At 40.4% G+C, this 72,089-nt stretch overlaps 4 protein-coding genes across 4 annotated transcripts; all 4 read right to left on the reverse strand.

The window, feature by feature from the left end:
- Positions 1-30,326: 30,326 nt before the first annotated feature.
- On the reverse strand, positions 30,327-31,144 carry LOC136179482 (pre-mRNA-splicing factor 38B-like). The gene is made up of 2 exons (XM_065956330.1): positions 30,953-31,144; positions 30,327-30,629 (listed from the first exon to the last, which is right to left on the reverse strand). The coding sequence occupies exons 1-2, from the start codon at positions 31,142-31,144 to the stop codon at positions 30,327-30,329; spliced, it is 495 nt and encodes a 164-aa protein (XP_065812402.1).
- A 1,577-nt stretch (positions 31,145-32,721) lies between these two features.
- faslg (Fas ligand (TNF superfamily, member 6)) lies at positions 32,722-37,302 on the reverse strand. Its single transcript, XM_020631878.3, has 4 exons — positions 36,950-37,302; positions 35,900-35,942; positions 35,747-35,803; positions 32,722-35,104 (listed from the first exon to the last, which is right to left on the reverse strand). The coding sequence occupies exons 1-4, from the start codon at positions 37,229-37,231 to the stop codon at positions 34,686-34,688; spliced, it is 801 nt and encodes a 266-aa protein (XP_020487534.1). The 5' UTR covers positions 37,232-37,302; the 3' UTR covers positions 32,722-34,685.
- Positions 37,303-37,874: 572 nt separating this feature from the next.
- si:dkey-86e18.1 (uncharacterized protein LOC557342 homolog) lies at positions 37,875-43,597 on the reverse strand. The gene is made up of 6 exons (XM_020631887.3): positions 43,451-43,597; positions 43,181-43,221; positions 43,028-43,102; positions 40,901-41,090; positions 40,332-40,782; positions 37,875-39,087 (listed from the first exon to the last, which is right to left on the reverse strand). The coding sequence occupies exons 1-6, from the start codon at positions 43,515-43,517 to the stop codon at positions 39,078-39,080; spliced, it is 834 nt and encodes a 277-aa protein (XP_020487543.2). The 5' UTR covers positions 43,518-43,597; the 3' UTR covers positions 37,875-39,077.
- An 11,368-nt stretch (positions 43,598-54,965) lies between these two features.
- On the reverse strand, positions 54,966-56,654 carry jun (Jun proto-oncogene, AP-1 transcription factor subunit). Its single transcript, XM_020631755.3, has one exon. It carries the CDS (start codon positions 56,461-56,463, stop codon positions 55,504-55,506), a length of 960 nt encoding a protein of 319 aa, XP_020487411.1. The 5' UTR covers positions 56,464-56,654; the 3' UTR covers positions 54,966-55,503.
- Between the last annotated feature and the right edge of the window lie 15,435 nt (positions 56,655-72,089).

The following is a 72,089-nucleotide window of genomic DNA, read 5'->3' on the forward strand; positions in this document are numbered from 1 at the left end:
AGAGAGAGAGAGAGAGAGAGAGAGAGAGAGAGAGTGTGTGTGTGTGTGTGTGTGTGTCTCACACCTGTCATGTGGCATGTTCAGTCTGATCATTCTCCGTCTGGTCTCATAAATCCTCTACATCCTGTAAATTTGTCTTTTTAATGTTCATTTTATCGAAGTATTGTTACTTTACTTATTGTTATTTTTATCTCTGCTTTGTAAGGTGACCTTGAGTGTTTTAAAAAGGCGCCTTTAAATAAAATGTATTATTATTATAATTATAAAAACACTGCGTACACTGGTTTAAAGCCAATGTTGTTAAACACTCTAAAGTCAAGCAGGGGGCAACTCCATTGTTTTTAAAAGCAGCCTGATTGTATAGAGGTCTATGATAAAATGTTCGTACTTGTCAGTTGATTTATTCCCTTAATGAACATTTTCCTATTGAGTTTATCTAGATCTAGTTTCAAGCCTTCCTCAATACAGCATGATGTTCATTTAGTAAATTATGGTCAGATTTTGAGTCAAATAGACTAGAAAGAGGGTTTCGGGTGGGGCTAACATTGCCTACCTGAAAAAGTCTTGGTAAGTGTTTTATTGCATTAAAAGAAGCTGTAAGAATGGGTAAAGAAGTGGATAATGGACCATATCAATTGTGTTCCAGTGTAGTGTGTTGTTGGGTTATGTATTGATGACAGTAGTATAAATAGTGTAGATCATGTTGCAGTAATAATAATAATGTAATTTGTCCGGATTGTTTGACTATGATTTGCTAGTGTATCATTTTAATTCTCATTATCTTGCTTCCTTCATCCTCAACATACCACTAATACCAGAAAAAGAGAAAAATTATAATAATAATAATGATAGTACTAAATAAATAATAATAATAATAATAATAAAAGAAATATGATAATAATAGTAAAAAGAAAAAAAAACAGCAAAGGTTTGTTTGGCACGGGGTGATAGCAGTAGTAATTATAGTTATAAGAGAAATAGAAAATACATGAATAAAACAAGGCAACCAAAGAAAAACAGACAATCATCTGGATTGGAGAAAGAGAAAATAAATAAATAAAAAGAAATGCATGAAAAATGAGAGTGGCTGTGATACAATTTTTGATGATGAATATGATATGAATATAAGGGGGGAGAGGAAATAAATCAACAAATAGGTCATAATAAAATGGTGGCTAAAGACAATAATAATAATAATAGTAATAAGAAAAGATTAAATTTGATGGTAAGAGGAAAAGCGTGTATTTATGTGTGTGTATTTGTGTAAGTGTGTATGTATTTGTATGAGTCTATATTTGTGGTAGTGAATATCAGGGGTTTGAACTATGTTGTTCGGGAAGTAGTAAGGTGAGGATTGGCTCCCAAGTTGTCAGAAATTGATGTGTTTTATTGTGGATGGATGCTGATATGTTCGACAAAGAGGTCTATCCATACTGAGGTGTTTAGTTTTTTTCTGCTTTTCCAGTTTTTTTTTGTTTTTGTTTTTGTTCTTTTTTATTTTATCATTCCTCAGTTATTCTAGTTTTCTTCTTTCCCTTTGTTTTGAATATGCTTTCTAGCCCCTCCTTGTTCAAGCTTGGCGGGAGGGTAGCAGTAGGCAACCCTATCAGCTGGTCCCCTCCGCAGGGTCTGGGGACAACTGAGACAGGACCACCCCTGCATCACACAATGACTGAAGTAAAAAAAATATATATATATATACATATAATATAGAAATAAAGAGGGGGAGGAAAGGGGAAAGAAAAAAGAAAATGAATTGGAAGAAAAAATAGGAATAGGGGTATAGAGGAAGGGAAAAGGGAAAGGTAAAAAAAAAAAAATAAATACAAGCATACACTCGAATTACACACACACACACACACACACACACACACACACACACACACATACACAAGCAGGGCCCTTCAACACCCTCAACATACAAAATTGCAAAACGTTATTATTACTCCCTGCTTGCCTGTTTTGTCTTGTCTTTGTCTATGCTGTGCATTGTATCGTCGTGTCTCCCCTGTCTCCTACATACTTTTGCTCTTGTCATGTCCCTCACTTGTCTTGTATTGTTCTGCATCACCTAATAAAAAAAAAAAAAAGTAAAAAAAAAAAAAGAAGCTCTAAGGAGATGGCTGTTCATATTTTCATTAAGAATGTTTTTTTCTGGAAGAGGAGCAAGGATTTCCCTCCCCATGGTCACTTCAGGTTTAAAAATGTGTTGTCAGTGTTAATGCTCTGTTTCTGTTTCTCCCGCAGACTGAATGTAAAGATGGACAACATGTCTCCACCTCCTCACGCTGTACAAATATGAAGCCAAATTCCATTCACGACCCCCCTGGTTAACCTTCCTGCCAAAGGTCAAAAGTCGCTCAGAAAACTTCAGGTAATGGCGGCGGCGTGAAAAAGCTGTGTGTCGTTCAAACCTCACAATTCTAATGGTAAAAGAAATGGTGCGTTGACAGGTGGACTCGCATATCAACCTGTATGAGGGGATGAATTTATGTTCAGGTGAAACGGAGGTAAGAACGACTAGAGCAAGTAAGAAAAGGGCATAAAAACATTTGGCGGCACCAGTCGCCACAATGGTAGAAGTGGAAGAGATAAACGCCTGATGCTGGAAATTAAGGACTCGCTCTCGAAAGACATAAAGGACTTCAGGATGGACTTAAGAGAAGGTTTCATAAAAGGGTGATTTATTGGTGATAACGTCCGCCATCTACTGGATACTATAGACTATTATTAAGCGGAACAAAAACTCAGAATTGTATTTATTGCTTACTTCGAAAAGGAATTTGACAAAGTATGATGGGATTTTTTTTCAAAAAACGCTTGATTTTTTTTTTACTTTAGAAATTCCCTTGAAATGCGTGAAGGTAATATATAATCAACAAACCAGTAAAATAATAAATAATGGGTATTTATCAAACAGTTTCAGACTGGCTAGAGGCGTACGCCAGGGGTGCATGCTGTCTCTGTATTTGTTTGTATTATGTATTGAAATTCTTGCTATTAGAATCAGAAATAAAATGTGTATAGTAGGCTTAAAACAAAATGGTATAGAAACAAAAATAACAATTTATGCAGATGATGCAACCTTTTTTCTGCAGCCTGAGAAATCTCCACTAGATGATATAATTTCCTTTTCAAAATTATCTGGATTATACCAAGATTTTGAGAAACAGACTATATGAGAATTGGATCATTGAGAGGTACTGATTTCCATATACGGTGTCCAGCTCGTGTCGCTGGAGTAACCGCTCAGTAGATGTTCTGGGAATTCATAGTCCAGATAATCCAAAAGACCTAAAATAAATTATGAAGAAAAAACTGAGAAACTTGAAAAAGTTTTACAACCTTGGGGAGGGGAAACGTTCTCATTTCAGGGAAAGTTTACACTGATCAATGAATCAGCTGAGGAATTGAAATTCCTCATCTGGTTCATTATAGCTAGGGCTAGGCTCTCTGAAAATAAGGCTGCTAACACAAGAATCTGGGAAGAACATTGTTTCAGGAACATTACCAAGATTGTTTGGAATCTGACCTTAAAACGCCCCTGGCTGTAGTCAGAGCCCAGTTTATAAACCTCATTTGTTAAAACAGCTGTCAATCATGGTGTTGTACTCCTTTTTATGGCGTCAAATAAGAAGTAGCCTAATTAAAACCATACTTCTCAGAAGAATGAACACTGTGACATCAGTGTGATCGGAGCTTACTATAAAGACAGAAACCATGTTTCAGAGACATTTTTCGTTGTCCCATCTGTTCAAAGGGGTTCACAGATCACACACAGCCTGTTGGGGAAGAAATCTCTGGATTAAATAATCCTAACTCACATTCTGCAGAGATGTATTTTACAAAAAAAATGGAATTTTTTGAGGTGCAAATGGTCCACGTATGGAGTGGTGGTTGTGGGTGGTAAGTGGGTGGTCCGGGTTCAAGTCTGACACTTTTTCCCGTCAGTTTTTCCTCTCTGTCCCCCTGGTGTTACAGTATCCACTGTCCTGTCCAATGACTGGAGCGCAGTGAATCTGCCGGTGCGTTTGTTTCACACTTCCGCGTGTGTATGTGTGTGCGTGTTTGTTTGTTTATATGCGGTACGTCAGTGTATCCCCCCCTCCCACGCATGCGTACAGTCAACATAAAGGGTCGATGTCGCGCGGCTTCGTTCAATCCCCCGATCCTTCAGCGCGAGAAGACACCGCGGAGCTCGTGCAGACCGCTCACATTATCTACACATCGGAGGAGGGGGAGAGACGGGAGAAGAGACAGGGTTTAGGATGCATTCTGAAGAGGGACAGGTGATCCGCCGGGACAGGCGCTCGCGGAAGCTGGCTGTGGTGGTGGCAGTGCAGACTGTGGTGGTGGCCGCGTGCCTGATGGTCACACTCTTCGTTTACCTGGAGTTTCAGGAGCGCGTGAGTCCACTCTGACAGTTACTCTAACTTTATATAAGATGAATGTAAGAGTGACAGGATGACAAGTTTCAGTGTGAAAATATGAGACTAACTCAAAGTCACTTCATTACGTGACTCTGTTTAATAAAAGAATAGGCATGAGTCTACAATCATTTACCATTCTACAATTCACTTATCACACGCTTTTAATATTACTCCTTATCTTTGAAGCAATGTTTGAACACATCTAGAATTACCAATCTGTCATCTGACCGTACTCTGTGATTCACATTTGATTAGTTCAAGTGTGTTAAACAGTTAAAGTTTGTATTTGTTTTTTGTTTTTTTAAATCTGTCTCTGTGTGAGCCACCTGATCAAAATACATCATCCAAACCCTACAAATCACATCGATTCACATCATGATGGAGGGCTTATAACAACAACAATAACATGTTTAATATTGATTAAAACGTTGTTTTAGTTCATAATACTCTATCAATCTATACGTTCTGCATACTGGAGAGCTGATTGAGGAGTCAGCTCAAATCATTATTGTAAAACGTGTGAAGAGGTAAATGTGTTCATGTCGAGCAGATTCTGTAAATTGTTCCAGATTCGGGAGCAGAATAGGCAAAAACAGACATTTAAGGCAAGTTTCCCTGGCTGTTTCCAGGGCACAGTGATAGCTTTGAGAAGCTCCTCTGATAAAAATCATCAGATGATTGAAGAAGATAATATTTCTAAGAATCCTGATAAACTATTTGTGTATAAAATATGCTGATAATGGTCACATCCAGTGGTGTGCTTCTTCTCTGTGACTTACTGATAAGGTGAGTAAAATAGTATAACCATACTCTAAATAATCCATGTGACATTAAAGAAGATGGAAGTGTTGCAATTTCCTGTATTCAGAAAATGCAACAGGGGCAAGGGAAACATAACCTCGTCTCATTGGCTGAAAGGTATCCTGTCATGGGTTAGTTTGTTTCAAGCTGTAGTCAGTTTAACATAAGAAGAATAAAGACATGCTTCTAAAATGTACGGTGCTAGAATGCACTATGGAGCATAAAATAGAACTTTTTTATTAACATTTTCAAAGGGGGGTTGGGCTCAGCCCTTTATGTCCCCAAGTGTGTGAAACTCCCTGGTCAAGTCTCTGAGTGAGAGAGGAACAGCACACCGTACCACACAGTGATGTGTCCCATGTTTCATCAGTAATAAATCAGGACAGTGCATAGAGTCAAAATCAGGTAGAGAGAGAGAGAGAGTGGGGGATGACATGCGGGAAAGGAGCCAGAGGTCTGCTTCGAACCCGGGCCCCCCGTCCCGAGTACTGCAGCTTCTGTACATGGGGCGCATGGACAAACCAGCAGGCAACCGGCGCCCCATCAGTAATAAATCTTAATGCAAAACCGACAGATGAAGAATCTTCTTTAAAGGAAAGATTCCAAGGATCTACAAAAAGAAGACAGGGATAAGAAAGTCACAGAGTCTGACGCTTCAATGACAATATTTGCTATTGTATTAATGAAACCTGTAAGAGGACAACCACAGTATCAACTAAAGACGGTGAGGAACATACTGGAGAACATGATGCAGCAGCTTCATTAAGTGCACAGATCGTGCATAGTGAATTCTCCTAAATCTTTCCAGCTGTGTTCTCACATCACCTCACATCACCGCACACAGAATATTGACTGGCAGGAAAAAGGCTGTTTGTCTTCCGACACGCGGCTCACCTTGAAAACTTCAGGAAGTTTTCTGGAGTTTTTCTGAAAGCACCAGAAGAGTTTGTTTAGCTAAACCTGTTCAGTCTTTATTAAAGTGAGACAGTTTAACAGAAACCTAAGAGTTTATCGAGGAGTCCTGTCTGTGGCCTGATTATGTGAACATCAGAGTGATGAGTCATGTTTACACTGAGCCTGTTTCTCACTTCTGTTATTAATCATCTCAATGAGACTTTCCCTCCTTTCTGTCATTAAACCACGAAATCAGACAGTCACAGTCTCAGAGGGGAACATGAGGGGATCTGAGCTGACTGACATTTACATAAATCACCCACACATACAGAGAGAGAGAGACAGACAGACAGAGAGAGAGAGAGAGAGAGAGAGAGAGAGAGAGAGAGAGAGGTCTTGGCTTCACTCTTGATAAGTGGAAAAAGATGGATCGAGAATGACAGACAGGGACTAGCCCACCAAAAACATTTGGAAGCTTCTCTAACATTTGTGTAACATTACATGAATCTTACAACAGCCTTTGTTGTGTCATCTGTCAACAGGTTGTTGAAGACAAAGTACACATCCAAGTCATTGCTGCCGGAGGTGTGCACTTTGTTTCTATCTCACTTTTCTTTGTCTCAGTTTTTTTTTCAAAAGCTCAGAGTGTGTGTTACATATAGATATGTTTGTTTTATGGTAATCAACTGTTTAAGAAAATGATAAAAAATATATACAATTTGTATTTTTTTAAATCATTGATAGAATGAAAAAAAACCCAAAGCTTTATCAAATTACATTTTAATCAGAAGAAATGTGCATGAGGGTGGGATAAGTAGGCCTACATCAAAAATTGCATGCAATCACCTGCACACTGTCTAAATTGCACAAATACGTTGGCAAAGTTTTGGTACTAAAATAAGAGGGCTTCTATTTTTTGCCATGGTAACAAACAGGCAAATCAACATCCTTCGATTTGTATCATACTGAAGTATAAAATTCTGCTGTCGTGACAAAACGAGTCTGTTTACAGATGCCTGTGTGTGTGTGTGTGTGTGTGTGTGTGTGTGTGTGTGTGTGTGTGTGTGTGTAGATGCCTCTTATAGCAGAACTCTGCAGCTGGAATATGTTCAAAGCAGCTACATGATGGCTCTGCACAAGGACAAGGACAGGATCCAGGTGACCTGTAATGGACCTTATCTGGTGTACCTGTACGTGTGCTTTAAGAACCTGACCACTGTCAGCAGCACAGCTGTCCTGCAGCTGGTGGCGAGGGGGGATGACACACCACTCAGCTCCTTCTTGCTGCAGACTTCACATGAGGCCTGCAGGGGGCTCCATAATATCACCCACCTCAGAGCGGGGCAGGAGGTCAGCGTGCGGCTGAACATCACAGAAAACTCCAAGATCAAGAACGTGACTGTAGGACTCAGCAACCTAATGGGGGGGCCTTGTGACTTCTGAGGGGGAGAGTTGAGTGTGTCAGAAACACACACACGGCACACACTGCAGGACAAAGTGTGCACTCTCTCTTTGAGACGTTGCTATACCTATGTGATTAATTATTTTATTTTTAATTTTTTTTAGGGTGCTTCTGATGGATTTGTTGTTTTATATAAACTATTATAAACTATGATAAACTATTTTAACTGAACATGAAGAACTATCCCTCTCCTTTATGTGCATAATGTTTTCTTTCTTAATTGAAGTTCTTGTGTGTTTGGTGTGTCACACTGTACACTAAATTATCATAAAAAATCGAACTTACAGGTATGCAGCAGACATTTCAAAAGCTGGAACCGTCAGATGTGTTTTCTTGACTAAAAACTCAAGGCCAGCCATAAGTGGGGAAAAAGGGGAAACCTTTCTGGTGCAGCTAGGCCCAATGAGGTTTGCAAAAACAGTGTCTGTCCTAAATTAAACATTTAACTTAAAGGCTTTATATGCTATTTTTCACACTTAAATGTAATATAAATCAAGTATATCCTCTGAAAATCACTCTGTGAGTAATGACTGTCTACAATGGGTGTAACACCCGAGTCCCACTGTCTGTGACGTTTTCTGAGTTTTCCGAGTCATATTTTCAGTTTGTTTACATCGTGTATAAAAGTTGTTTAATTGAGGGACTAGAGAAACTGTACTCACTGATTATTTGAATTTCACGTAAGCGTTTTTAGATCACGCTCATTTCGGGTAAATTTACATGCAGTGTGAAGATAAGAGCATAATAAAGGTCGCTAGCATTAGCATGCTAACACAACAATGCAGCGCAATTTTTTTTGGTTTCATGCTGGTGCTCAAGGGCGACATCTGCTGGATCAAAAAATCGAATATAAAGCCTTTAAAAAAAATCTAAATAAACAACATTATTTATTAGAGCATCAAACATACACATTTCATTCATTGTTGGTTCAGTAAATCAAAGCCTGTTTCAAAAGGTAAACCCTGTCTTTTTAAAATGGTATGAGCCTTTTTCGTGATGTTAATGTTGTGGGTGGGCCAATTTAACTTGAATGCATTGAAACAACGCAAGCCCTTTGATTTAATCGCTGGATACATAGATAGCATTGTACTTCTTGCATTTACAACATTTCTGGTATCGCCACTGTTTTCTAAATACTGCTGAAGGAAGAACGCTATAAGCCAGTAATCAACTGCTGCTCAGCTCCAAACACAATCTATCAGTTTCAGTCGCCATGATTTGCTGCACACAAACTGGCAGAGAATATGCAGGAAACGAAAACTGGCAATATCAGAAGCATAGAAATCAGACTGCCAACTAGTGTTTGCAGACAGAGTATTGCAGAATCGCACCGACACACCATACACAAGTATTTAGTCTACTCAGAATGGCGTGAGCCACTATGGTGTAACTACGGCGGTGATTTGACGCAGAAGTAGGCCTATACAACCGGCTTTCGGGCAGTAATGTCAGACTGATATAGCCATACCAGAACCAGCTCTGACAGCTGATTCTAGTCAGGTTTTAACTCCTCAGGTGTTTTCACTCCACGGGTGTTTTTGTCGCTCCTCAGGTGTTTACTCGTTTTAATAACTTGATTCCAAAACTTTGATTTATTTATTTGTGTACAAACTAATTAATGTGTTTTCTGGTTGCTGCATTTATGCTGAGTGTCATAACTCAGCATAAAATTACTACGAAATTGTGTGTAGTTATATGAGGCAGGAGATACTGAGGTTAAACTGTAAGAATGAAGCTCTGATATTTTCATATAGGCTAATGTTATCATAGTAATAATATTAATATAATGTTGTTATTTTAATAATTTTATTGTCGTGTTGTTATCATAATAAAAATATCAATGTCATGTTATAATATTATTATTATCATTATTATTATTATTATTAATAATAATAATGTAATTGTGTTATCATATTAATAATATTAATGTCAAGTTGTGGACACTGGAGAAACTGCAGTTCTTTGCACTTCCGTATTGGCTTCATTTTTCAACATCGGAGGTTGCTGCTTGGTTTAAAATGTTTTTAAGGTTTTGATTTCAATGATTTTAATCTTAAACTGAACTCACAATGATACTTATCAGTGACTGTTTATAAACTGAGTTTCTTACCACACAGTTTCATGAAGAGTTTTTTTTTAACTTTCTGGGAATAACAGTGACTACCTTCTGAATGCTCTGAGCATGCTCAGTAATAAAACTGTTATAAAGAGTTTCCATGTGGGTTTCATCATCATTTACCTGCACTCTGTAAACACTTTAACCAAAAGCGAAAGTGAAGCAGGGCTCTGTGACATCACAAGAGGAGTGGCTGTGACTATGCAGCTCTGCAGATCAGTCTCTCTCTCAGGTGTTTTTGTTTATTGAAAAAAAAGGGTTCGGATCGGATTCCATTACTCTGCTCTTGTCCTGTAAAGAGTTCTCACATTACCAAAATTGTATTATTCTAGTAAAAATCAAACCATATCTATACCTGTTTGATACCATGACAATACAAATAGAAGTCCTAGACACACAGTATTTGATTATTTATTTCTTTTAGTTTTTCAAAAAATGCAGAAGAACCCACAAAATGTTGGCAAACTTATCGGTACCAAAACGTTGCTAATTCCTCTCTGATACATCTGCCTTTTAATTCGTTTTCATTAAAGCTTCAGTGCAATCAACCATTAAAATATTGGAGAATGCCTAGTTATAATCAAATGGTGATTAAAAATATCAGAAGCAATGGAAATATAGTACATTGTGATAGCCTCATCCCTTTCTGATCATGCAACATCAGGTTTTCAAAGGAACATTCCCAGACTTTCCTCTACGTCAGCAATGTGGAAAAGTTTGACTGTTTGACTGTTTGAGTGGTTTCAGGAACAACTGAACTCTGCAGCATGTTTAGACATGCCAATAAAACTCAAACTACTTCCTACAGATCATTTCTGTCCCAGGTTAAACCTGATTGCACAGGCTATTTTTAAAAACGCACGTGTGTGTACACCTGTGTGTTCAGGTTAAAAAATGAATACAGGTAGGATCGATGAAAATGCTCTAAGTTATTCAGAACATTTTAGACAGACTGCTCCTGAAAGCTTCTCCTGACTTACTTTTTTAAACATGTCCCTACAGCAAGAGATTTTACCTGTAGGACAGGAGGGGTCTCAGGATGCAGGGCATGATGTAAAAACAGTTACAGGGAATTGACAGACCATACAATGGAATCTGATGCTTAAATGTCAGTGTTGTCTTTATATCAATGCTATGTGTGATTGTGATTATAATCAACGACTGAGTCTTAAAGAACAAACTGTCGAGCAATGAAGAGTCTGAAGGTGCTTAATTACATGCCGACAGTCACAACGGTTGCTCACTGGCTGTGTGATATAAATAATCCACAATCCATCACAGTGAATTCTCATGATTATTCCTGCTGCATCAACACATCAGCTCACCCTGACTTCATGCAGAAATTTTACTTGGAGGCTGGGATGAACAATTTGGGGTAGAGTTGGGATGAAAAAATTGTCTGTCAGGAGTTTTATGTCAGTGTATAAACACTGATGCTATAGTAAATCAGAGATGATGTTAGTATTTCATTGTCTCTGGGGTTTGTTCAGGATTGTAAAATTTCAGTTTCTCTGAAAACATGTGATTTAATAAATCAGAATGTTAAATTCAGTAAATGTTATCGTTACTGACCCTGGTGGCAATTTAGTGAACTGCAGGCGGCATCCTAAGGTCACAAATGCGAGACTGAACCTGATTTTTCAGCATCACGTTAGCTAAACACCTTTCTGATAGTTTAATTGGTGAAATTGACACGTTTCAAAAACATGAGTCAATTTGCATTTGCCAGTGAAGTCATTTGGAACGCTAACCAACTAACATATCAAACCACATGTTGTATATGCTAACATTATCAAAAATTTGCAATCAGGCTAAAGTTAGCCAGCTAGCTGTAATGTAGCTAAGATCTAATGTTGGTGGTTTTGTTACTGTAGCTGATAATAAGATTTGCAAACAGCCAGTAAAACAACTATATCTACACTAAGAGTCTCATTCAACACATTCTTTTAATAGTTAAAATCATTATGAAGGAGTTAGATTTGGTCCCCTTTGAAACCCGCAGAAGAGTTATAAGTGCTACTGTACTGTCTTTAAACATAACCAGCTCTGTGTCAAACCTGCAGCCTAGTGTTTCTTGAAGCTCTCTCCCAAATGTAAAACTCTGTTCAATATTTCCTCAAGTCCCGCTTCTTGCTCGTTCACTCTCTCTTTTCCCTTCTTAGCTTCATTGGTCACTGTCCTCTTTCTCTTAGCCTCAGCCATTGTATCAAACAGTACAGAGACAGGCTAACTGGCTGCTTGTCTGTAGGTTACTGTGTAAACTAGTGCCAATAAAGACATACGCACTTCTCAGACCTTGGCCCGCTGCCAAAGTAACATTCTGCTACTGGGGCGTTCTGCGGACAAGAGACAGTTGCATTCTCTCTGAGTTATTAATCAATATGAAGGCTGGAAAAAGTCTTAAAACTGAGATGAGTTTAAACATTAAGGATAATAAACCAAATCCAGCCATGTGACCGCCTGCATGAGAGTTCTCATCTCATTGACCTCTGAAGGTGGAACAGCTTTTTTGAACTTTTCTGAACTCTTACACTGAGCATGCTCAGCTTTATCAGGAAACCCCGTTCACACACTTTCTGTCCAATAAACTATAAACTGTCCCTCAGGTTAATCATTACACACACGCACACACAGACGCACACACACACACACGCACACACAGACACACACACACACACACACACACACACACACACACACACACACACACACACACACAGACGCACACACACACACACACACACACACACACACAGACGCACACACACACACACACACACACACACACACACACACACACACACACACACACACACACACACACACAGACGCACACACACAGACACACACACACACACACACACACACACACACACACACACACACACACACACGCATATGCACACAGACAGAGTGTCACTGCTGGAATATTTAATTACTATTATTATAAATTATTGTCATCAAGATATACAATAAATTCTGACATTCTGTTTTTAAGTTACTCTGTGCTTCAAAGGAAACTATACACATTCACACTAATGAAGACGACCATGACCGACAGATTTCATCACTGTGTGTGTGTGCGTGTTTGTGTGTGTACAACTCAAGCTGCTGAAACAGGTTTGGTGATAAAACTTCCTCCTACAGACACTCCTTCACTCACAGGTTTGTTACAGTAAACATTCCACACACATTGTAGAAACTAACACACACAGACACACACACACATCCACACAGCACACAGAGCATTTATATTGGTATGAAGACATCTCATTCTTTGTTTAATTTAAATAAAATCAGTTTAAATTATAGAAACCACAAAATAATTATCTCATGTCATATCATCATTGATATCTAACATTAAAAAGAGTAGATTTATCTGTGACTTAAACACATGTCGGTAACTTTTGACCTTTGACCTCTAAAATAACCTATTGTTCTCATATTACACACATCATAAATGATAAGGTAGATATTAGATGTTGTAAGCGACGTGAGTGTATGTGAAGGAATAAATCAGTCCAAACATGTTCTGGGCCTTCTCCTACGCACGGTACACTTCACAACTCCTCTTCTTCTCCTCTTTTTCTCTCCCCTCGCTCCACAGCTCACTCCTGCCTGAGCAGCGCCCACTAGGTGGCCTACCTAATAACAGGATATTAACATTACTGTAAACACTGGTAACCAACATTATAGCAATCATTTAAGAACATACTAAAGTTATGTCTGCATAGAGAAAGAACATAATAAACATATGTTTCCAACTTATTTGCATATCCCATTTTCACTCTTACAATGTGAATTTTGTTTTCATTTGTACATAACCAAACCAACGGTAAAGCTCTCCCAGACTGTTATGTGTTACATTTTCTTTGAAGTTACAGTAAATCCAGATACTTTCAAACTTAATCATCGTCATTGTTCCACTTGATATCCTTGAACTTGTAACTTAAATATTAAACCAGGATTTAAGATATACAGTACAGTGCAAAAGTTTTAGGCAGGTATGAAAAAATGATGTAAACTAAGAATGCTTTCAAAAATGGAAGTGTTAATAGTTTATTTTCATCAATTAACAAAATGCAGTGAATGAACAGAAGAGAAATCTAAATCAAATTAATATTTGGTGTGACCACCCTTTGCCTTCAAGACAGCATCAATTCTTCTAGGTACACTTGCACGCAGTTTTTGAGGGAACTCGGCTGGTAGGTTGTTCCAAACATCTTGGAGAATTAACCACAGATCTTCTGTGGATGTAGGATTCCTCAAATCCTTCTGTCTCTTCATGTAATCCCAGACACACTCGATGATGTTGAGATCAGGGCTCTGTGGGGGCCATGCCATCACTTCCAGGACTTCTTGTTCTTCTTTACGCTGAAGATAGTTCTTAATGACCTTGGCTGTATGTTTGGGGTCATTGTCCTGCTGCAGAATAAAACTTGCAAGGAACCTCCACCATGCTTCACTGTTGCCTGCAGACACTCATTATTGTACCGCTCTCCAGCCCTTCGGCAAACAACCTGCCTTCTGCTACAGCCAAATATTTCAAATTTTGACTCATCAGTCCAGAGCACCTGCTGCCATTTTTCTGCACCCCAGTTCCTATGTTTTTGTGCATAGTTGAGTCGCTTGGCCTTGTTTCCATGTCGGACGTATGGCTTTTTGGCTGCAACTCTTCCATGAAGACCACTTCTGACCAGACTTCTCCGGACAGTTGATGGGTGTAACTGGGTCCCACTGGTTTCTGCCAGTTCAGAGCTGATGGCACTGCAGGACATCTTCCGATTTCGAAGGGAAATAAGCTTGATGTGTTTTTCATCTGCTGCACTAAGTTTCCTTGGCCGACCACTGCGTCTACGATCCTCAACGTTGCCAGTTTCTTTGTGCTTTTTCAAAAGAGCTTGAACAGCACATCTTGAAACACCATTCTGCTTTGAAATATTTGTCTGGGAGAGACCTTGCCGATGCAGTATAACTACCTTGTGTCTTGATCTATGCTCAGTCTTGCCATAGTGTATGACCTGTGACAGGAAACTGTCTTCCACAACCTCACCTTGGTAGCAGAGTTTGGCTGTTCCTCACACAGTTTTAAGCCTCCTACACAGCTGTTTCAGTTAATGACTGCGTTTCAATCTACATGTGACATTGATGAGCATTAGCACCTGTTTGGTATAATTGGTTGATCATACACCTGACTACAATCCTACAAAATCCCTGACTTTTTGTAAGTGTACCTATAAGAATTGATGCTGGTTTGAAGGCAAAGGGTAGTAACACCAAATATTGATGTGATTTAGATTTTTCTTTTGTTCGCTCACTTTGCATTTTGTAAATTGATAAAAATAAACAATCATTATTTATATTTTTGAAAGCATTCTTAGTTTACAGCATTTTTTCAAACCTGCCTAAAACTTTTGCACAGTACTGTATATATATACATAAAGTATATATATATATGCTTAAATATATGCTTCTGTGTGTGTGTGTGTGTGTGTGTGTGTGTGTGTGTGTGTGTGTGTGTGTGTGTGTGTGTGTGTGTGTGTGTGTGTGTGTGTAAATGTGTGTTTTAATTGTTTCATGCTGACTTCTGTTTGGATCTTAAAATGTTGTGTGAAGACGACTGCACTGTGATCTGTTTTTATAGATTATAATATCTTTAACATTACATCATATTCCCACCAGTCACTATCCTTTTATAACATGTTCAAATTCAACTTTATGTGTCTTGTAAAAAAGAACTACTGAGGCATATTTTTTTAGCTTAAATGTTATATTGCCACATACGTATGACACGTTTTAAATTATATTAACATTTAACTGAATAGAAATACATGTGTCATGTCACAACCTGTGATAAGTGCTGAGTGTTGAACTACTGACCTGCTGACAACAAGAGTCAGATTTTGTATCTCAGGAGGAACTTGAATCCAGATAAAACTGTGAAACTAACATCAGATCAACTTCTCCTGCAAAGACATGAAACTACTGACCAGAAGGGAGATAACAGGGTGTGTGTGTGTGTGTGTGTGTGTATGTGTGTGTATGTGTGTGTCTTTGTGTGTGTGTTTACAGTGTGACACGTGTCCTCAGTAGGTGTGTGGACGGATTTAGAACAACAACAGTGATGCAAGAGTCAGAGTGGGAGGGACAATATCAGTGATGTAAGAGGCGGCAGTTTCTCTCACTGAGGAAGTCCCTGAATGTGAAATGTGTCAAGGTAAGACACAGGTGAACTGTAACACCGATACACTGAGACCCAGAGAGAGACTGTTGTTGTTTCTGTGGTTTCAGTGTTTTTCTCTCATTGGTTGAAGTGAAACAGGCCACACTAACAGGTATAGGTGTAATCGCGGAGGCTCGATGATGAAGAGTTTGTGCAGCCATGTTGATCTAAAGATTTGTCCTGGAGTGTTTGAGGAACAGGAAAGTAAAAGCTCCAGATTAAGACCAAGTGTAGTGTCGCTGAGCTTTATTCACACTCACCTGAACACAAAAAGAAAACTTCTTTAATATCAAAACAGAAACTAAGGATAGAAGCATAGAAAAAGTCAGAAGGATAAACAGGATCACATTAATAAAAACAGAACTGAAGCTGTTGAGGCAACATGTGTTAAAGAAAGACCTCAGAGCTCCTCTTGCAGAACTTCACCTGCAGAGCTTCACCTGAAGAGCTTCTCCTGCAGAACTTCACCTGCAGAGCTTCACCTGAAGAGCTTCACCTGCAGAGCTTCACCTGCAGAGCTTCACCTGCAGAGCTTTACCTGAAGTGCTTCACATGCAGAGCTTCTCCTGAATAGCTTCACATGCAGAACTTCACCTACACGTATTACTCACTCACCTGCAGACATGAAACTCCTAACACAACTGAACGGAGAAAGGATGTCAACATTTTCCATTCTTCAAAACTTTTCAATACTACCTGATAGGTTTGGACGTTTCTCCTGAAAATCGTGAAACTGACTGTGGATTATCTTAAAATTGATTTGGCTGAGGTCAGACAACAGCAGCAGAACACACATGGCTGACAAACTTCATGTTAACAGTGTTTGAGTATAATCTGTTAGCAGGTACAACCTACAAATTCCTTTCTATTTGAATACAATACTAATAGGCTAGAAAGAAGATATTATCTTAACTTGCTGTTTAAAGCAAGCAGCACTTGAATGCAGCTTTAGTTCTTGTTTAAAAAATAATAAAACTACATGTGAGTTATTATAACAAGTCCATGACACTTTGCAGCAGGGATTCCTGAGTATAATCAGCATCTTTATGGCTCCCAAAGTCATTAAACACACTCTGAGCTGCAGTTTGCTCATCCTGTCTGGCAGGTTCAGAGATCACTGTTTTCTAATCATCATAATCCCTGAGACATAAATAGAGCAGGGAGGGATCTATAATCAGGTGCGTTCCCATGCTGAGGGATTCCCTCTCTCACTCTTTATTGAAGGGGCGGAGCTTAGCTATTTAGAGTTCCCACTTTCACTGTGTGGGCAGACATGGGTTTAAATGAGGGTAGAGAGAGTGTCATCATACACTACAGGACACACATTACACATCATGGACTCACAGCAGGCTGCACAGCAGGAGGCTCTGATGGAGGTCAAGGTGGAGGCAGGCCAGGTGTTACCTGCAAAATGCCGGGGCTGCTCCAGATGTGCCATGACTCTGTCAGCTGTGATGGGATTAGTGCTTTTCACTCTAATGGCGGGCATCTCTCTGCACATGTTCATGCTGCCATGTACACAGGTGAGAAACACACCAGAGCAATGATACAAATTGGTTATCAGTAATTGTATTATCTTTTATATTGACTTTAATTGTCAATCTGTCTACAACTGCAATTCCTAAAAGTTGGGATGTTAAATGTAAATAATACAGGATGTAATGACTTGTAAAGAATGTCAACTTGATATTTATTAAAAATAGCACAAAGACAACATGCCAGATGTGGAAGCTGAGCTATTTCATTTTTATTGTTTTTAAATTAATATAGAGTTTAAAAAACTGGAAAAGTTGTTAAAGGCTAACAAACCACTATGTTATTGAACTTCTTACAGTTAATAAGGTTTCTGTTCAACAGACAGATTGGGTATAAAAAGAGCTTCCCAAAGAGGCTGAGTCTGTCTGATGTATGCATAAATGTTACCTGAAACTTTACAAAGCAAAGATGAAACCAGACCCAGAGACTCTGATGGACTGAGGTGCAGTGGACACCTGTCCTTAGATCTGATCAGTCAAATTTTGTTCAAAAAGTTCTGTTTGGAAATAATACACGTTGCGTCCTTGGGACAGGGTGATAAAGTGACCTTCCTGCAGTCCTGATTCATCACCCACTGAAAATATTTCTAAATGACACAAACTGGCCTCCTCAGTTCACAAACACTTCTTGAAGGTTATGAAAAGAAAAAGTGATGCTACAGAGTACAGACAACATGACCCTGTCCATTTTGGACATTTTTACACTTCACACAAAGTCCCAACTTTTTATGAATTGTGGTTAAATAGTAAATTAGTTATATAATATAATATAATCATCCGTCATATGTAATATATGTGTTGTGTGTCTTCAGGAAGCTTCGCTCCAGTCTGCGGCAGGAAAAGTCTACATGTCCACTAAACTCAATGGTAAGAGCAAAATATTTCACTTTGTGTTCACAGTGTTTTTTAACAATTTTAACAGCCATTTAACAATTTGTCACATATATATACCACAGCCTACATGCTGTTACTGTACACAAGAGAAATAAGTCCACACGGGCGCCATCTTGGAGAGGGGTAGCCTAATGAATGTAAGTCTATGACAGCAGGAGGTCTACACATGATTAAAAGATTCAAAACTCTCTGAAATATAGATTTATTTTCAAGCCAATGGTTTAGTCACAAACATCAGACATGTGTTTCATGATCCAGGATCCTTAGTTTAATTAAAAATGCAGGTTTTCATTCAGAAATGCTCTAACTCATATAGTAATCTTATATTAAGTGTATTTTAAATGTATCGTACTGAAGCGTAACAGAGCAAATGTTTTGTTGTCATTCAAACATTTCATTTTATTTAAAGATCAATGTCTCAATAAAACAACAGATTTGTATTATCTTTAATGAACGAAAAACAGTTCAGGTCATGTAAATACACTTCAGTATAGCCTAAAATAATGGCCTTTATAAAATAAGTGTTGCCGTGAGTATATTTTACAAGATTATTTAGATTCAATAGAGAATTACTATAATCTTATATGTGATAGAGCATTTTGGTATGAAAACCTGCATGTTTTATTTAACCAAATATTCACAAATATACTGTATGTCTTACATGTGTGACAAAGCGTTCGCTTGACAATTGATTCACATTTCAGAGAGTAACACATTTTAATCGTTTATAGACCTTTTGCTATCATAGACCTACAGTCATTAAGAGCCGCAGCTACCCCTCTCCAAGATGGTGGCCATGTAGATGTATCTCACAAGCACAGGAGAGAAATATACATGTATCTATAAACCTTTGTGCTCCACAGTTAATGTCTCAGTGTGATGATGTCGTTTAATCCTTTGTGTTCCACAGCAAGTGAAGAGGGCAGATTCGTCATCTTCACTGTGGACAAAGCTGGACTCTATCTGATCTATGGCTGGGTGACGCTGTCAGTGATCAGTGGCGAGGAGGTGGTTCTCCTGCAGACTGTGGGCAAAGACGACCGAACCATCCAGAAGAGGAACGCTGAAGACAAAGTGATCTTCTTCAACAAGAGGGTCCTAATGGTTGACGGCGCCAAAATAAGCATAGACTTTAAATTCGCTCACACAGACAGTTTGTTCCACTTTTATGAGCTCTGACGTGCAGTCAGACTGTTTGCTGTCAGGATTGTTGTTGTAAATACTCTTCACATGTTTTTATAGAGTCACATCATCAGAGACAGCCAGGGATAAAACATGAAACCAACACTGAACTGTCAGCTGGAACTGCTCGCTGTCTGCTATGTCACTTCAGCTAATTCAGTCACTGAACCTATCCTCTGGTCTGTGTTTGTTCTGTTGGATTCTTTTGGAGAATTTTTCATGTAAATATCAGACGTTTATGAATACCGTATTGTAAAATAAATGTTATTTATGTGTTAACACTAATTATGAATTCAGGATAGAGGAAAGCTTCCACTGTAAAGTTAAAGGGAGTTCTTTTTTGTTTTACATTCAGAATTGTTCTGAAACGAAGTGTATGAAATCTTTTACTTGTGGAAAATATCTGATGAATAAACATTTAGTTTCTACCTACATAATCTTTATCTATCTATTTATACACACACATGTATGGTATATATGGCTTCATACATACAATCAAACACTGAATACTGTCTGTCTCACACTTTGACAATGTTGAGTTAGCTGATAGGTACCATCTGGCTTCGTTGATAAGTTAAACTGAGTATCATCTACATAACAATGAACAGTTAGGTGTTAGGTCTGTTCCCGACTAAGGATTTGAAACCTGATTTGTCAGATTTTTGCGCATTCACGACTGATTGTCAAATGATTTGTTGTTGTCTTTTTGCACTAATCGATCCATATTCTCATTTGAGTTAAACCACATCATTGAACTATTTTCTACCAGACTTGGAATAATGATTTATTCTATGATAGGAGTTGATCCAGTGTTTTTCTCACTCATTAAGTCTGAGGTGGCCTTATAACGATTTTAACCATGTCCATTGCAGCTGGAACAGACACTAGCGGCCCAGTGTGTGCGGATTCAACCACCACAGCAGCCACAATCTATGCATGTGTCAGACCACCATTAAGCAAACATCTTTTAAGTTACCATTTGAAGATTTACCAAACTCTCCTGATCATAATATTCCACTAAAACTGGGTCCTGATAGAAATCCAGTAAATGATTTAATACAAACACATTACATCCATAAAGATCCACGGCTCTACCTCTGCTGTTTTACTAAACTTTTGTTGACACAACAGCCTATAACAGCCAATGAGAGCCTTTGTTGAAAGGAAATGCCTCCCCCAGTTCTGGCGGCAAATTTCACGTGACTGTGCAGATGACTGACTTTTCTTGTAGCCAATGAAATTCTCTGAACACACTGCTTCTATCAATACTTGGGTGGATTTCTCCATGCACACACTAAGAAATTGATATAGTACAAGTGGTTTAAAGGAACTGCATTAAAAGAATGAATAACTTGATCAAGATAGGCTTTGAGTCATAAATTATTTAGAGACAAACATCCTCCGTATAGCAATAATGGAATGATCCTTGTGCTCGACTGTGAGACTGGCAGTCACTGATCTGGATTATTTGACTATATGGGGTCACACTTATTCGGTGTTCAAGTACCAAATCCTATGAACCTCAACGAATATATCAGAAAAAATATATATACATATATTTGTTTTAAACTGTTTCTTTTAATTACCCTTTGTATCTTAAATATTGTAAGAAAACCTGAAGTTATAACAAAATAAACTAACAAGGATTGAGATGAGAAGCTAAATGTACCTGTCCACTTGTTCACTTATTTACCTGGTCACCTCTTTGACTGTTCACTTGTTCACCTGCATTGACAGTCCACTTATTCAATTGTTTACCTGTTTGACTTCAACCTCAGCACACAGAGTCATCTCTAGCCAGCAACTTCAGATTCTGTAAATCCCTTTACAGAAGGGGAAGTTACCAGCTGTGTGACATCATCATGCTGCAACATCATCTCACCACCACCGGTCCACACCTGCACACCTCCATTGCTTCACACTGTGCCTATCAGATACTGAGTTATGTCTCTACAATGCAATTACACACACACACACACACACACACACACACACACACACTATCACGCACGCACACGCATGCACGCGCACGCACACACACACACACACACACACACACACACACACTGAGGTGTGTCTTTAATTCGTTAATTATACCGGTAAGTGTTTTATAAATATGTACCAGCTGTGTGAAATCATCATGATGCCACAACAACAACACCTCCTCACCTCCATCGCTCCACACCTTAAATACTGAGGTATGTCTCTAAGATATACTCAACTTTAACATTTGTGGAATTTGAAACTATTTACAAGTTTGGTTGTAAAAAGTCTCTTTTAATTAACCACAAACTAAGATCAGTTAGACCTTTTAGCTGAACTTGCAGGTTGATCTGCTTCTGTGAGAGGATTAAACTGTTAAAAAACAAATAAAGTTTATCTAACGAGAGGATTTTAAACTGTAGTCTGTGAAATAGTCCAGGAGTGTTCATACTCATTCAAGGCACTGTTTGTTCTCCAATGCCAGCTATAGTTTCTGCCCGGCTGAATCAAACCTCCTTTTCAACAAAAACGTCTCAAGTAAAGTAAACTCAGAGTAAAGGTAATCTGCAGGAGATTGAAACTGTCAATGACATTTCTGTCTGTAAAAAACTTCCTTGAGTGTTTTTTATAGACAGACAAATGACCCTAAAGACAAAACAAAATATCCTTATCTGCTTTCAAAATCACATAAATACTAGAGAGACAAATAAATAAGTCTCAAAGTCCAAAAAAAATGTCACATTTGAAAACCTTGTTTCTGTCCTGAACCTGCAGCAGGGCGACCATTAACAGTCGGCAGCCTGAGAGAGAAAGCCATAAAAAGAAAGTGATTATCATCATAATTTATATTGTTACATCATCACAGTGCAGATACAGCTCCAGCTTTAAATGTAGACAGTCTATGAGATAAACTACCTGACTTCGCACACGCACACACACACGCACACACACACTGCTGCCCTGTACAAATGTCTACTTTCTTTCCTTCTCAGCAGCAGGGCCTCTGTGTGAGTTGTAATTACTCAGTCTGATCATATATGACATATTTGGATCTAAGGTGTAATTTCTCCCACCATCAGGACCTCCAGGTTTGTTTTATGTCATCACACAGGTGTTAAAAGTCATCATGTGTGTTCTCAAACTGCCCCCTCCTCTGCATTCTGACAGCAGGGAACTTAAACCTTTATAATGTTTAAAGGACATTAGACTATGATCATGTTTTAATCAGATAAAAAAATAATACCTCAGAGGAGGAAACAATGAAAGGTTGACTTCCTGTCTGATGATGAAGACTCAAACAGAGAGAACTGCACTCTAACACACCTGTGCTTTATAAACTTTATTATTTTACTGTATTCTTTTAACTTCATGTCTTTATGTTGTTACTTTGGTTTTAGACTTGACATTTGATGCTAAAGCAACAATAAATATATTAATATTTAACACGTCATGGGACAGACAGTGAGAACAGCTTTTACAGTAAGGATGAATGAATCAGCTGCTCCTCTCGTCTTCTCACTCTTCATTAAAAGTTTCAGCTCATTTCTTATCTGTTAACTGCCCTGGTTCCCTCTCAGCACTTTGACTTAGTCATAAAAAAGCCACTGTAGACTACCTGCACACAGTTACAGCAGGTGAACTAGCTGCTGTCTTTATAGATTCATTAAAGAGCTGTCTGTTGTGGCTGATTCTCCGATGATTTCAACATCAATCATGTCCAAAATACTTTAAAAATCCAAACTGAACTTATTTCACAATCTTTTCTAAATGATCCTTTACTGTAATAACTTTAATAACATGAGCAGCTCCTTCAGGTTGATGAAGTGAATCAAACTTTAAATCAGTCCTGATACTTCTTTGTTTGGAATCACAGAGGAGCGCCATATACAGGCTGTCGGTTCTAATAGTTCTATGGGTTTATTGCTCTCTAGGAAAGTCCAGGACTGGTCTTACTGTAATCTGTCCTTAAAAAATATGTTGTGTCTCTTTGGGAATCTCTGCGTCATCATACAACCCTCAGTCCTGTTCTTAGCTGTAAAACGTCCTCGTAATCAAGGGATGTATGCCCATTATTATCAAGATATACAATAAAGTCTGACATTGTCACACACAGTCACACACACACACACACACACACACACACACACACACACACACACACACGCACACACGCACACACACACACGCGCACACATGCACACACACGCACGCACACACACGCACACACGCACACACACACACGCACACACACGCACACACGCGCACACACACGCACACACGCGCACACACGCGCGCACACACACACACACACACACACACACACACACACACACACACACACACACACACACACACACACACACACACTCCTGCACACTAACTGTCAAAAATACTTCTATTGGCCCTGCTAGTTAGTTCATTGAAAGTTAGAGAGTGTGCAGGTGTTTGCATGCATATTTTCCTCTCCTAAGAACCCCTCTTATAAAATAGTTGTCCAAAGTATTTCTTTATAAGTTAAGGTAAAAACAAAAATAAATATGTTACATTATCATGTAAAGAAGACTACTGGAAGCCTGTTGCAACACAGCCAGAACAGTTGGACCATCTCTGATAAAGCAGATAGCCAATCATGGTTTAAGATTTTGGACACCTTGGGTGGCCAATCCGATCGCAGGAGGGCCCATGCCTAATAGTTACGCCGTCTGAGGAAATAACTGAATCAATACATCTAGTTTCAAGACACTTCAAGGCTAGCTTTTGTTTGCTGCGTTGGTAGATGTTTTCACTTATTACAAGCAATTCAGGCCTCATTTTTTGCTTACATATCTTCAAATAAGATATTTATCTGGACGAGTCAGATGCATGGGCTCATTTTTCTTACGTAACTATAACTTAGACAAACAAAGTTGCTAAGATGTGAGTTTTTGCAGTGTAAGATTCCTGGTCAGTTTTTGAATTCAGATTATGTTACCATAGGACTTGAACATTAGCATCATAATTCAAATGAACTCTGAAAGTTCATGTCTGTCTAAGATTATAATCCACCCTCAGGCCCTGAGTGGAGTTAATATGAAACCTGAGATTACCTTTAACTTTTGTCCCAGCTCTCAATAACAGTCAGATTTATAAAGAAGGTCAATCGCAATTTGAAGTCTGGAGGAGGACCTGATCATTTTCCCTTCTCGTGTTTTCGGGAAATTCTGTGGTGAGGTGCCGAGCGTCACCAAAACATTGATGTTCCATCTGTGTGTGTGTGTGTGTGTGTGTGTGTGTGTGTGTGTGTGTGTGTGTGTGTGTGTGTGTGTGTGTATGTGTGTGTGTGTGTCTCGCCCACAGTCCCTCTGTCCATTTCCTATTCTTTTGATAAGCAGCTGGAACATATCATGTCTGTCTGTGTCAGTGTGTCTGCGTGTGTGTGTGTGTGTGTGTGTGTGTATGTGTGTTTCCGTTGTGACACAAACATCCCCTCCATCAAACCTCACAGGTCAGCTGACTTCCTGTGTCAATGTGTGTGGAGGGCAGGTGAAAAACTTGTCCATAGAGTACACACACACCCACCAACACACACACACACACACACAGTGATGAAATCTGTCGGTCATGGTCGTCTTCATTAGTGTGAATGTGTATAGTTTCCTTTGAAGCACAGAGTAACTTAAAAACAGAATGTCAGAATTTATTGTATATCTTGATGACAATAATTTATAATAATAGTAATTAAATATTCCAGCAGTGACACTCTGTCTGTGTGCATATGCGTGTGTGTGTGTGTGTGTGTGTGTGTGTGTGTGTGTGTGTGTCTGTGTGTGCGTGTGTGTAATGATTAACCTGAGGGACAGTTTATAGTTTATTGGACAGAAAGTGTGTGAACGGGGTTTCCTGATAAAGCTGAGCATGCTCAGTGTAAGAGTTCAGAAAAGTTCAAAAAAGCTGTTCCACCTTCAGAGGTCAATGAGATGAGAACTCTCATGCAGGCGGTCACATGGCTGGATTTGGTTTATTATCCTTAATGTTTAAACTCATCTCAGTTTTAAGACTTTTTCCAGCCTTCATATTGATCAATAACTACACGCACGCACGCACACACACACACACACACACACTGCTGCCCTGTACAAATGTCTACTTTCTTTCCTTCTCAGCAGCAGGGCCTCTGTGTGAGTTGTAATTACTCAGTCTGATCATATATGACATATTTGGATCTAAGGTGTTATTTTTCCCACCATCAGCACACACACACACTGAACTGAATTTATTTTATACATTTTTGTGAATGATCCCAAAACAAAATATGCTACATTAGCACACACATACATACCCACTAAGGTTTCCCTTGTTCATGTCTTTTGTGTTGATAATGGGTGAAGAATTGATAATATGTATAATATATAGTCAGTCTGCCTGCCTGCTTGACGGTTGGTCGGTCGGAAGATGATGTTTATTTGTTTGTTATTTTTTTATTAAGGGCTGACATCGTAATGATTGTTGCAGGTTTGAAGCCGCTTCCTATTTATAGGATGAACCATTTTGACAAACGGATTGGCTGATGAAAGTCTAGTACTGAAATGTTGCCAATAAATGTTTTTTTTTTACGTAAGACAGTGTGCGGGAGTTGACCTTTGAATTTTTGATGGTGTTAAAAGTCATCGTGTTTGATCTCAAACTGCCCCCTCAGGTAGTTCTAGACCAAGTTTACTGAGGGTGGCAAACTGGGGCCAGTTGTTTTGTCAGAGGGGAACAGTAAACCCAGATGAAAAATAGACAAAGATGATCGCTTTAAAAAAAAAAAATGTATTATGCCAAATAATAGCCCACATCATTAAATACCACAACAATTATTTTAATGGTTGTTGAGTCAAATACTGTTGATGTGTTATCAGGGGGGCTCTTACTTTTGGAGGGGTGGCCACATGGGGGACCAAGCTCAGTGTTACAGGGGTCAGTCTGTCTGTCTGTCTCTCACACATAATGTACATACCCACGTTGCTGGTGGTTATCAAGGTTTCCCTTGTTAATGTCTTTTGTGGTGATAATGGGTTGAGAATTGATAATATATATAATAAACAGTCAACCTGCTTGCCTGCCTGATGGTCGGTCGGTCACTTTGTATGTAATAATGTATGAATGTATGTCTATCTGTCTATCTGTCTGTCTGTATATATGTATGTTTGTATGTATGTATGTATGTATGTATTTATGGATGTATGTATGTATGTATGTATTTATGGATGGATGGATCAGTTTGTTAAGAAAGTCTTAATCGGACTCTTGAGGGCCTTCTTAGCTACTATAGGGTCATCTTCAGCTGACAGCAGTTTATTGTGCAGTATAGCTGAAGTCAGATCTACAGTATGCGCTGGTGTTTTCTTGTTGTGTAAGGTAAACCCAGTCTTGTGTGGTTTTAATGCTGCATGAGAACCTTTCGTTTTATAAACATGTCAATGTTTGTGATGTCCTGCTTAGTTATCTGAAGAAATGATTCTTTAATTCATCTGATAATCTGCTGCCTACATTTATGGTAAACTCGTACTTTCTATTTCATTCACACAGGGAGACGACGGGCACATGTATGGACGATACACCCACACGTGGGGGGTCTGAGTCATTGTGAACCTTCATCACAGAGGACAAAGGGACACAGAGGAAGAGAGAGACCCACATAAACACCTCACATGGAGAAATAAACAAGAGAGATAGAGATTTTCCCACCATAAACAGGGACCCCCCCAAAGCTTCAACTGTTTTTATATTAAAGTTAACAGAGACTGGATGTAAGCTGTGATTCCAGGAAGCTTTCTATACCAGAGAGAGGTGGACACCCCCCAGAGCTGCTGCTGCTGTACCCTGCAGGCGGGTATTCATGTATTAATCTTGTAAAAGTCATTCTCTCAGTTTCAGATCAGATGTGTTTATTTTGATAAAAAATGAAAACGACTGCATTTGTGGGAACTTAGTCTCAGTCAGCCCCCAAACACAACTACGTTCTAATTTCAATAATTCCTTAAACTGATATCAAGGAGCACTAAATGAATTTTAGTTAGTAGAGTATGAGCTGCTCTTTGGATGGGGAAAAATGCCGAAAGAAAACTTCAGTCAGAGACTTAGGTAAAGACAAACCATGAGGTTTAAAATGCTTTGTTGTATAATTAAATTTTCTGCTTTTTTAAACGTCTGGATTATTATTTTTAAATGATTTTCAGCAGATTCAGAAGTTATATATTTTTTATTACTGTTTACTAGATATAATGTTCTTTTTCATCAATTTGAAATATCTCAGTCTGACCACACAGTCAGAGTTATACTGCTGTGAAATATCAGATTTAATTATCATAAAGAAGAACAATGAATATAACATTTTATTAATGACAAATAACAATACATCTAAATGTAAAAACAAGTTTGATGAAGTTTCCAGATAAACAGTCAAGCAGAGATTTCAAACTTTAGATCCAGCAAAAGAATCTACATTCACAATATATGATATATAAGACTGTATATTAATGATAAGATGCATAATCATTATTGAGAAGGCGTTTTAATAAACACAGGATCATTTAAAACTGAAACTTTTTCATCAGTTTGAATTACAGACTGAATCAGATTAATTTCTGCTCATCAAGACTCCTCATTTCTTTCTGATTTTAGATCTCCACTCTGCAAATCCTCCTCCTCTCTTTTCTCCTCTGTTCTCTTCCATCGCCACTCTCTTTCCTCCTCTCTTCTCCCCATTCCTCCTCTCTCCTCCTCAATGCACCTCCTCTCTCATAGTCTGTCTTTTTCTCTGTCTCTCATCTTCTCTATTCTGTCTTGTCCTCCTCTCTCTCCTCTTGCTTTTCTACCCTGGAACAGGTTCATCACATATTGAGCACAGTTTATACGTTAGCGCCCTCTGGTGAATTATAGATGAAAGTGGAACCTTTTTCTGATTAGTTTTTTGCGATTGCTATGATAATTCAATACTTTAAACAATTTTCCTAAACTCTTAATGCACAAAAACACCTAAAACACACGATTGGCAAGACTAATTTTCAAAATACAATAATATACTAACACAATAGGCGCGTCTCACCCGTGGGTGTTGCGACACCCACACTTTCACTGAAATGTAGCCTAATTTCATCCCCCACACTTTTTTTTTTTACCAGTGGAGTCATTGATGAAAACCTATTGGTCTAGTATGATTTATTAAGTGATAATTAAGCCAATCATAGCTGTTTGGTTACAGTTGAAGCACGGTAAAGACTCCTCTTGATTCTTATTTTAGCTGTATTTATTTACTCCCGAAACTTTACGACGTAGCGGAAATCCCCTTTGCAGTTTTTCAAAATAAAAGCACATTATATTTGAAGACCGGAAATAAAGAGACTGAGGCATAAGACAACAAGAAAAGCAAAATAAAAGCATCACAAAGAGCAGTTTTGAATCTCGTTTTTAGAGCTAACTGGGTTACTCACAATGGATGTTCATAAAGTTAGTGTCTAATTATAATCTTGTGTAACTTTGTCTTGTTGTATGATGTGTCAGCTAACATTAGTTATTGGACATTAAATGAATCAGAATGTGTTGATTTGCTCGAGGGTGGTAATATACTAACATTAGAACACACACACTTTTAAAATCGCTGCTCCACCCCTGCAGTCCACCAACACACTAACAGGAACATTTAGTCAATCATAGCACAATGTCATAAAAACATCAGATGGAATTACAGAAACTGCATTATTTTATATGTGTCAGGTCATGCCCCAATAGACAATATATGATATTGATCATAGATTGTGTTTGGCTCTGCAGTTTCTTTTGAGACCCCTCTACATTTTTGATTTGTTGAGTTTATTCAATGCATTTTGTTGCCTTTGCTGCAGGAATTCCATACAAACAATAAATGACTTATCTCAGAGTAGCTTTATAGAATGTATGGTTTATGAAAAAAAGAAGACAGTGACAGAATTGCTGCAGTAAAGGCTTTATTTCATTGTCAGCAATCACTATGTTGACAATGGCAAGTTCCTGTTCTTCATTTAGGAGCCTTCCCTTTGCCCCCTCTGAGAGGTAGACTTTGAAAGAAAATACAGTTCTATGTTAGAGACTGGAGGTATACAGCTACTGTGATACATGGTAAGATTATTTACACTTTGCAATAGGAGAAGCCCTTATACAATATCCTACCAGTTGGTTTCTCAAAAAATCCGGACAATAGATGCCATTGTGTCCCGGATGATATTTGGCTGTATTCGTTCACCAGTCTCTCTGTATAATAGCCCATGGTTTATGACATGGTCAATAGTAGCTCTTACTTCATCAGTTACCCTAGCTCTCCCTTGTCCTGGTACTCGTCTTCCTCTCCCTTGTCCTGGTACTCGTCTTCCTCTCCCTTGTCCTGGTACTCGTCTTCCTCTCCCTTGTCCTGGTACTCGTCTTCCTCTCCCTTGTCCTGGCACTCATCTTGCTCTCCCTTGTCCTGTTCCTCTCCCTTGTCCTGTTACTCGTCTTCCTCTCCCTTGTCCTGTTCCTCTCCCTTGTCCTGTTACTCATCTTCCTCTCCCTTGTCCTGGCACTCGTCTTCCTCTCCCTTGTCCTGGCACTCGTCTTCCTCTCCCTTGTCCTGGTACTCGTCTTGCTCTCCCTTGTCCTGGTACTCGTCTTGCTCTCCCTTGTCCTGTTACTCGTCTTCCTCTCCCTTGTCCTGGTACTCGTCTTCCTCTCCCTTGTCCTGTTACTCGTCTTCCTCTCCCTTGTCCTGTTCCTCTCCCTTGTCCTGTTACTCATCTTCCTCTCCCTTGTCCTGTTCCTCTCCCTTGTCCTGTTACTCATCTTCCTCTCCCTTGTCCTGGTACTTGTCTTCCTCTCCCTTGTCCTGGTACTCGTCTTGCTCTCCCTTGTCCTGGTACTCGTCTTCCTCTGCCTTGTCCTGGTACTCGTCTTCCTCTCCCTTGTCCTGGCACTCGTCTTGCTCTCCCTTGTCCTGGCACTCGTCTTCCTCTCCCTTGTCCTGGTACTCGTCTTCCTCTCCCTTGTCCTGGCACTCGTCTTCCTCTCCCTTGTCCTGTTCCTCTCCCTTGTCCTGTTCCTCTCCCTTGTCCTGGCACTCGTCTTGCTCTCCCTTGTCCTGTTCCTCTCCCTTGTCCTGTTACTCATCTTCCTCTCCCTTGTCCTGTTCCTCTCCCTTGTCCTGGTACTCATCTTCCTCTCCCTTGTCCTGTTCCTCTCCCTTGTCCTGGTACTCGTCTTCCTCTCCCTTGTCCTGTTCCTCTCCCTTGTCCTGGTACTCATCTTCCTCTCCCTTGTCCTGTTCCTCTCCCTTGTCCTGGTACTCGTCTTTCTCTCCCTTGTCCTGTTCCTCTCCCTTGTCCTGGTACTCGTCTTCCTCTCCCTTGTCCTGGTACTCATCTTCCTCTCCCTTGTCCTGGCACTCGTCTTCGTCTTCCTCACCCTGTTACTCATCGTCCTCTCCCTTGTCCTGGCACTCGTCTTCCTCTTCCTCACCCTGTTACTCATCTTCCTCTCCCTTGTCCTGGCACTCGTCTTCCTCTTCCTCACCCTGTTACTCATCTTCCTTCCCCTTGTCCTGTTACTCGTCTTCCTCTCCCTTGTCCTGTTACTCTTCTTCCTCTCCCTCGTCATGTTACTCGTCTTCCGCTCCCTCGTCCTGGTACTCATCTTCCTCTCCCTTGTCCTGGCACTCGTCTTCCTCTCCCTTGTCCTGTTACTTGTCTTCCTCTCCCTTGTCCTGTTACTTGTCTTCCTCTCCCTTGTCCCTTCATTCTACAATATGGACAGCTGTTCACTTAGACTTTATCCTATAAGTTAGGTTTAGAACATGATTTTATCTGTTATGACAAATATCTGTGTGAAAGCATTTTAAATTTGTATTAACTGTATGCATTTCGTGTCAAAGCAGCAAGAAATGTGCTAATTGTCTTAAGAGTTTAGGAAAAATTGTCATATCAATCGTAAAAAACTGTAAATGTTCACAGTTTTAAATGTGATTGTTGGTTTTGTTTGATGAACTCTGAGAAGGAGCTCAGGTTCTCCTTGGGTTTGAGCAGCACCACTTCCTGTCTCTGTGTTTCTGGAAATCTTCCTGTATCAGGTGAATCTTTATTCATTCTTCAGGTGTATTTGTGTGTGATCACTGAGTTTCAGAGTGTGAACACAGCTGTGATTGTTCCTTTCTGCTGAACACCTGACACCTGACTCGTGTATCCTGTTCACTTTTTACTCACTTTAAGAAAGTGCAGTCAGTGTATCAGTGTATGTCAAAGTTAAACAGGCTTCTTTTTGGAGCTCACAGTTAATTTTAGACATATAGTTTCCTTCGCGTCTTGCTGTTGTCGTGCTGTGCTCCTTAGATGTAATTCATAAAGTGTCTGATAGATGGCACTAGAGACAAGTGAAGAAGTGTATTTCAATCATTTAGTTTAATAAGTATGAATACTACAGTAAAATACTCTGTGACAAGTACAAGTCCTGAATTTAAATAAATAATTGTTCATGGAAGTTGATGCTATTTAATGAATTCATACCTATCATTTTAAGACGTTTGATAAGAAAGCAGTACAGATGATTTAACCCTCTGTGTGCTGGTTATAAACACCCGCATCACCCACCTGCTTCTGAAACATTAACGGCTTTACACAATTTTAGATATTTTTTAAATTTTTTGATATGTTTTAAAACAATACAATCTTATATTTAAAAAAAGTGATTTTAAAAATCAATAGTATCAGAAAGTACCAAAGCTGTGAAAAAATTCTGACAATCGTGAAAAATTTCCCCTTAAAGTAAGGACTAGATCCTTGTAGAGAAAGAAAATTATTCACAAAGTATGTTAGCCCTTAACAGAGCTCCTGAGGAGGAGTGAAGAGGACTTTTAAAAATTAACAATTACAGCTCTGTCACAGCCTCATGTTAATATCAATTAGATCAGGTAATAACATTAACATTATTTATTATCAAGAGTAATTAAATATAAGGGTACAGCAAGGAAGGACTCACACAGTCTGGTTGAACGGACAGAGATCATTTCTGCAACATTTCAGTCCATCTTTGACTTTGTTAAGTGCAAAGTGAGACTGTACGTTAAGTCCCTCTATAGGGGATTTACTCCACAAGAGTATCTGAGTCACCTGAACTCTCAGCAGGTGAAGAGGTTGCTGCACAGTGGGCATGTGTTTTTAAACACGTTGTGATCTATATACTTTAAAGTATGAATTATAATTTATTCAACAGGGATGTTAATTTCATAATAATGTTCATGATTACATAATGTCTGACTAGATTCTATGATTAGGTTGATTCATTTCACTCTTTCTTTGCACATTTTACAAAGAGAACATTTTTAGTCGTTTTTTAAACAGCCAATCACAGCTTTTGAAAAAAATGTGTCTTACCTAGTAACAGGGTTGACCACACCTCCTCATTATGATAAAAGTTTCCTCTCAGTTGCTCTGAGACTGTTTCTAAATGTTTCCTCTATGAGTCCTTGATATAAGTTTTTAAGCTAAGCTATGTAGGAGCTCTGTGAGAGGATTGTCACAGCTGTTTGTGAGTACGTTAACAGCTCTTTAGTCATATTTCTAACAAAAAGCAGCTGCATGAGAAAAGAGAGCGAGTACTCTCAAAATGCTGAAATACATTCTCCACTTTTCAGGGATCAAAAACAAGAAATTATCCAATATTGTGTGTCTAGAACTTCTATTTTTGTGCCGTGGTATCAAACAGGTATCAATATTATTGTCACTAGAATCATATCTCAGACTTCAGAGGGTGTTTTCTAGTGAAACACAGACTGCGGGCAGAAGTTCACTTTGAACAAACACCATCACAGTGAGAACTAAAAGATCAGAGAAACAACCAAACCACAAATCTGCTGCTGCTGCTGCTGCTGCACTCACATCATCATTTTACCATTTCATCACTTCATTACTCAGAGATCAGATGTTCATTTGCAAGAGAATTAATCATCGTATAATATCCAGACAAATCTCATATTAAAGCAGTTCCAAAACGTTTAATTTACTTTGATTGATGACAAAGAAAACAGATTTCTTTATTGATATATGATTTCACTGAAAAAAAAACAACTTCTCAGTTAATAATCTATAATTAAATTAATTATAGATAATAATTAAGTTTCTCAATCAATGATTGACAATTAACTGATCATCAGTCAGTCTCAGAGTTATACAGGATTCAGCTCTGCACAGGAGGATCAGAGTCTGTAAACCTGCATCAGGAAACACAACAGAAACATTTAACACATCTAATTATCAATTAATGTCTTCTGATTATTTTACTCCTTGAGATCATCAGATTGACATCAAGTCAACATTAAAATGAGATCATAATCAGCTGATCTCGGCAAAGTCTCCTCATGAATCCTCCTGTTTCACTGAAACGCTGATCAGACACTTTTTCTGAGTTTAGTCCCTGAAATGAAAGAAACGTTTCTTTTTCTCCGCTCTGAGCTCAGGCGTTAATCTTGTGGGTAAAAGTAGCAGAAACATTTTGAGTCTGCAGAGCAGAGACCCTTGAGAAGTTCACACAGGAAGGAAACACGTCAGAGCTACGTCCCCTTAGCTGTACCCACCGCCACTGCTCACTCTGTGGTGACACAAGTAGAGGGGGTTCAATTGCAGCGATTCATCATGCACTGTGCTCTTTGTTCTCAATATTGAATTTTTTTTTAACACATTTCAGAAGAACAGAAAGAGGAGCTTCTGGCTGACTGAATGAGGTCAGGCTGATGATCAGGAAGTCGTATGAGGACCAGTTCTGGTGAGAAAGATTTCCAGTGGTCACAAACAGACCTACTGTGGGAGTTTTTCAAACGTCTGACTGCTCAAACTTCACCAACTAAGATTCAATTGAAAAGATGGCATCTCTTATTTTCTTCATAAAACAGTCTAATTTTAAAAGATTACATCACACATCAAACTTTAAAATAAATATGAAAAATGCAATGACTCAATCAGTGCATTAGTGTTACTCTGAAAGGCTCAAACTGTTCATGTTTTGTTTTTTTAACCCTGCAGAGGCTCAAGTCCTGCTCCTCCCTGCAGCTCTAAACATCATGTACAGTGAAGAGTTTAGATTTAACCACATGTAAAGTGATGAGTTCAGATGGAACAAGTCTGTACAGTTTAAGCTGTGTTCGAACTCTTCAGATTTTGTATAGGCCGAAGAAGTTGGCGTAGGGAACACGTCGCAGGTCGTTGGGCTGAGACATGTTCACATAGACTCGGTCTAGCTTCTGCAGCTGCAGGGCTGAGCCCAGGTAGCTCTCTGTGGTCCAGGAGAGTCCGGTCCTTTGAGAGCAGAACCCCGCCCTGTATGCCTCCATCAAGCGCAGAGGAGGATTCCGGCCTGCTCGCCGCACGAACACGACATGCAGGAAGGAGGACTCGGGGGAGCAGTCCTTTAAGGTAAGCTCCACACGGGAGTAAATGTGGTACAGTCCTGTCTCATTTACCTGCAGAGCTCCGTCCTGATACCTGTAGGCCACGGCTCCTAGTGTGAAGCCCCGTCCTGCATGAGGTTCCCAGAGAAGAGTGTGAGCCTGGGAGACACCGTCCATCCGCCCTGCAGGAGAGAGGAGAGAGGAGAGAGGAGAGAGGAGGAGTTAGAGCAGAGGATCTGACTGAATCACAATGTGTTTGGCTGATTGTTTCCCATAACTCCAGAAAACACATTTATGCCTCTGATCTACTATACTGCTGTTTTAAAGATACATGCATCTTCTCCATTCAAATAACAAATCCTAGGGCTCTAACTCATCATTGTACTCTGTCTGATCGAGTAGGCTTGCCTGCACTGCCCACTCATAGACTAAATCACTGACGTGTCCTTATTCATAAGTCAGTACTTGTGTGATGTTATTCATGGAAAATATGTCAGAAGCCTCAGTCTTTGCTGTGTGACCCAGTCACTGAACTTATTCTTGATATCGATCCCCAAAGTGTGTCTTGAAACGTGAAAAGGAGTTTCATGTTTACTGCTGGAAGATTTGTTTCTGGGGGAGCTGGTCTCTTTGAATCTGTTTAAAAGTAGATTCAAAGTTTTGGAGAAATATGCATCAGGTTATAATTTTAATAAGGACTTCCTTCCTTCTCGTGTTTGCAACTTCATACTGTAACTTTGTGCGTGTTTTTAGTCTGGAACTTTGTTAAATGTTTCCTGGTTAAATAAACTTAAACTAGAAATAAGTGTGCATTGTGATGTCACCTGTCACATGTGCTGCAGTTCTGATGTCCTCTTGTCTCCACGCAGGGTCAGAGAAACCTGAAACATCATCACAGTGTCATCAGCTCCTCTGCTCCTGCTTGCACACATTCTCACTGCTCGTGTGTGTGTGTGTGTGTGTGTGTGTTAACTCACCGATCTGCTTCTGCGCACTGTGTGGCTCACTCACAGGTTTAACCTTCAGAGAAACAGAGGATTAGATCAGACTCGCGCCTGCAGAGGAAATCCTGTCTCACCGGACCTCCGACCACATTCAGTCCCTGATCTGTTTCTAAATGTCACTCAGTGTTAAATTCACTTTAAACTCTGCAGAGTAGAGCTGTTACCATACCACAGTTATAAACTTTGATATGCTTCTAGTAGAGTTCAAATATAGATAACTGTTGGATGCCACAGCAACAAGAAAGAGGAGTTCTAGACACTTTTAATCCCCGAAAATTGCAGACAAACTCCTGCACACTGTCTATATTGCACAAAACATTGCCTGTGTTTTAGTTTCTATTTGTACAATTTAAACAGTGTGCAGAAGTTTGTCTGCAAATTTTGATGGATTCATTCCTCTCCTACCCCTGTCTTATGTAACTGATTTAGTTTTCTTGAAAGTTTATGTAGGCTACTTTGTGATACTATCAATCACTGAAATAGCAGATTGTATCGTTTTAAAACAGAAGTAATCAAGTATTGAACCTTCCACCCTCACAGCTCTCCATCAGCAAAGTGAAACTCACACCTTTAATCGCACTGCCCCCATAAAGACTGAGCAAGAACTATACAGAGGGGGAATTATTCAAATGAACATTATCTCTTCACAATCTTTCATAATTTCTCCCCTCACTGCTCTTTGTAACTGTCCACAGTGAGCTGCAGGCTGCATCAGTTCTTAAACTTTACTCAGACAGTCATGCAGAGAAAAGTGTTTTAAAGAGCAAAGAGTACAAAAACACAGTTTAATCCCAGTGTTTTTATCTCTGCTCTGTAAGGTGACCTTGAGAGTTTTAAAAGGCGTCTTTAAATAAAATGTATTATTATTATTATTAGTCCCGGAATAAAGCAAGACAAAAAGCTTATATGCCTATCAAAAACTAAAGAAATGTCAGAGATCAATACAAGGTGAATAAGAGAAAGAAATACGCAATTGGATTGACTTAGAGAAAAAAGACACTAAGTGCAGTTGGCAGTGCTCACCTGTCGGAGCTCCTTCAGCTCTCTCTGCAGCGTGTAGATCTGGAAAGCCTCGAAGCCGAGCGCGGCGAACACAAGCAGGAACAGCATCAGGACCAGCATGGCCGCGCCGGGACGCACACCCAGGCAGCCCCCGCTCCTCTCCTGGCTCCTCCGTCTCTCCTGAGGGGGTGGGAAGGACCAGCAGGGTACAAGGTTGGACTGATTGGCAGGATACTGCGAACCCCCTCCTCCGTCCACGAGGAATACCTGAGGGAAGGGGTAGTTCTGTTCATGGTGGGCCATGATGCTGCAGGGAGACACTGTGTGCACGTCTGATAAATTTGACTTCAATCAAAGACTAACTCTGCAGTACATGTATGCACCTCATGCAGGCCCCGCCCACAGGCACACAACACACTGAGGACATAGTTAGTTGTCATAGTGTCATCACAGGAACCCACAAACTGTCACCCCCCACACCCACCCACCCTGCTAGATGAAGTTAAACTTCATGAAACTTTAACATTCAGAACTGTTTGCACAGACAGATCTGCTGAAGAGGGGGAGGGCAGGAAGCTGGAGGTTTCAGCTGACCCCCCCATGACTAACCAGAAAGCCATTCAGACAAATTCCACGAAAGGAAACACTGAGCAACACGAAACTTAATTTACCTAAGCTTCACATGTAAACCAACAGGTTACATATGCTTTACACTGTGTGTGTGTGTGTGTGTTGGGGGGGGGGGGGGGGGGGGATCTGTATACCCTACAACTTGCTTTGTCTGTTGAGTCAGAAACGTTTCACATCTGCAGCCTCTCCTGAATCTGACTCGATCAATCAAGTAACTTTGGCTTTCAGAGACAACTGGTTTGAAGCAGTTTTTACATACAAACCAGAAACACAGAAATAATGAAAAACATGAAGCAAAAGAGCTCAAACATTTGAATCAGATATAAATTTTAATAAATAAACAAACTTCCAAAAGGGATGAGTCTGTACAGAAAGAAAAGAAAACCCTGCACAGCATTGAAATCTGACTGCACAGAGGATGAAGCGTTTCATTAAAGCAGTTTTAGTTTCACAAGCAGGTAAGATGCTGGCAAAAATACCTGCAGCTTTAAGGAGGATCTGTCTGTTGCAAAAATTATTCAGATTTCTTTGTTTCACTGTGATGATCTTTGACTAAACAGTTCAAACTCTGTGTCTCCGTGAGACCTGCAGGGAAAAGGAAAGTTTAATAAAAACAACAGTAAAGATCTCTAAATGCTTCTTTATCAACATGGTCTCTTCTATCTGGGATCCTCTGTGTGCGTGTGTACCGGTGCATCAGTGATGCAGCAGTTTGAGCTGTCAGCATACCCTAGGTGGGAAAAAGAAGCACATGAAACAAAAAAGACGTTTGCAGCTGAGATGATGGTACAGGGGAGAGGTGAGAAAAAACCTCCACATTCACCTCAGAGACCAGTTTACAGGAACACACACACGCAGAATTATCAGTATATGTCGCTGTGGTCTCTGCCATCCTGACTCGGAGACCAAACTGCATAAACTGCTCCTCACTGTGGTTTCAAGTTTCCACCAGACTTATCATAGTTTCTGTCGATTAATAAAGAATACATTTTAATATATTAGTCAGCTGTGGGTGTGTGTTTGTGTACGTGTTCAGCAGGCTGTCACACCATATTTTTTATTGTACTTGTCCACCAACAGTTTATGGTGAGAAATCAATAATTCTTTGTTTTATACAGTAATCTGTCAAGTCCTCTGAGATCCTCCGTAGCCACACAGACGCACATTCACAGGAATTTCGTCATTTTGCAGGAGCTTGTCTGTATTTTTTTAAATTTAACATTACCATGGTATCAAACAAGTATCTATATCGTTTAAAATTCTGGTATGGAGTCAACATTTTTTGTGCGACGCTCTCAGCTGCATCATGTTACACACCCTGTGTTTCGTTTTTGCATACCCCTGCAGAGCTGAAGGGAAACACTGTAAGACCCAGTACGCACACTTAACCAAGACTTAAAGGGTAACTCCGTCAAACAAACCAACCAGTTTCCCAGAAGAGTCACACTGAAAGCCCAGCACACTGTGATGGAGGGTGGTGAGGTGTTGGGGTCTAACCAGGTCACCTTCAGAGCTCCAGTTAGTTCAACCTGAGAGGAGGCAGGAGGTGAAGAACTGAATCAGCAGGAATCTCTCTGCTGTGAAGAGCCGTGTGGTCATGATGACTGATTTCATTAACCTGCTCGATCATAATGATGAAACACACGCATGCGCGTGTGCGCACACGCACGCACGCGCACACGCACGCACCCACACACGCACCCACACAGGCACGCACACGCACACACACACGCACACACACACGCACACACACACACACACACACACCCACACACGCACACACACACACACACACACGCACCCACACACGCACACACGCACACACACACACGCACACACACCCACACGCACACACACACACACACACACGCACACGCACACCCACACGCACTGAGAGCTACAGATGTTTGAGAGGTAAACTGTATTAAACAGATACATAAAATGAGGGGCTGCAGAGTCGCTCTGATCAACAAACTTGCTTCTTCTTTTTCAATATATTAATCTTTTCTGGAAAATGTGAATCCCCTCAAACAATAAATCCCAATGTTATCATGATACAAGCTATATGTGTGTCCACAATCTGTGTGCGGATAGGATCCTCAATTTGTTATCGATACTAATACCATTATCAAGACTCCATAATCAGAGCCATTCTCAATACCACAAGTAATACTTATCTATTATTTCTTCTTCTGTGATATCTTCAATATTTAGGTTGAAAGACCTAAATATTGAATATTGAGACGAGCAGGAAGTTAAAGAGTTCTTCATTACATCGGTAATATATTTTTTTAATGATCTGAGAAAACACACACATGTATACTAATAAACACAAAATGTTTTTCGCCAGATCCTAAATTTTCTTTAACCTCACGTTACATTTCAACAAAAGGTTTTGTTCCCATCCCAACTTTAAGACCCTGACACGAAGACGTCATGATTCACAATTCTTTTGTAAAAGGAGAAGCTAAACAATCTTTAAAGGCCTCTTAAATATTAGAAACATGTGGGCTGATGTCTTCTTTTGTTGACAGTCTCTGTTTACTTTGATGCTAAAGCTGCCCTCTTGGCCGGTCACCCTCGTGAAAGAGATTTTGGTCTCAATAAGTTAATTAAGTGGTTAAATGAAATAAATAAAAAAAAGTTTAATCAATTTTTTATCGTCTTATTTTTGCCTCTGCCACTAAGCAGAACTCACTAACAAATAACACAGAAAAATTGTTTTGTATTTCAAATGTAGAAATGTGTGTACCCTTCAGAAAAAAAAATTCACCTGCTCTCCTCCTCCTCCTCCTCAGAGGATGAAGAGTAACAGTCCAGTCCCAGGATGTGAGTCGTCCTGTCTGTGGTCTCAATGACCGAGGATTTCCCACAATTCCTCTGTGTCTCTGAGTCTCTGCTCCTACTGTTGGAGGAGGACGAGGAATTTACCAGGTTAGGGAGTCCAGCCTGCAGGACGCGGGTCAGACTGTGAGTGTGAGAGGAGGCGAGCTGTGAGGGAGGTCCTCTGAACGCAGCAGCAGACACACACAGCTTCATGTGGTCAAAGAGGAGGGGCTGGTCCTGATTCTGGTCCTCAGAGAGCCCTTCTGATGATCCTGAGAGAGGATTGGTCAGAAACGTGACGGCTCTGTCAGAGTCTGAGGGTCTGTTACAGTCTGGACCCTCCTCAGATCGTCTGTCAGTACTGACTCCTTCAGAGTCACTAAGACGAGGAGTTTTCACTGAATCGAGAAGGAGAAGGAGGAGGAGTTAACTGACTGGGTCTTATAGCAAATGTTCAACCAATCAAAAAAACCTTTCAGAAACATGTAAAGCAGACAATTCAGAGCTAACAGTTACCTGAGCTGGATGTGCCGGAGGGGTCAGCACGGCGTTTGTGGTATGCTCGGGGCGTCCACGGCGAGTGTTTACAGGTCGGGTCGAGTACTCGTAGTTTGGACATGAAGCTTTTATACTCTTTCTCTAAAGAGTCAATGTGCTGCTGGAACTGAGCGATCTTCCTCTCTGGGTAATGAGAGAGCTGGGACTGCTGTGAGAACACATACAACAACTTCAACAACAACAATAACAAAAACAGGTACAATGACAACAACAAATATAACAACAACAATAAAAAACCTCAAGAGAACAATACAAACACAACCTCAAGACACACAACAACGAGACAAACACAATCTTAGTCAGACAACAACAACAATACAGCAACAAGAAAAAACACAACCTCAGAACATACAACAATAAAACAAACGTTTTGAGTTTAAAGAGTGACCATGTTTACTGGTGACCCAGTCGAATGTGTCTGTGGTTGTCATAGTTACAACAGATGTTGGTGTCCTAAGGAAGTGTCTTTATTTTATAATAATGTCATGATACACTCATCGGATATGTCTTTAATGAAAAACTAAACAAAGAGGCATTAACAGTACTCGAAACATCATGGACTGTACGTGTTTCTGGAGGGAAGTCCAACCATGGTGTTCCATGTTGGAAATGCTGACCGTACCAAACATGTGGTCAACCTAACACCAGACAGAGAGGTGGAGCTAATCTGAGGCCTGAAATCTCCTGACACAGACAGATGTAAAATGTAAGTCACCAGTTAACATGGTCACACATTCAACCTAAACACCGGCACATGTTTATCATACAAGATCAATGTTAGCATCATTGAACGGCAGATAGTACTAGATCACTATACTGACCTGCAGTAAGGACTCGATCACTATACTGACCTGCAGATAGTACTAGATCACTATACTGACCTGCAGATAGTACTAAATCAATATACTGACCTGCAGATAGTACTAGATCACTTCACTGACCTGCAGATAGTACTAGATCACTTCACTAACCTGCAGATAGTACTAGATCACTTCACTAACCTGCAGATAGTACTAGATCACTTCACTAACCTGAAGATAGTACTAGATCACTTCACTAACCTGAAGATAGTACTAGATCACTTCACTAACCTGAAGATAGTACTAGATCACTTCACTAACCTGCAGATAGTACTAGATCACTTCACTAACCTGAAGATAGTACTAGATCACTTCACTAACCTGCAGATAGTACTAGATCACTTCACTAACCTGAAGATAGTACTAGATCACTTCACTAACCTGAAGATAGTACTAGATCACTTCACTAACCTGCAGATAGTACTAGATCACTTAACTGACCTGCAGATAGTACTAGATCACTATACTGACCTGCAGATAGTACTAGATCACTTCACTGACCTGCAGATTGTACTAGATCACTTCACTGACCTGCAGATAGTACTAGATCACTTCACTGACCTGCAGATAGTACTAGATCACTATACTGACCTGCAGATAGTACTAGATCACTTCACTGACCTGCAGATAGTACTAGATCACTTCACTGACCTGCAGATAGTACTAGATCACTATACTGACCTGCAGATAGTACTAGATCACTTCACTGACCTGCAGATAGTACTAGATCACTTCACTGACCTGCAGATAGTACTAGATCACTATACTGACCTGTAGATAGTAGTAAATCACTATACTGACCTGCAGATAGTACTAGATCACTATACTGACCTGCAGATAGTACTAGATCACTATACTGACCTGTAGATAGTAGTAAATCACTATACTGACCTGCAGATAGTACTAGATCACTTCACTGACCTGCAGATAGTACTAGATCACTTCACTGACCTGCAGATAGTAGTAAATCACTTCACTGGCCTGCAGCAGGTTATAATTGATCACTGATCGATAGGTAATACTCGATCACTGGTCTGCAGCAGTTAATAATCGATCACTGGCCTGCTGGTAGTAGCCTACTTGATCACTGATCTACAGGTAATACTCGATCACTGGCCTGCAGGTAATACTCGATCACTGGTCTGCAGCAGGTAATAATCGATCACTGATCTGCAGGTAATACTCGATCACTGGCCTGCTGGTAGTAGCCTTCTTGATCACTGACCTGCAGATAATACTCGATCTCTGACTTGATGCTGGGGATCCACTTCTTCACAGAAGAGGCTGAATTCAGAGCGGACTGAGGAGACAGAATGTGTGAATGAATGAAGCTGCTCAGAGAGTAAATCGGATCTTATTGAATGATTTTAATCTTTACCAGCCGAGGTCTCCGCTCAGGAACTTCTCTGAGACGACCTTCTGTGAGGACAAAAACACAACATCAGGCTTTACTCTGAGCTGCATGGTATCTGTCAGCAAACACAAGAGAACATTCAGAGAAATAACTGGCCTGTTTACAGAGCATTTTGTGAGATTACCCAAACTGAGATGACTCTACCTCTGCAGGAGGAGCTACGTAGAGCTAGTTAGTGTGGCTAAAAGCCAAAGCTAGCTGTCCGCATAAGATATACAGACAGCATGTTCTCACCCTCTCTCTCTCTCTGCAGCCACAGTCTGTTAAGTCTGCCCTGCTGTTTCTCCGAGTTTCTCGCCATTTTCACGCCTCAGTCCGTCAGACAACCGGCTAAAGCTAAACAAAGTCACGTGATGACAACAAATCCTTTAGATTTCCGGTTGTTCGGCTTTCTTCTTCTGTGCATCTATCTTGTTGCATTACCGCCACCTAATGGGTTGTAGGAGTTTAACGTTAAATGTACGAGTCTATACAAAGTTCTCCCTTTCATTACCATCACCCATTCAGACACATTAGTCTGAGTCTAAGCTTCCTTAAGTGTTATGTATCATTCCTCTCCCATAACAACACACATACAGGCACTTTCTGAGAGCATCCAGAACCATTAATCTGCTTGGACTTTAACAGGCGCAGCTTTAACTTTTAAAACCAAGTCTACTACATCATGTATAAGAAATGTGTGTGGATCATGGCAGCATGCTTTAAAATAGAAATGTTTATCTTTACCTCAGTGAGAGTGGTTTAAAAAAAATACACGACATCTGCTCGCTTTGAACACGTTTTACTAAGTTTTTATTTCATTTTACCTCATCAAAGTAATGTTACTCCTCAGCTAAATTAAACCATATTTGAACAAATGTATGAATCTTTAAAAGTGTGAAGATAATCGTTAAATGAATTTCTGTCAGTATTCTGTATAAATAAATTGATTCGTTTTGAAATATTTTCATCATTTTGGGCCAAAATACTACAAATGAGTACAGAGATGTTTATTTAAAACAGAGGTTATTAAACTTAACCTGCAGTACATTAAACCCACAGGTTTCTGTTTCTATTTATTTGCAACATATTTAATTTAATTTATTGAGAAAGAAAATGTGTGACATCAGATTTTCTGTTGAAAAAGAAACAATGTCTGGGTGGAAAAGTGGTCTGGCGGGGAGGAAACCTGAAAAAAATCCTATTGTCTCAGCCTCTGTGGTTTCATGTTTCATGTCAGAGCTTCCTATTGGCTCATTTACTATACATGAGAGGAAACACAAAAGGAAATTAAATTTTCATCATCAGCAGATTGTGATACATCTCTGCAGGTTTGAGAACAGGGAGATAAAGGTGAGACTATCAGGTGTTTGTGGCCGTTTATTTATTAAAATCAGACACATCAGACATTACAAACTACATTAAAACATAACATAACAACACAAACAAACACACAAAGTGTAAATGAACTGCACTGAGAGTCTGCAGACATGTTAACAGAATGGAACAGAGCAGTCATGATATCGAATAATAATTCAGCTTTGATATTATTTTATTGAAAATCAATGTTGATACCAGGGTAGCTGTAGCTCAGTTGGTACAGACAGTAGTCTCTCAGCAAGAAGGTTGGGGATTCAATCCCCAGCTCCTGCAGCCACATGATGTGTCTTTGAGCAAGACACTGAACCTCAAGTAGCTCCCACTGCTTCATCGGCGGTGTATGCATGTGTATGAATGGGATTAGTTACTTCTGATGGTCTCTTTCTACATAGCAACCTCCCCCATCAGTGTGTGAATGGATAGGTGTGACATCAATGTGGTGGTTGGACATTTTTGTGTATTTTCCTGATTTGCTTTTGGTTTGGTGCTTGTGTTTTTTCTTTCAGAGGCTGGGTGTGGCTTATTGGCTGCTGGAGCTCTCTGCAATCACTCACCTGATCGTCATCTGTAATCACCGGCTGCAGCATTTATACCCTGGTTCACCTCTCCCAAACTGCCAAATTATTTCCACCTACACCGTGGTAGAGCGGCTTTCAGAATCAGTAAGACTTTTTGTACTTTGAAATTACTTGTGACTTATTGTCCCTTGCCTCTTATTCAGGCCTCACCAGCCTTCACCAGCCTCACCTCAATAAATACCCCTTTTACCCACCACCCTGTTTCCCGGTCTTGCTTTTGGGTCCACTTAAAACATTTTTAAGGTAACAGAATAATCTGGCCACCATGGACTCAGCGGACCAAGACCCCCTTCACCAGGCCCTCTCCGGCCAAGGAGCCCTTATTGGAAGACATGACAATATGCTACAGGAAGTTATGGAATCTCTACAGAGTCTTCACAGGAACATCTCCCACATCAACTCTCGGCTCACACAGCTTTCAGTTTAAGATGCTACTCCTGGTACATCACCTTCAACCTTTGTGAGTAACCCTACTGCTACACCAATTCCTCAAGCTCCCTCCCCCACCCACCTCAAAGAACCATTTGTGCCCCCATCTGAACAGTATTCTGGTGATTTAGGTTCTTGTGGCCGCTTCCTTCTTCAGTGCTCTCTAGTGTTTGACCAACAGCCTTCTAGTTATCCTTCTGACAGATCTAGGATAGCTTATGTTATGAACTTGTTACGGGGTAAAGCGGGTCAGTGGGCTACAGCTTTGTGGGAGAATAAGTCACCAGTTGTAGAATCTTTTGCTTTATTCTTATTTGAGTTACGTAAAGTTTTTGATCATCCTGTTCAGGGTCAGGAGGCAGTTAAACGCCTGTTGTCTCTTCGTCAAGGTTCCCAGCCAGTAGCTACTTTTTATGTTGATTTTTGGATTTTAGCTTCAGAGAGTGGGTGGGAGTTATCACTTCTGGGAGTTTTTGTTAAAGGTCTGTCTGAGGAGCTTAAGGACGAATTAGCTTCCAGAGATGAACCTAATTCACTTGAGGATCTAATTTCTCTAGCTATTAAGATGGACAACAGGCTATACAGGGAGAGAGGTAGCCGACCCCGCAGGTTTGCTCCCACCCTGCACACTCAGGCTTCCCAGACTCCCAGTCCTCCCCCTTCTCCACCTACCAATCCTCTGGTGCCCCCTGCAGCTTCGGAGGAGCCCATGCAATTGGGAAGAGCCCGCCTGACTCCCAGTGAACGGCAACGATGCATGCACCTCAAGCTGTGCATTTACTGTGGCCAAGCTGGTCACTTCCTGGTTTCCTGTCCTTCCACGCCAAAAGGAGGGGCTCATCAGTAGGAGAGAGCGCACTGGTGAGCCGAACCTCCTCTACCCCCTGCTCTCCATTTCAGATCACCTTACCTGCCTCCATCCATTGGACTAATCACTCCCTCCCTGTCAGGGAAGTTAATTGACTCCGGAGCCGATGACAGTTTCATTCACGATGAGTTGGTGAGTCAAGCTGATATCCCGCCGTGACATTGGATTCTCCCAAAGTTGTTACTGCCTTGGATAGTCGTCTCATAGCCACAGTGTGTCTCATCGCATCTCACCTATATCCCTCATCATCTCTAGTAACCACCGTGAAAACGTACAACACTACGTGATTCATTCTCCAGTTTTTCCTGTGGTAGTTGGTCTCCCTTGGCTAAAGCTACACAATCCTCATATTGACTGGAAGACCTCTTCCATCTCCAGCGAGAGTGTTTTTTTGTCATTCACACTGTCTGCAGTCAGCCATCCCAGCTTCCCACAGTTTGACTCCCCCTCCCACTCCTCCTGATCTGTCCGCCGTTCCACCAGAATAACAGCAGTTCTCAGCAAGGACCTGGCCCTTTCCCTGCCCCCACATCGCCCTTACAACTGTGCCATTGATCTACTCCCTGGTGTCTCACTCCCTACCAGTCATCTGTACAACTTGGCCCATCCAGAGAGGGAGGCCATGGAAACATACATCAAGGACTTACTGGCTGCAGGTCTCATCCGCCCTTCCTCCTCTCCCCTCAGGGCAGGCTTTTTCTTTGTGGAAAAAAAAGACAAGTCTCTCCGCCCCTGCATTGATCATCGTGGACTCAATGATATTACGGTGAAGAATAAATATCCTTTGCCTCTTAACGACCCCTCCTTTGAGTCTCCTCTCAGCGCCTTTCCCAGGCTGAAAGGAATTATGATGTGGGGAATAGAGAGTTGCTGGCAGTGGTGTGGGCCCTAAAACAATGGAGGCACTGGTTGGAAGGATCAGCGATCCCTTTTTTGATCTGGACAGACCACAAAAACCTCTCGTACCTGCGTTCAGCCAAATGTCTTAAATCCTGTCAAGCCCGCTGGTCCCTATTCCACAGTATTTCAACTACACCCTCTCCTACCGGCCAGGTTCTCGGAATGTGAAGCCGGATGCCATCTCACGACTTCATTCGCCTGACACAAGCTCTAAAGAACTGGAACCCATTGTTGGAGCAGCCACATGGGATATTGAGGCGGTTGTGAGAGAGGCTCAAAAGACCCAGCCGGACCCTGGAACAGGACCCCCCAATTGCCTTTTTGTTTCCGACGCTGTCCTCCAGTGGGGACATTCCTCTAAACTCACATGTCATCCAGGTTCTAGCAGAACACTCCTCTTCCTGCAACAACACTTCTGGTGGCCGAGCATGGCTAAGGACACCCGGGAGTTTGTGGCCACCTGTCTGTGCCCGGGGTAAGGCCTAACACCGTCCCCCTGCTGGCCTGCTGTGTCCTTTGCCCATCCCTAGTCGCCCCTGGTCTCACATTGCTGTGGACTTTGTGACAGGATTGCTTCCTTCTGACAGTAAAACGATAATTCTTACTATTGTTGACCATTTTTCGAAGAGTGTTCATTTTGTGCCTTTACCCAAGTTGCCCTCAGCCCTCGAGACTGCTAATATTCTTGTTAACCATGTTTTCAATCACCATGGAATCGCAGTTGACATTGTCTCAGACTGTGGCCCCCAGTTCTCCTCCAGGGTTTGGAAGGCATTTTGCAACTCTCTGGGTGCAGCAGTCAGTCTCTCCTCAGGATTTCATCCCCAGACCAACGGCCAGACAGAGAGGGCGAACCAGGACCTGGAGGCAGCCCTCGGCTGTGTCACAGCACATCACCCTGCCTCCTGGAGTTTACATCTGCCCTGGATTGAATATGCCCACAACTCCCTCACCTGCTCGGCCACAGGTATGTCACCTTTCATGGCAGCTAATGGTTTCCAACCCCCTTTATTCCCTACCCAGAAGAAGGAGGTCACAGTTCCTTCTGTGCAAGAACATTTGAGGCAGATCAGAGATATCTGGAGACATGTCAGGGCCGCTCTTAAAGTTGCTCCTCGCAACGGAACCAACGTCTGGCGGATATGCATCGTTCACCTGCTCCAGAGTATCGCCCTGGTCAGCGAGTGTGGCTCTCCTTCTGAGACTTTCCCCTTCAGATCGAGTCACGTAAGCTAGCTCCCTGTTACATTGGACCTTTTGAGATTGAGAGGATCATCAATCCTGTATCTGTCAGGTTAAAGCTCCCTACTTCCCTGAAAATACATCCCACCTTCCATGTATCTCTGCTTAAGCCTGTCTCTTCCAGTGATCTTAGCCCTCCGGCCATTGCCCCTCCTCCCCCCCGGATCATTGACAACCACCCGGCCTTCACAGTGAGTAAGATCCTGGATGTTCGGGGTAGAGGGCGGGGGTACCAGTTTTTAGTGGACTGGGAGGGTTACGGCCCGGAGGAATGGTCATGGATCTCCCGAAAACTAATTCTGGACCACTCCCTGATTCAAGACTTCTATCGTGGACATCCGCACAAGCCCGGTGGGCCCTCACCAGCCTTCACCAGCCTCACCTCAATAAATACCCCTTTTACCCACCACCCTGTTTTCCGGTCTTGCTTTTGGGTCCACTTAAAACCTTTTAAGGTCGTAACAATTGATACAAAAGCGCTTTGAATAGTCAGAAGACTATAAAGCAATATAAGCTTAAGTCCATTTACCGTACCACTGCAACAAAAAACAAGTCCTAGACACCAAGTATTTGGAACTTTCTTTATTCAGTTACAGAAATTTGCACACAAACTCCTGTACACTGTCTAAATGACACAAAAACATAGACAACAATTCGGTACATTGGTAGTATGCAGAAGTTTGTCTGTAATTTTTGATGGATTCTTTCCTCTCCTTAAGACTTATAGATATAGCTTTTTTAAAATCTGCAGTATGACATGATATGAATAATAAAAATAACAGATTATATTGTTTGAGAACATCTGGGATGGATTAAGAATCAAAGTATCATACATTCTGAGAACTTTAGATTGGAATAGTATGTGAGTTGACCACATGAGCTGAAGTATACTTCAATTTATCATCTGGAGATCATGGAGTGTCACATAGGATAAGAAAACTTAAAGTTTGTTGTCAATTATCCAACAGATGTTGAAAAGACACACCAAGCTTCAGATGAAAACATAATTTTGCATGAGAGACACAGATTGTCATGTTTTTATTACAAAAGATGTCCACCATGAGGTCCAAAGCCTTCAGTCGCTGTTCCCCCCACCTCTGGAACACCCTCCCACCACACATCTGTAATATTGACTCTCTCCTCATTTTTAAATATCATCTCAAAACACATCTTTTTAAACTGGCATGGTTCAGTCTAATCATTCTCCATCTCATAAATCCTCTACATCCTGTAAATTTCTCTTTTTAATGGTGATTTTATCGATGTATTCTTACTTTGTTGTTTTTATCTCTGCTTTGTAAGGTGACCTTGAGTGTTTTGAAAGGCACCTTTAAAAAAGCTGTTTTATTATTTTTTGTTATTAATAATCTGCATTAAAATGACTGAGGTCTGGGCGTAGTTTCATCCGCTGTAACAGGATGTGATGAGGTTTGAGATGTGGTTTTATGCTGTTTTCAATTCCTTGACAGATGAAACATACAATTTTATTTTTCTCTTCCATACATTCTTTCTGAACTTCAACACTTTATTAAAGAAACATCATGTTTCTCCAGATTAGTGTCTATGTCCCATTACTGGCATTTTGCAGAAACATCTTCCTCCTGCAGTGCTGAAAATGAGCCTCCCCATAGACTCCTCAGCGCCTCCTGGTGTCCTCCTGTAGAAGCAACATGCAGAGGAGTGTGCATACAGTTGATGCTGCTTCAGAACTCTTGATCATTTTCAATAAATGTCAAAGTTTGAATGTTTTTGTAAACTTTACACAAGCAGCTGAGGTTGACATGACAGCAGAGCGTTTCTAATAAATTGCCAAAATGTGAAACACAACATTATGCAGGAGTTTTGCTTTGCTTGTATTCACTCCTCTCCTTCACACCTGTTTCATGAAACAAATGTATGTTTTTTTTTAAATCTTCAGTACTGTTTGATACTTTCATCATCATTCAAATTAATTATTGTTTTAAAAAACGTAGTATCAAAAAGTATGAAACATTTTGACGACCTTTCAAGCAGCAGCTCACAGTCTGATCTTCAGTTTGTGTGATTCAAACCTTCACTCTGAGTCAGGTGATTTTTTTTCAGTTTTAAAGTCTAGTTTTATTTCACATCACATTATTTTATTTGTTTAAATACTGACAAGATAAAGAAACGTGTGTGTGTTTTTGAAAAAGATAAACTGAGCTCATACAGCTCATACAGTCCGTAAGAATGTATTGTTTTCCAGTCATTCGTATACTACGAGTCTTACTGTTTGAATCTAGAAAATATTTCTCAATCAATATGAGTAATATCATTGTAAATGACCCAGTAGTCTGTTGTTAGTGTGTATTTTAATTTGAAATGTATTTCTTAAGGTTTGTGATAACTTCCTGTTGGTTACTTTGAAAAGACGGATGCTCTTATTTTGAAAGGAAAGGTGCAGGAAGTGAAGGGAAAAAGTAACGTCGCAGAGACGCAGTAAAACAGTAATATTTACAGTCTATGAGTAAAACCTGCTTACATGTGTTTCAAACATTAAGTATTACGGTCATTTCTTTTATTAAGGCACGTGTTCTGTTTGAGGCACGAGGTTTGTATTTATTTTGTTTCACATGCACATTGATAAGAAGTTACTTAAAAGTCGCATTTTGTAGTTTTATTTATTTATGCTGCATCTTGGAACCGTAATTTGATCAGGTTAACATATGTGTGTATGTGTGTGCGCATACATGTCGAGGTGTGCATAAGGTGTTATTTATATTCATTCATAAGGCTTTAAATAACTATATTAAGGTCATAATTTTACACATAAGAACATTTAAAGGTTTAAGTTCATATATTGTGTAGTTACACACTATGGTAATATTTTCTTTATTACTCTCTTTTAGTTCTTACGGTGTTTCCATTAAAAACGGAAAGTAAGGAACTTAAAATAAAAGTCTAAAACCATCAGATCAAATCAGTTTGAGAGCCAGGCCATCTGTAACAGCATGGGGTATGCTACAATCATGATCAAATTAAATCATATTCAATTATTCTTCTAGTGTTGCTGTTCAGGCACCATGTTGATATTAACACCCACTGTTAAAATGTTGAATTTAATAACACATGACATTTAATCATGCAATTATCCTCCCCTCATCTGTCATGAACATATTCACACTGTATATATATATATATATATATATATATATATATATATATATATATATATATATATAACTTTCAAGAACAGAGTCACAAAGTGCTTTACAAAAGGAGGAGAAACAAACAGAGAAAATACAGACTTTCATTCTGTTTTACAGTTTCTACATAAAGTTATTACTGTTATTTTGCATTCAAATTGCAGGTTGTTGAATAGGGATATCACTTCTCACTATACTTGAAGTAGGCTATATATTCTGAACACTGTTTATTATTTCAGTCTTTTCATTCTGTTATTGTCTGTTACTGTCAAACAACACTAATGTTAAAAAGACATGGTCCTGAATTATATTCACCTCTGAGATGTTAGCAGTGTAACAGCTGTTTATTAATGTTAGCAGTGTAATCACATAAATGTTAATTAAACAGCCTCTCTGCGTAATCTGCTCACTGACCTATCCTCTCTCACTCCTCATTATGCTAAATACAGCCCGCTCACTTCCCATAAAGACACGCCCCCTAAGCAACGTCACCATCGGAGCAGTCCCTCTCCTTATATGGTAGTAAGGGCACCGCTTCCGAAGTGACGTCACGTTGCCCCATATCTCAGTAGAGAGTGATCCTCTCATCTTGCTTTTGTCCACAATTTCTCCCCTAACAAAACCTTCCTCTGGAACATTTGTGACATTACTGTTAGAAATAAATCTATATTCTTTCCAAATTGGTTCCAGAGAGACATAAACCATATTTACAATCTCTTTGATGATTCTGCTAACATGCTATCTTATGAAATGTTTATGTCAATACATAACTTTCCAATCCCTTTCAGAGAATTTTAATTCATTAATTCGTGCTATTCCAAAAGAGTTGATTGAACTGGTTAAAAACCACTTAACCTACGGTGCTAATGACATGCTACAACCTATGCTGATGTTGGATGGACTTAATCTGACAGATAAAAAATTTAACAATAAGCATGTTCGCCGGATATTTCAAAGAAATAATAAATTGGTTCCAATAGGAAATGTTTACTGGAGATCTAAACTTGAGAACATAAACTGGAGGAGGGCCTGGCTTTTACCTTATAGATACTGTATCACAAACAAAGCTAAAGGGGTACACTTTAAAATACTTAATAAAATTGACCCTGTTAACTACCTCATTGCTAAGTTTACAGATGTTGAGGCTGAGTGCACATTTTGCAAAAGCAATACAGAAACAATTTCCCACCGTTTTTTTGATATGAATTATCCAAAAGATTCTGGAAAGACATCAAATCTAATTTTTTTCCGGCAGCTAATTGTGTTTATTCTCTTAACCTCATAGACGTTGTTTGTTACTATGATAATAAGGAAAATATTGCTCTCGAAAATGTCAAAAACTTCATTATACTATATGCAAAGTTTTTCATTCACAAACCGAAATTCTCAAAGTCACTTCCAAAGTTTTCAATTTTTCATTTAGAATTCAAATCCCTTATTAAATCACTTCTTTTAATCAATGACAAAAATGCATCAAACTCATGAACTATTATAACACCTTTTTCCCTGAGACCTCTAGTTAAATAGATTTACATTTTTATGTATGCGTTTTTAGGAGTGTATTTTATTTTATATATATTGTAAGTGTTGTCCTGTCTCCTGTATGTACTGTTTGTTTTATCTTATTATTTAATCTGTCTTTACTTGATTTATATGTGTTACTGTCTTCTATTACCTGTATATAAACACCCTTATTCTTGAATAAAATTTTAAAAAAGTGTCATATTAACCACACTAGTCTTATTTAGCCTTTTATTATCTATCCAGGTGCTTTTTATAGTTTCTTAGTCTTATTTGTCTTTTAAATTCCTCTTTTTATTCACCTTTTCACAGTTTGTATCTAACCTCTCCCTGCTGAGGATCACTTTAGTTTATATTACAGTCAAACAAAATGTTAAAACAGGCCTCCGTAGTTTATTACCTGCTCTGTTTGACATCATCACATGTGAGTATGTGTGTGTTAATTTAAGTGCAAACCTGATGAGAGTAAATTGCACAGAAACCAGGAGGATTGTGAGACAGAGCAGTCCATCTCTTATATCAGTGAGCCTATGTCGCCCTCTAGTGGTTCATTACTTGCAGTGTTATACAGTTAAAATCAAACAATGTTGACATCTGATACCATGGCAACAAAATAGCACTCTTCAACACTCAACAATGGGTATTTTCTTGGTATTAATGACCAAAACCTACAGGCGAAGTCATGCACATTGACTTAATTGCACAAATGTGTTGGCAACATTTCTGTTGGCATGTCCAGGAGTTCATCTGCAATTTTTGATGGTGTCATTTCTCTCCTACACACCTGTCTAATAGATGTAGTTACAGCCTCTGTACTTTTTGAACCTTTCGATCATTGAAATAACAGAGATGTGTCGTTTTAAAATATGTGGTAGCAAAAAAAATATATCTTTGCCAGCCTTAGTCTGCTCACAGTAACCTGCTGGTTGTGTGTCTGTAGGAAAGAAGGCAGTTTTAAAATGTCCACAAACCCAATCTTAGGAACATTTATGCCATTAAATAACTAGATAATAAACAGTAGGCCTGTTGTTGAGTTAGAACAGTGACACTGACTTTGATCAGCTTAATAGGACACAGTTTTATTATTTTTGTTTATCTCAGAGAGTGAAGTTCATACTGTTCTCATAGGAGTAGACAGTACACACACTGATTGTGATACTGATAATAAACTGTGAAACCTTTAGCTGTATATTCACTGTGCTTATTAAATTGTAGCTGAGTGTTTGGTCCTGCTGTTTTTCTCATCAGGTAAGGGAGCCCTGTTCAGTACAAGTATGCTGTAGCCTGGAAGAAAACTGTGTTCAGACTTCAGCCTGATGGAGCTCTGTGACAGAGAGACACATTTACAGACGTACAAAGTGTTGATACCTTAAAGCAGAGGAAGGTATTGTGTGTGGGTGTGTGTGTGATTGAGGCAGCCTGTCAGCTCAAACACACTCTGCTCCTGGATCAATAACAGCTCTGATGGAATTTACCTGCAGGAGCTGAGGACAGACTGATCCTGCAACATGTTGCAACATGTTTTATTGTTTGAACTGCTGACAGGACACACACACACACACACACACACACACACACACACACAGTAACACTAACATACACGCGCACACACACACACACACACAGTAACACTAACATACGCGCGCACACACACACACACACACAGACTAACAGAACACAGAGGCAGCTTCAGTTTATCACATTTTATTTTCTCAAATATTAATTTACAACATTCATTTGTGAAGCAGTCAGAAACAAAGATAAAAAAAAAAGTCAGAGTGTTTTGATCTTATTTACATGAACAAACAAGAAACCTTTTCTGACGTTACTTCTTAAAATGAAGAAACAGTTTTGTGTAGAAGCTCAGAGTAGTAGCCTGCTCTTCATCACTGTCTCTCTCAGTCTCTCTCAGTCTATGTCTGTCTGCGGGTAAATCCTCACACACTCTGAGTCTTCTTCACGGTCTGATCCGATCCGTGCAGATCCGGATAAATCAAGAACACTTTAGTCCAGGTCTGTAAACACAGAAAGTGTCCCCTCCGGATCATTCTGTCCCATCAGCGGGACACACCAGGGGGGAGGGGGCGACTGTCACTCAAGAACCTCAGAGCGTTCTCCCGGTCCTGTCAGTGAGGCGCCACATCATTCCAGACCCGGTCCCGGTGTGGGAGTAAACAGGAAGCGTCCGTTCCGTCAATCCAGTCTCTCTCCAGTCCTAACCCCACCTCAGAAGGTCTGGAGCTGCTGCGTCAACATGAGCTGACAGCCGCTGTTCACGTGGTTCATCACCTTCTGCTTGAGCTGGGCCACCTGCTCGCGCAGCAGGTTGGCGGTGGACGAGAGCTCCGAGTTCTGACACTTTAACGTCTTCACTTTGTCCTCGAGGCGGGAGATCCGCTCAAGCTTCCTCTTCCGGCACTTGGAGGCTGCGATGCGGTTCCTCATACGCTTCCTCTCGGCCTTGATGCGCTCCTGGCTCTCCATGTTGATGGGGGACAGAGGAGGCGTCTCCCCTGGCATCTCAGGCACGGTCTGCGGCTCCTCTTTTAGCGCGCTGAGCCGGGCCAGCGGGGCGGAGGAGGGCTGCCCGTACAGGGACAGCTGCGGCGGAACAGCAGCAGCAGCAGAGAACGACATGGTAGGGGCGGAGGTAGTGTAGCTGGGGGCCGACACTGTGCTGATGGCCGGTGTGAAAGTGTTCAGGTCCTCATAGACCGGAGAGTCCGCGCGCAGGGAGCCGCTGCTGTAGACGGGAGCTCCGGCCGCGGAGGACACCGGCGGCAGTGCGGAGCCGACGGTCTGGGCAGCCGAGCTGTCACTCACGGTCCCCGGAGCCGGCATGTGCTGGTGGTGCAGCTCCGCCAGGGCCCGGACGAAGCCCTCCGCGAAGCCCTCCTGTTCGTCCGTGACGTTCTTGGGGCAGATGAACTGGGTGGGGGTCGGGGTGGTGGTGATGAGGCCGTTACTGGACTGGATGATGAGCCGTTCCAGCTCCGGAGAGGCCAGCTTTAGGAGACCCACGTCCGGGGAGGTGAGGAGGTCCGCTGCTTTAGCCCGAAGGTGCGGCTTAAGGGAGCTGGAGGGGTCCGCCAGGTTCAGGGTCATGTTGTGTTTCAGGGCTTTCGGGGCGCTGAAGGTAAATGACGAGTCCGGCTGAGTGAAGTCATCATAGAAAGTAGTCTCCATCTTTGAGAACGTAGAAAAACACTAAACACAGAAACAAACTGCTCCTCTTTCGGGTTTACCTCCCTTTTCTCTGAAGTCCTCTCTGTTGGTAAAAACCGTAAACAGCGAGTGAACGCTGGGACTTTCTCCGGTAAGCTGTGTCAGAGTACCGGGAGATGTGCTCTTCTCTGCTGTGTGTACAGTCTGAGCGGAGCAGCGTGCAGGCTAACCTTATCTGCTGCCGCTGCTTCGCTAAAAATAACCATGATGTCATGACGCGGCTCTCTCATTGGCTGGAGGGCGTGTCGTGAGGCGGGACCAGGGTGGGACCTACTCTGTAGATAAAGCTGGTTGCCTAGACGACCACCCAGAAGTTTCTGAATCTCGCGGTGGATTGTGGGATGAGGTAATGCTGTAAGGAGAGCGCAGGCGCAGTATGAATATCTGGTTACCCGCTCTTCTGTCGAAGGCGGGACGGAGCGCTGTGTTTTAAATACGCTTATTCTGACCAAAAACACATTAAATTCACCTCTATGTGATGTAGTAGCCTACTAATTAATATAACGTATAAAATAAACATATATCCCTATATATTTAAATGACATTTAGTAGGCTAATTTATTGTTAGAAAGAGAAGACGCAAACACAAGTAATGTCCATGTATAAACTGTAGGACTGAGTGAACATAGGCTACAGTATAAACAGACACACAGGTGATGTCTGTGTTTTATTAAGGGAGCAACCTAATAAAACCTACATTGTTGCTGTTATGTGCAAACTTAAATCTAAAGGATTTACATGGGCTATCAGTTTCATTTCAGAATAAATCCTACTTAACAAATTAAGTTGATTACTTATTCACATTTTCACAATAATGGGTAAAATGTGCAATTTTTAAACTTACATTTTTTGGGGTTATGGAAGGCATGTCACGACATGTCAGTGTCTCATGACCCCACAGGGGGTCCTGACCCCCACTTTGGGAACCACCGCCTTAGGCTATTGCTAAATGTATAAAATTATTCAGTTTGATAACTAGCCTGTATGAAACAACATTTTCAAGTCTGCCATCCATGGTTTCCTAACCCAAGGCTAATATAACTTTTATAAATCATATAATTAATGAAACACATCAATAACTCCACTCTTACAGTTTGTTTATAGAGTAAGAAGATCACAAAAATATTAGGCTACTCCATTTAATTTTTTATACCAAGTTCACAATATGCCACTTCAAAATAGCAATATTATATGAAATGACACACATTTAATAACATTTGTTTTATTGAATAGATGAATAATTAATAGCTCAAATGTTATAGGTTGGAGCTAAAAGAAAACACAGAAAAGTTAAGAAAAACAAAAGAACACAGATATAACGTTTTAATGTGTGAATGTCTTCACGTTCAGCTTGTCCATGAGTGTAATTTCCTACTTTTTCTTCAAGCTCTGTCCAACCTGTAAATGTCTGTCCAATATTTTCTCTAGTCTGGCATCTTGGTCTGTCACTCTTTTCTCACCTTAGCTTCATCTGTCAACACCTTCTTCCTCATTTTATCAAACAGTACAGAGAAGGGCTAACTGTCTGCTTTAAAGCTGAAGGCTGCAGTGTGAACTATAGTGCGATAAAGACGTACCCACTCGACCTCAGCCGACTGCCAAAGTTACATAGTGCCGGAAGCAGGCGACCTGGGTGCTCTGGACATGAAATAAACACTAGTCTCGCTGTTGAAAGTTATTGTGCTATTTTTATTGACTTTGAAACGACTATTTTAAGGTGGAAAAGTTACAGATTGGATAATTTTACAATGCGCGGTATAAATATGTCGTCAACCTTAATTTAAATCTTTTAATGGGTTATTTGTGTAATTAAGGCGTGGCTATAGTTATATCGGTTGGCTGAGGCTGTGGGGGAGGGGCCCATGTGAGACCTTTTCATGTGGCCCAGAAATCCTGGAGATGCCCCTGGCTTACCTCTCAGTGGTGGATTTCATGGGGGTCTCTGGTTGGTGGCCGTCTATAAATTCTCCTCTAGCAAAGAAACTCAAAAAACTTACAACATTTAGTCAGATGATGTGACAACCAGGGCAAGTGTATTATAAACACAGACAGGGGAGATGCATTAAACGTTAGTTGTGTCCTCTAGTACCTGTCCTTGTTCAGACATTAAAGCAGATTTATTTGCACATTTTTATTTTTAATTGCACCTTTTAAGGTTCACACTGCAGATAATCCACACCTTTTATTTCAGCTCCAGGTACAAACATAAAACAGAGCCAGAGAGCCGCTCTGTTATCACAGTCAGGGTGTGTAATTAGTGCTCTGCAGTCCATTGTCCCCTGGCCTGTACTCACTAATCACTGCTGCTTTAATGGCAGGAGGTTAACCACTGAGTCTTACGTGTTCCCCTCTCCTTCTAACACTCCCTCCGTCTGGGTCATCTTCTGCCCTGCCAGCTTTACTGCTTTGCACCGCGTCTAAATATGTCCTTCCGTGTGACGAGTAAATCAGTCCCCATGGCGCTGGCGGGCTCAGAGAGGCTCCTCTGGAGATGAAGCAGATCATAAAACAGCAGTAGTGTCTGACTTTTTATGGCTGCTAATGTTGTCTTTATGTACTGTTGTATAAAGTCTGATTTATGTGATCTTTGGGCTGACTTCACCAGTGTTCTGCGCTTTGTGTATGATGGAAAGGATTTCAGATTGTTCCTTTGTGCTCACACATGACGTCTAACACACCTCTTCTTTACTTTGTTATATTTTCACGGATTCTTTTCTTCACCTGCAGGTTTACAGAAAGCTAAGAGACATGGAGTTTTTACTTTTCGGTTTCACACTCATTCTTTTTTCTCTCTGAGGATGAAATGAGAGGAAGCAGAATAAAAGATATCGTTTTCTCTGAATGCTCCTCTGCACTCTGTGAAATATTCATCCACTCTGGCTCATTCATCTGTTCACGACTGCTTTTCTTCTGAATTAAAGAGCATAAAGAATCAGAAGTTGTTCTCGGCAGGGTTCCTCGCCTCTGACTTCACCCACTGCCCCGAATAAAATAATTAAGTTAACACATGATGTAATTTAAAGTTATTATGCCAGTTAAATTAAAGCGGTGTGCAAAGTCAGCTCTCAGACCTGTTTTATAAACTTTAAAAATTGTTTAATTTAGAAACCTGCTACATCAAGCCGCTCTGCTTTTCTTCCCTGTCTCTGTGAGTATAGTTACTGTATAAAGAGGGAACCATAGCCATGTCGCCCTCAGACTCATTTTCTGCAGGAATGTATCAGAAAGTTAGCATTAGTGTTAGCATGGAGGAGCCCTGCTGGTTAATTGTTATCAGACTGTGATTTTAAAAATGGTTGATACTTCAATACTTTTCATTAGTCAGATTTTTAATCAAAAACTGCTGCAAGGGAAAGTGAAAAACATATGTTTTACAAACAGAGCAGAGGATGTGATTGGTCTAAACTGTGCAAAAATATTTGCAACATTTTGGTGAAGAAGCATTGCTGAAGTATCTGTGTAATCAAATAGTGTGCAGGAGTTTACCAGCAATTTTTAGTCACTAAAATCAAGAAATTGTCCTATATTGGGTGTCTAGGTCTTCCATTTTTGTTGCCCTGGTATCTATTAATATTGTTTTGAACTAGAATCATTTTTAAGTTTAACACTGACGACCTTGTTATTCTGAGAGACCTGCTGCCGGGTTCAGGTCCTCACATCAGGACCCTCCTGGTGTGGAGAAGAAATTGAGGAACATGTGAGAACACAGGCACATAGACTCAGACATTAAAAACAACATAAAACATGAAATACACAAATCAAACAAGTGACAACAGGACTTGAAGAGTATACAGATTTGTTTTTCTTCTGAAGTCACATTTGATCATGCAAGTTTTTGTGTAGTCTTGTGACTGTGAAATCGTTACAAACAGCAGGTGTAGTTTTCACGGACTGATTCATCTAGTGTGTGCGTTCTGAGGATTACAATGTAAGAAACCGGTTAAAATTGTCCTTATGTCTGTGTCAGTGTCCCCACACTGGGCTTTGACCAGGAAATGGAGCAGCATAAATGGGAAGAAGAAAACCAGATGAAGGGATCAAGATGGAGAGAGTCAGACAGAGAACCAGACGTGGAGACACAGGACATGTTGAGTCAACTGACTCTATACGTACAACCAGTTTGCGGTTTGCCAACTTGTTAACTACATTTTTTGTTGGTTGTTTTGTTTGTGACGTAACAGAATAACAGGAACAAGGTCCATTAGCTGAAAGGGGGCATATCGCCGTACTGTAGAGGAGTGAGACTTACTTCTTTCAATAAATAGATTCTCCCTCTGTGCGTGTACATAATGCCACAAGGACAGTAAAACAATAAATGGACTAATGGAGCTGTGACTCTAGCTCAACTTTACTGATAAAGTTAATATACTGAGTGTTGAAGTTTGGATCCAAACAGAACAATACTCCTGCTTGACGCTCCTAATTGACATATTAACTCTCCTTCAGCCAATCACAGCAAAGGAGAGCTTACAAAGGCTGACCTGAGCTGAACAGTCTTTTACTTTTTCTCCCATCAGCCGGCTCCTCCATCTCATCAACTCCCCCTCTCTACTGACTCTCACCCCGATCACTCCCTCCTCTAAACTGGATCCAAGATATCCTCCTCTTATACTGACCTCCTCCACACTCACCCACTCCCCCCCCCCTTATCTCCTCCTCCTTCTCCGCCTCCTCCTCTCTCCTATCAGCGTTAGTGCAGGCAGCAGGATTTCCTCTGTGATGGAAACACGCTGTAGCGCTGTTGTATTGTTTCAACAGCTCTTTTCAGTCAAATCTCAGTGCTTTGTGTGTGTGTGTACATGTCTGTACATGTCTGTACATGTCTGTACTAGGGTTGTCTCCAAATCAGACTTTTAGACTTAAATGTGATAGCCTACCAGTAAATATCTTAACCAGTAAAAAACAAGCACTATGGATACCTGTTTCAATACCACGGCACCAGTATTGTGTAATTTCAAAATTTAAACAGGCAGACTCCTGCACACTGTCTAAATTGCCCAACATTGTGATGGCAAAATTGTACAAGTAGCCTACATTTGGCTAGGTGTTGGTATCGTCTTCGTATTTATCCTTTAGTTCAACATATCACAAAGATGGTTTTTAGGACATGATGTAGCTGCTAACATATTTGTATGTTACATGTTTTGCTTGAACCTGCTCCATATTAGATAAAGGTTATTGACTGGTCCAGCCTTTATATTTGACCTTATTGTGGAATAATGATATCATAAAAAAAGCCACGCCTGAATAAAAACAATTACAGGTAAAAACAAATATTTTTATTTAGATATTTGTGTTATACTTTAATGATGCTCACTGTGTACAGCAGATTAAGTCACATAGTTAGAAGTCTGATGTGAATTTAATTTTTTTATCACCTGTTTCATTCTCCTTATTGTCTCTGCTGGCTGCCAAAGAGAGAGGACTCAGCTATAGACAAATGACCCTCTAGATTTCTGCACACACACTTGATGTGTCATTGTCCTGCCCTTCACAGACTGCAATCTGACTCTCTCTTTTTCCATCTCCCTCAATTTCATTTATAAAGCTTTTTTGGCATAATTGTTACATAACGAATGTTGCTAAAGCATCAATACGTATAAGAAAATAACAGTTATCAAGGACTCTTTATCTCTCTCTCTCTTTCTCTCTCTCTCTCTCTCTCTCTCTGTTTTCGGGCTGTTTTAATGTATCTGCTCATAAAGTGAGCTATGATTCCCAGCAGCCTCAGAGACTTAACAAGCTCTGACAATTAATGGTCTCTAACGAGCTGACTAATCACAGCTCAGATTTACTACTCGCAGTGTTACAGGATATCGATCTGCTTTGGTCATTTTGACCCTTTAAGGGCACCGTACTTCACCCGATGATATCATCAGGTATGAGAGGTAAGAGTGGACTCAGACAGCAGTATTTTTCACTTTAAGGCTACAATCTCTTTTTTATCCCGAGAACGGCTAGAGAGGGATGTATAAAAGACAAGGATATGTGAGTGTGTTTGCACACGTTTTTATTTATTTCTCAAAGTGATTTAATCTGCAGAGTGAGACCGTTCCTCATTATGTTAATTAAATAAACTAATTTAAAAAGAAAGCAGCCGGACACACACCCACACACACACACACGTCTAAGTAAATGGCCTTTTTGACACTGCACAGTGTGTACTGTGTAGCATGTGTGAGTGCATGTATTTGTGTGTGTTTGTGTGCGTCCCAGGCTGCCTCTGTTAAGCCTGTAACAGTAAGGCGTGTGTGTGTCACCAGGGAAAATGATCGATAGCTATTAAAACCCACACTGCCCCAGTCCAGATGGAGCACTGTGTGTGTGTGTGTGTGTGTGTGTGTGTGTGTGTGTGTGTGTGTGTGTGTGTGTGTGTGTGTGTGTGTGTGTGTGTGTGTGTGTGTGTTTGTACAGGTGGGACTCTGCACAGCAGCAGTGCTAACCTGTTCCACTCCATTTACCTCTGCAGACCAACCGCACAACGGTGTGTGTGTTTCTGTTGTTTTGGTGTGTGTGTGTTGTGGTGGAGGCTGTAAGGGAGTGATGTGTGTGTTTTAGTGTGTAGGTGTGTGTGTGTTTGGAACTGCTGGTTTTTGAGGCAATGATTGGGGGAGGAAGGGGAGGAGGGGGAGGAGAGGGATAGAAGCAAGACTCAGATTGTTTCAGTCTGAGAGGAGAAAGGGAGACAGTTTGTTCTACATTCATGGGAAGAGAAGAAGAATACAAAGAGATAGATGAAAAAGACAGTGATAGATGATGAATAGGAAGACAAATGCTGCGTCTGAAACCGAAAACTAACATCATGTCTACTACACTCTCAAACAGTACATTCTGCACACCAACCTGCCTGTTGGTATACCTTTAGCAACATGCTAAACTACAGGTCACATGACGTATTTCTAGTCCTAGCTACGTTGGATAAGCTAGCATCAAGCTAGCCTGACGTCGGTCTGTAAATCTCTCTAAAAGGTAAAATACCAACAAGTAACACTCAAGTAACTAATTACTTTTATAAGACAGTAACTCTGTAAGTAACTCAGTTACTTTTTGATCGTTGAAACTAATAACTGTAACTAGTTACTCATTTTCAGTAAAGTGCCCAACACCAGTGTTTACTATGCGCGACATTCTTTCTCCCAGGATGCTACTGTGTTGAGGATAGCGTTACCAGGCCCGCCATTCGATGTCAAAAATCCTCAATCTGGTGTTGTTGTCGTCTGTTTTAGATAAAGTGAAGAGTAATGTATGCTTTTAAATTTTGGTAATTCTAACTGCGTTAATAAACCTAGAAAGTAACTAATTTGTTATTAGTTACGGCAAATAGTGGCGTTACTGTAAGACGTTACTTAGTAAGGTGATAGTCTCAACACTCTTACTAATACAGCAACATACACATTTTAATATTATTTGATCACATATAAGACATTTTACAGTATGGTTTCTCTACCATCCTTTAGAGCTGCAATGCATTGTGGGGCAGCTTATTATGACCGATTCCTCCAGGATCGTACCAAAAATAAACATAGAGGTATTCCTGCACAAAATGACGTATTATGATTTCTGAACGTATAACAGGCATATTTAGTATGAAAAGTATGAAAGTCTGCAGATCAGGAAACAGAAAAGACAAAGACAGTGAAGAAGAAGAAGGGGGTTGTGTCCTAAATCACACACTTATTTCCTCCTCCCTACACAGTGAGCTCACTGTAGTGGACTAGTGCACTCACCGGCACAATAAAGAAAAAGCATTACGGACAATTCTCTGCCTGCCATTACTGATTGTAAATAACATCATGACTTTCAGATTTAACATAAAAAATACTGAGCGTATTTTCACAATACAATCAAATCCAACAAATTAATCTAAAGTGCTGAAATGTCCTACATAGTGTAGTGTGTGACTTCAGACACAGCCAAAGTGAAAGAGGATGGCACTGACAAAGAAGAAGTAGAAGAAGAAGACTTGAACACTAACAGGTAGAGACTCTCCGATGAGTCAGGAGTTTTTTTTATTACATTAAAGATCATATTCAGGTTTTATTGGAGATACGATACATCAGAGTGAACTGGATCTAATCCTGTGAAACCAGAGACCTGACACACACACACGCATGCATGCACACACGCTCCTTTTGAGACCGCAGTGAAACCTGATCACAGATCAATACAGAGAGCTGCTGTGGAGATCAGACCATGAAGAGTTCTGCCTTAGATCAAACACTCCTCACACCTTCACAAAAAGAGATTCATCACTTTTATTTAATGTGATCATATCATATGATAAACACATACGTTACAAAACAATACTTTCATATTTATTTTATATCTTAATCACAAAATCAATGCAAATACAAGACTAGACAATAGACTGACATTAATCACACTAACTTTACATTCTGGTGTAACTTTGATTTAAACTCAAGCGACAAATGTTACGAAATGCTGCGTTCAGATTTAGCGCTACATTTCTCCTCAGGTCCTGATGTTGCTGCCGAAATGTTCAAACCAAAATCTATTCAGAAAACAAGTATTTAAAAGTTGTTTTCTTGTCCACTCACAGTCAGATCTGACAATTCCTGAATTAGTTTTTACAAATCCTGATCCTGATGAAGTTCTTTCTGCATCTTTTCAGTCTGTTTATTGTTATTAAATCTCAGTAAAATCTGTTTATTTAGGATTCATAGCGCTGTAGTCAGACAGATTTCAGTGACTTTAGTGTGACTTGTTGTGAATCACTAAGAGTAGACAGATGGACAGGAGCTCCACATTTGAAACAGAACGCCATAAGAGAGATCCTGGTACTGATCCTAGCTAACAGGTCATCACATCTGGACCCGGTACTGATCCTATTGAAACACTGGGACATCTAGTTGTGCATGCCATCAGAGACTGTGTCTGTGGGTGTGTCTGTGTGTGTGTGTTTGTGTGTGTGTTTAAACAGTGACACTTATAGTGTCTGATCGATTTTGTACATTGACATTAAATATTGTTTTGTTCTGTATCTTTGGGTGTTTCCTTTCCCTTGCTCCCTGCTCTGGGATTGGTTAATAAACATGTCGGTTATTCTGTTGCCACGACAACTGAGAAACAAATATATTGAGCTATGTGGCACCTTCCACTCACATTCCAGGATTGGCTGTTTTGGAAAGTTCTTCTGTCAGCCGTCCTTTTCTCCTCCCCCAGCTGGCTCTCAGTCCTCTCCCCCTCTGCCTCCCCCCTGCCCCCTCCCCCTCCCCCTCCCCCTACCCCCTCCCTGTAGATAAATGGGCTCTTTGTCTGCTGGTAGAATGAACTTGAGAACAGTAGAAACAGAGGTTCAGAAACATTCGCTGAACATAAATACTGCCATTCTAATGTAATGTGTTCATATTTTGTTCACTTTGTTTTGTCTGAATTTAACAAAGATAAATAGATTCATTATCAACAACATGATTTTAAAGTTTAAACACACTGTCGATTCAGTCAAATACATTCAATTCATCACCTTACATCCCAACTAACTATAACGACTAATTGATGGATCAATCTTAATAAATTTAACAGCCGTCTCTTTCTACAAGTTCAGATTTCTTTAATTTGTGGATTTGACTGTTTTTCTTGTTCATCCCTGACAGAAGCTGAAGATTTATTTGGATTTTAGACTTTTTCTTGGACAAAACCAAGAGAATAAACTGAACTTCTGCCTGATTTCAGAAACAGGGATTTTAAAAATAAAAATATTTTGACACCTACAGACCAAAAGATTACCAGATAATAAATTACAAATTACAGAGATTAATCTTGGGTTGGAACTGTTAATGCTCAGAGCTGATATAAAGTGTGATTCAGTATTTGTCTAATGTTCCATTATTGACTTTTATTATGACGTGCTGCAAGTTTATGACTTTAATACAAACTTACATCAGTGTTAAAACTGTGAATCTCTGAGGATCAGTGTGTGCAGCTTCTCTCTCTGATTTCTCAAAGTGTGTGTGTGTGTGTGTGTGTGTGTGTGTGTGTGTGTGTGTGTGTGTGTGTGTGTGTGTGTGTGTGTTTGTGAGCATGAGTGTGAGTGTGTGCGTGCGTGCATGAGAGAGAAGTGCTGCAATCAGTGGCTAATTCTGTGGAATGTACTTCCATCCTCTCAGCCAATCATTAATCTGTATTTACTCAGAGCAGCTCTGGCCGTGAGAAATCACCTCTCTGCTATAAGTGTGTGTGTGTGTGTTTGTGTGTGTGTAGTCAGACTGGTTTGTCAGAGAGGAACAGAAACGTTTCAGTCGAAACTCTGCTGCTCATAAACACACAGAGGGATGGAGAGTTCAGACTCTGCTCTCTACATCCCGCCTCTCTCTGTTAAGGTGAAGGGCCACAGCTCTGACTGTGTGTGTGTGTGTGTGTGTGTGTGTGTGTGTGTGTGTGTGTGTGTGTGTGTGTTTGAGTAAAGACAGAGTGGCTCAGTGGACTCTATGTCTGTGTGTTTTGGCTACTTCAGAACATTTCTGAGGTGCTGAAGGTCAGGTAGTAATGAAGAGGGTTTGGATCAGACCTGATGAACAACTGTTTGTTCTGTGGGAGTCTGAGGACACTGGTACGATTAGAGGCTCATTTATGCTCTACTTCTGATATGGATACAGAAGCAGTCTTCTGTCCATTCTCTGCATTCATTTCTTCTGTATCTCACCATGTTTTCTGGAAGCTTACGGATACAGACCAAAGGTTGCCATGCCCCAGAAATAACTGGAGCTGATTTTTTTCTCATAGTCCAGTACACAGCTCCTATATTGCACCTTTTGTACATTTTGTGTTTTTTATTTTTTATTTTTTATTTTTTATATTTTAAATGTTATATTTTATATTTTATATTTTAATATAAAATATATACAATATATATATTGTAATAGCTTCTTTATTATTTATGTATTATTTAAGTTGTTGCTAGTTCTGCTTTATTTCTTTGTTAATTGTTTAGCACCAATACACCAAGTCAAATTCCTTGTATGTGGAAATGTACTTAATAAATAATAAAACCCAATTCTGATTCTGATTCTGATTCTGAAGAAAAATACTTTGGAAATTGTTTTAACTTTTTGAGTAAAGATGGTCTGAGTTGGTTAGGAACCAGAAAGTTATATATGATCTTACAGGGAAAGACAACTCCAACTTAAAATACAACTACAACAAAACAGCTGGGCAGAGATCAGACAGGAACTGAACGTCAGCTGGACTACAGAGGTGCAGAAGTTAAGGACTGTGAGGGATTGCGTCCTCTATACATTGTTTAAAGGAATAATGTTCAACGTTTTACACATAAATACAGCAGAAATCAAGTATATCCTCTGTAAATGTCTCTCTGAGCCATGACTGTCTACAATGAGTAAGAAGTGCCAGTCACGATAGCTTTACTGTTGTCAGACCTTGTTTATATCATGTTTACAAGTAAGGGACGGCCTTGAGTAAAAAGCTGTTTTGATATAAGCTGCTTATTTGGATGTCACATAAGCATTTTTAGAAAACAGTCATTCTGTGTCAATTTAGGTGCAATATTAAGTGAGTTAACCAAAGAGTGCTAACATTAGCCTGCTAACACAACAATGCAGGATGCAGAAAATTGCAGCTCGAGGAAAGTCCGCCGCTTGTGCTTAATGGTGCTTAAAGGGATACTTCACCCTTTGAAACATGAATCTGTATTGACATTGGGTCATATAGAAATGTGAAATACATTTTGAAGTTTGTGCCTTCTTGACTGAGAAAAGGCTGAAAGTGTCTTTTTGGCTCATGTGGATGAAAGACACCAAATCCCAGATTGCACAGCACCGCAGGCCACTCCCACTGAAGCTAGGGCGCTCTATTTACAGACATTTACTACAACACATAAGGCCGTTTCTTCAACTGATTCCAAGATTTCTTCCAGAAGGAATTGGCATCTTGGAAATTCCTGGCAGAAAACAGACTCTATGTCTGTGTCTATAGGTAAACAGTGAGAGCACCAACACTACTAGTCCGCCCCAGCTCGAGCCGCCATGGTCTCCTCGTCCTCACCACCGCCTACAGGTCGGTCTTGTGCTTTGGTACGATCGGCTGCTGCTGCTGCAGCCGAGCCAGAAGACCGGCCTATCGGAAGCAGCCGCCTTACCGCTATATTGCGGCTCGTAGAGATAGTCATGAACATCCGATTCGAGCACAAGACCTTCAAAATCCCCTTCATCCATATCAGTTTGAAGTTGAAAAATACTTTTTTCCCCATTGTTGGTTCTTATCAGCTTTCTCCACAGAGCTTGTTAGCATAGCTACCAAGCAATATGGCAGACGTTAAGTTGTGAGGTCCCACCCACTGATCTGTGATTGGTCTGTAGCTTCAGTGGTTGAAAACATGAGGAACTAACGATGTAGTTTCACCTCCGCTAACCACAGCCGCCGCCGATGATGCAAAATGAAGATTTGCAGCATGGAAGCTCCTTTTCAGACAAGAAATACAAAGATTTCCCATCTCAGGGGAAAATGAGGGCGGGATGCATGACCATTCAAAAATACTACCAGGTTTCTTATGATACAACGCTTAATGCAAATGGGTGAAGTATCCCTTTAATTATGGTGCAGTCGAATTGATAACTCCTTTGTGTGAATGCGGAGGAGTGGAGGAGAGCGGAGACTTCAGAATAGCAGAGATGTCGCCAAACAACAGTTTGTTTTGGTTTCATGCTGATGCTCAAGGGAGACATACTGGATCAAAAAGTTGCACATTCTTCCTTTAACATCCATCCCTGCGTAAAGGATGTGTGGGCTGTACCAGTATTGATGGTTAAATGGTTTAAAACATATGCATGTATTTTCATATCTAAAGGAAACAGGAGAGTTTTACAACTTTACTTCTGATCTGACAAGTAGGTTGCTTCAGTCAGCAGTCACAAAACGCCTGAAGAAAATTATATTTAAAGAGTAAAGAGTAAAAGTGTAAAAAGGCAGAATTCACGCAACTCACACATTTCAAATATCACTGTAGTCTTTTTCAATATTTTGTTTTTTTACCAACTAGATCTCTGAAGGCAACAGACTCAAGAAGAGGAAAATAATGTTGTTATTTCTGAGACAGAAAGCTCAAGGCCCGAATGAGAACCTGCCTGTGTTCGCTGACTTTGACTTTTGAGCAAAACAAATTTCCATTTATACACATTCCTGGTGTATGGTCTCAATGAAAAGAAGACAGAATTCAAGTAGTGCCATGTAGACTGGCTGTACAAATAGGAAGACATATAAAATATTTTGTTGACTGTTTTTTTTGTTTTTTCTTAAAGGCAAATATTCTCACTTTAGCTTCAGACTCGGTTGTTTTTTCTGCCAGTAACGGGTCGTTCTTCTTACATCATGTCCCACCTCCTGCGCCCCCACCCCCTAATAACTTCATTAATAACTTCACTTAAGAGTTACAAAGAGGACAGAAATGATCTATTAACTGCATTTATTTGAAATCATTTTTTAGATGCTCACTGCAAAGCTGTTATTCCAACACATACATATTCATAAATAGAGGACATTACAAGAAGGTTCAGAGACATCGCTAAGAGAGCAGGTTCAAACATTCCCAACAAAATAAAAGATAAGACGGAGTGTGTGCAGGTACTTAGTCTGTGCAGCTCTGGCCATGAAAAAGAAAGACCAAGCTGCTGATGTAGGTGACTCATTCCTAACAGGAGGGATATTCAGAGACAATAAGTGATAAGTGTTAGACTTACATGAATCAAACTTCATCCACTGAGCTTTTATTGGTGACTGAGATGTGGTTTTAAGAGCTGAAGAAAATTGGGTGTGACTGAAATTTGTGTGATAAACTTGTTATGGATGCAGATTTTTCAGTGAACTCCTCTCTAAAAACTTTCACTTTTAACTATTTTCAACGTCTCTATAACAGAGAACTGCTTTCTGATGATTTCCGAGCCGCTCTTTAACGCTCTCTGTTTCCTCTAAGCTGAGTTCAGGTTCAAACGTTAAACGTGCAGCTGTTAAAGATAAACGGTGCGTTTAGGTTTGTCAGGACATCTCAGCTCTCATTAGTGATTAGATTGAAGGTGGGAGAGGTGAGTGAATGCACCTGATTGATAAATTAACTTTAATGATTTAATTTAAGGTGTCTGTCAAACAGTCGAGTGTGAGTGACATCTGCAGACTGACAAACATTCAGAGAGACAGAGAGGAAACGTTCAGGAGTAATGGTCGTAAATGAGCCAGCTAACAGGCACTAATTACCAATCACCGATTATGTGTGTTTGTGTGGGACAGGCAGGGTTTGGGGCTATGATAACACAGCTGTGTGTTATCCCCTCTGTGACTGTTAGTCTTTATATTGAGACTGAATCTGTCTCTCATTGTCACTTATGTCTTAAATATCTCTTTAGTTTCTGCTTGTCTGCTCTTCATCATTTGGTTTGTATGCAGATTTGAGGATGACACTCTCTCTCTCTCTCTCTCTCTCTCTCTCTCTCTCTCTCGGTTATCTGTGGGTGTGTGACGTCAGAGAAGAGGAGGTTTCCATTGTATGTTTTGACGTGCACCGCCTTCAGTGTGTGTATTTTGTGTGCACAAGAAATGGTTTCATGATAGGACATATGTGTGTGTGTGTGTGTGTGTGTGTGTGTGTGTGTGTGTGTGTGTGTGTGTGTGTGTGTGTGTGTGTGTGTGTGTGTGTGTGCGCGTGCGTGTGTGTGTGTGTATTTTAAAAGCAGAGAAGTGAAACCAGTGTGACCGCAGAGACCTCAGCATCTCTCTCTGACAACCAGGACATGCAATTTACAGATTGCAGAGTTTGTGCCTCGTAGACGCCTCACATTTCATCTCATTGCAAACACACACAACGAAGGGGACAGAGCTGTTTCAAAAGTTTGCACTTTGGCACTTTCAAAACTTTACGTTTTAAGGCACCTAAACCACTGTTGTTGTCATGTAAACGAACAGACACAGAGGTTAGAGTTTTCATCTGAAAACATTGTCGTGTAAACGTAGCCTGATTCTGCTGCCATGGTGACATGGCTGTGGATAAGAGAGAGGGAATTGATGGATGGACTCTTGCTTAGTTTATTAGTCTACTTTACTTGAATTGATGTGTTGTGAACATAGATATCAATTAATCATGAAAACTGGCTGACGCTGATGATTGTGATTTATTATCACCTTTTCTTCACACTGCGGAAAACCACATAATTTAAGGTCGATTTTAACCACTCTGCATCAACTTTCAGGCAAAAACCTGTCATTAAAGCACTTGTTGTTCTTTCCACCTCTCCACTTAGTCCTTTTTAAAGTCACATCTTGCCTCTTGAGACCCTGCCCCTTCCACTCGCACAGGGAGGGAGGTTGCTGTGTGAACAGGAAAGTCAGGAAGATCGACCCGTCTTTAAATTTTCTAGAAACTTTTAGAAGTGCATGCCTGAAAGGCTTTAGTCTGTCTGCTAACACTTAGGAGTGTTGGACACATGCAGTAGGTGATCATGTCACCTAAGGAAACACCTGTGCATTTTCTGTCAACTCAGCAAAAGGTCGCTCTGCACCTCCTCTCTGCAGCTCCTCCTCCTCCTTTTTGCAGCCTGAGGTTAAGTTTTTATAGAGAACAAACA

This window comes from Labrus bergylta, chromosome 6, assembly GCF_963930695.1.
Source record: "Labrus bergylta chromosome 6, fLabBer1.1, whole genome shotgun sequence".
NCBI lineage: Eukaryota > Metazoa > Chordata > Actinopteri > Labriformes > Labridae > Labrus > Labrus bergylta.

Excerpts from the sequence above, each read along its gene's own strand:
- LOC136179482 (XM_065956330.1), bottom strand. The coding sequence starts at position 31,144 with ATGACGAGGGAGAGGAAGAAGAGTAACAGGACAAGGGAGAGGAAGACG. Across the intron at positions 30,630-30,952 it reads AGAGGACGATGAGTAACAGG|GACAAGGGAGAGCAAGACGA; the intron begins GTGAGGAAGACG and ends GGAGAGGAACAG.
- faslg (XM_020631878.3), bottom strand. The coding sequence starts at position 37,231 with ATGGCCCACCATGAACAGAACTACCCCTTCCCTCAGGTATTCCTCGTG. Across the intron at positions 35,804-35,899 it reads CAGTGCGCAGAAGCAGATCG|GTTTCTCTGACCCTGCGTGG; the intron begins GTGAGTTAACAC and ends ATGATGTTTCAG. Across the intron at positions 35,105-35,746 it reads AACTGCAGCACATGTGACAG|GGCGGATGGACGGTGTCTCC; the intron begins GTGACATCACAA and ends TCTCTCCTGCAG.
- si:dkey-86e18.1 (XM_020631887.3), bottom strand. The coding sequence starts at position 43,517 with ATGGCGAGAAACTCGGAGAAACAGCAGGGCAGACTTAACAGACTGTGG. Across the intron at positions 43,222-43,450 it reads GCTGCAGAGAGAGAGAGAGG|AAGGTCGTCTCAGAGAAGTT; the intron begins GTGAGAACATGC and ends TTGTCCTCACAG. Across the intron at positions 40,783-40,900 it reads CTCCGGCACATCCAGCTCAG|TGAAAACTCCTCGTCTTAGT; the intron begins GTAACTGTTAGC and ends TTCTCGATTCAG.
- jun (XM_020631755.3), bottom strand. The coding sequence starts at position 56,463 with ATGGAGACTACTTTCTATGATGACTTCACTCAGCCGGACTCGTCATTT.